The 72089-nt window shown below is 36.6% G+C and overlaps 4 protein-coding genes across 6 annotated transcripts; 3 read left to right on the top strand and 1 right to left on the bottom strand.

Annotated features, from left to right (window-relative positions):
- Positions 1 to 7110: 7110 nt before the first annotated feature.
- Positions 7111 to 21475, top strand: LOC123866053 (maltase 2-like). The gene is made up of 12 exons (XM_045907384.1): positions 7111 to 7209; positions 7876 to 8031; positions 8264 to 8443; positions 9215 to 9372; positions 10159 to 10284; positions 10695 to 10951; positions 12814 to 13012; positions 13343 to 13450; positions 14649 to 14799; positions 18550 to 18745; positions 20004 to 20141; positions 21294 to 21475. The coding sequence occupies exons 2-12, from the start codon at positions 7878 to 7880 to the stop codon at positions 21361 to 21363; spliced, it is 1737 nt and encodes a 578-aa protein (XP_045763340.1). The 5' UTR covers positions 7111 to 7209; positions 7876 to 7877; the 3' UTR covers positions 21364 to 21475.
- A 14854-nt stretch (positions 21476 to 36329) lies between these two features.
- LOC123866027 (maltase 2-like) lies at positions 36330 to 41757 on the top strand. The gene is made up of 10 exons (XM_045907336.1): positions 36330 to 36554; positions 37499 to 37678; positions 38072 to 38229; positions 38722 to 38847; positions 38921 to 39376; positions 39757 to 39864; positions 39944 to 40094; positions 40530 to 40725; positions 41206 to 41343; positions 41680 to 41757. The coding sequence occupies exons 1-10, from the start codon at positions 36380 to 36382 to the stop codon at positions 41747 to 41749; spliced, it is 1758 nt and encodes a 585-aa protein (XP_045763292.1). The 5' UTR covers positions 36330 to 36379; the 3' UTR covers positions 41750 to 41757.
- A 1978-nt stretch (positions 41758 to 43735) lies between these two features.
- Positions 43736 to 54930, top strand: LOC123866066 (maltase A1-like). Of its 2 annotated transcripts, none has more exons than XM_045907390.1 (10): positions 43736 to 43888; positions 44375 to 44517; positions 45128 to 45307; positions 45394 to 45551; positions 45639 to 46220; positions 46759 to 46866; positions 47081 to 47231; positions 47535 to 47730; positions 54511 to 54648; positions 54831 to 54930. In XM_045907390.1, exons 1-10 carry the CDS (start codon positions 43884 to 43886, stop codon positions 54898 to 54900), a joined length of 1731 nt encoding a protein of 576 aa, XP_045763346.1. In that variant the 5' UTR covers positions 43736 to 43883; the 3' UTR covers positions 54901 to 54930. The 2 variants fall into 2 exon arrangements, with proteins under 2 accessions (XP_045763346.1, XP_045763351.1); XM_045907395.1 differs by lacking the exon at positions 43736 to 43888 and adding an exon at positions 44155 to 44159.
- Positions 54931 to 55290: 360 nt separating this feature from the next.
- LOC123866081 lies at positions 55291 to 60859 on the bottom strand. 2 transcript variants are annotated; one of them, XM_045907424.1, is made up of 3 exons: positions 60687 to 60859; positions 57731 to 59307; positions 55291 to 55996 (listed from the first exon to the last, which is right to left on the bottom strand). In XM_045907424.1, the coding sequence occupies exons 2-3, from the start codon at positions 59294 to 59296 to the stop codon at positions 55913 to 55915; spliced, it is 1650 nt and encodes a 549-aa protein (XP_045763380.1). In that variant the 5' UTR covers positions 59297 to 59307; positions 60687 to 60859; the 3' UTR covers positions 55291 to 55912. The 2 variants fall into 2 exon arrangements, with proteins under 2 accessions (XP_045763380.1, XP_045763391.1); XM_045907435.1 differs by having other exon boundaries at positions 55293 to 56655.
- Between the last annotated feature and the right edge of the window lie 11230 nt (positions 60860 to 72089).

Here is a 72089-nt window from a genome sequence, read left to right as displayed (position 1 = left end):
GAGATTCGGAGCGATATCGCATATTTTCGGTATTTGGATTGTGAACTGAATAATTAGATGTTGTGATAGCAATCACGCTCTAATTAAATTATTTATTTTGGCATTAGTTTGTTTAGATTAAAACTCTCGGATAACCTCTACACATTGAACCTGATGTTTTTTGTGTTGGTTTGAGAGGACATTCCAATAATTCGATAAAAATATTTAAATAATACCTGCTTTTCTGAGTGACGCCAATAATTCAGAAGCGGGACTGTTAACAATTAAACTCTCAGATAGTTAAATTAAACCCGTATAATGCACAGTAAATCGGTCGGAACGCCAACCACTCCAAAAACTGCCCGTCAGATTCCCGTTTCACCCCGCTTCCCCTCCACGCGCCATCTTTTTCGTCTCTATGGAAGGGGTGCTTACGTCACGACCACAGCATAGTCACCATACACCGGACGTTAGCCCGTAGTGTTGTCAACACGGCCATGCTGCATGGTGCCCGCCCCGGGCACCCCACGAGTCGGGATGAAATCACTGCAAAACAAACAACCGTTAACACCTGAATCACATTACATCCTCGTAAGGACCCTAAGGAATATTGCCCATTCATTATCACTTATAACTTAACAATCATACGATAGCTTGCAACTTGAACAACAAGACAACTCCACCTAAAGGGACTTTGCCACACTTAGGAGACCAAGTTTGTCGCAGTTCTATACTAGTAAGGTTCCTAAGGAATATTGTACACTCGTTACCATTAAACACTTTACAATTATACTTCGCTTGCAACTTAAACAACTAGACAACTCCACCTAAAGGGACTTTGCCACACTTAGGAGACCAAGTTTGTCATAGTTGAAAACCACCTGCACTTAAAGAGCATTTCGCTCACTTCAGTGTACCAAGTTGGTGAAGACCACTTGCGCTCAAAGAGCATTTCGCTCACTTAAGACTATCAAGTTGCCTCCAAGTTCCAAGCATCGAAGAAGACCACTTGAAGACCACTTGCGCTTAAAGAGCATTTCGCTCACTTAAACGTACCAAGTTCGACTTCAAGTTCAAGCGTCTTATTTCTTAAATTAATTTCCAATTTATATTCACTGTACCATATTCCCAATTAACCCTCCAATATTTTATCATAGTTCAAGCTTCGTATCCCAATGTGATATCCATGGTGCAATATTCCCAATAATTAACCTTCTAAAATTTTATCACGGCTCGCTGTATCAATTATGTTGCTTACATACTTAATTTTTAATGGATTACTCAACATAATATACAAGGCAGCCTTGTCAACACGGCTTTTGATACTCCATGAACACTCTTTAAAGAATCATTGCATTGGCACTCACGATTAAAATCAGATCATACCTCTTTACTAAATCTCAAAATTCTATACTTAATTCTGAATACATATTGAATGCCAATGCATCGTGCATCTACACAGTGCCCCGACACTGTTCATCCACGTTAGGGATCACCGGTGTCTAGTTCACCAGAACACAAACTAATTAATCTCATAAGAATCTCATCATCCATTTTATTTTAACTATCAATGCTTTATTATTATAAACGGATTATTCGATTGTAAAGCGGGTGCTATCAAAGTTAACTTTAAATAATAATTATTATTATCATATTAAAACTATCATTTCAAACTAATCAATGTCTTAACTGCCATTATAATTTCACTACTTCACAGCATTATTAGTTGTGAGGGTTGGTCACCAAATATAATCTTATAACCCACAAACTATTTTAATTTATGAATTACTCTAGTATCAAACAATAATAATAATTGGTATTCCATATTCCATATACATAAATATTAATTACGCTATCTCAAATAATTATTAGGGTAATCGAAAATGATAAACTGTGAGTCATGGATTATTTATGAGCGACACCGACGCATGCCACTGCCACTTCCAAGACTTTCTTTTTACAACCGTCCCTTCGCGCAGGAAATTCATCTGCTGCCACTGTATGCAATTTAATATTTCTATTCACGCAATATACTACTACTACCTACCACTCTTTATTATTTTCGGCCTGTCCTGATTATAGCACAGAATTGCAGCTGAGAGTATAAAATGTTGCATTTGACTACTTTCCTTTTGTAATCTTTTAAATGAGAATTTCTCGAGTTAAAAATACCCACTAAGTTATCCGGATAAGAATGTTTCTTTGTTTAACGTAAATGTGACAGCTTTTACCCAAAAGAGTCCAAACAAGATAGCAGTTCAACACTATAATGTATGAAGTATGAACCTAATAATTTGTACTAATATTATTAACTACCAACATAAATCATAATTATTTTAAATATTATTCTGATTTGCATTATTAATGATGTACTATAACTTTACAAACTAAATGAAGCTTCATTATCATATTATACACACTATAAGCCATATATATATTTTTTTGAAGCAGGTACCTAACAAGTACCTACAGCGAATCTTTTGAAGTGAATAGACTACAGGCAACAGTTCAAACTCTGAAGAGAAATATTACTTTCATCGTTACTAGTCTGTCTGTGTCTATTTTATTAAAATACAATACCTATACAATCCTTTTACCTTCGTACTAGTTTAATCTACTCTACTTGTATCTGTGTACAAAACGGTTTTCTATCTGGATGGATAAAAAAAATAGCTAAAATGCTTTCAGAGATCAATGTGTCTACGAGTCTACTACGATTACAGTACTCTTCTCGGGGATAAACCAAATTGAATCACTCTGTTATATTTCGTCCAAGCAAGCTATTACACCCTATCTAATGACCTACCTTTAACGTGAAAATCAATTCACTTAACGCGGTTGAATCAAAAGGAATAGGTATTAAAACACAAATTTTCTTGGTTACCTTTTTGCAATTCTACTTAGTAACCCTTGTAATACTACAAATCAAATCTCAACAAAAAATTTGTCCTTTACCTTTAAATAGGAGCCTTACGTAGAATTCATCTTGCATACCAAAACAAATTGCGCCCTAATATTATAACGCTCTAGTCAACCCTCATAGTATGGTAAATTATTTTGATGATTCAAAAGCACTTGTAAAAGTTTACTTGAATAAAAATGTATTCTATCTATATTGAATATCATATCGAAATTTAGGGAATCACTGCGAAAACACATATATGCAAAAATTACAAATTCTTCAGAACAAATAATTTAAAGCACTATATAGACATGACTACCTACTAATAAACTAAAAAAAAAAAGAAAAGTTTAGAGGAGGCCTACCTCAATGGCCACGCAGAATATAAAAATAAAACTAAAACCTCATTATGTAAATAATATTTACGTAACATTAAGCGGTACAGTACCCACTTAAAACTGCAGTAAGGGCATTTTTTTTTTTTATTTTTTTTTTTTACTTAGGTATTTTAATAAATTGTATTAAGATTAAGATTCGAAATATAAGTCAGTTGTACGCACATCAAACTTGTATTCTTATCAGGAAAATAATAACAGGATATACACTCCCAATTACGCTTTAAAAGAAGGGCATTAACTTAAACATCTGTTCCCTAAAAACTAGTATTGTAAAGTATGAATGTTACTACCTAGGCTACCCACACAATTATTTAATGTAGATAATATAGAGTACTAAATTGTGATACTTGATATCATGTGCGTAAGTACCTACCGTAGTAAATGTAAATCGCTGTTATAATTTTCTCGATATATAAATGCATTGTTGTGTTCTTTATTGAGAAATAAATGTTTTTAAACTGAAATCCCTTTACTAAAGATTTTGACATACGCGGGCAAATTCTTCCGGTATCTATAACCCTCGTGACATGTATCGAAAATATACTCATTTTATGATTTACCCTATTTTTATTTATCATTGTATTAATAATATATTTTTTTTTTGTAAATTTGTTGTGGTGTATGTTGTGTTCACTTGTGAATAGCGACTACATTAATTAGTAAGTAAGTTTAAAACAAGTACTATTTTAAATGTATAATGTAAGTAGCTGTAAGTGAAGCTAATTAATAAAAATAAAATAAAATACCCTACCCCACATACCTACTATGTAACATTTAATTAACCTACGAGTTTGGGATTGGTTATATTATGATAAATATCTGAGCTCACATTTGAAAACTAGGTATGTTTTGGCACGTTTAAATTCACTTGTGAATTTTGACTAATCAATCAACGACATTCCATTACTTTTATCATTACCACCATAATATTTTAACTTGTTCATCCGTCAACTAAGTACTCTCACATGTTCAATATTTTCATTATAAAACTTCCATGTAAATAACTAGCTAAATCATCACACGTTTTTAAATTATTAGCTTCTAAGTACGTATAACTATTGATGCTACTATAATACTTGACCCACTAGGTATAATTTAAAAATATTTTGTTTGGAAAAAGTTGAAACAAGCGTGAATTTAACATTTTGATCCAAAATAAAATTCGAACAGACTAAAAAAATTAAACATTTTCGAACATATTCATTTGAAATTAAATGACAATTTTGTTTACCAATCACTCTATTTCTGCTAGGGCCACCATTAGCCTGTAACTAATAATAAATCGTACCAGACTTTTAGCTGATCCCTTCCACTTATTTAGAGTTTAGTAACGAATTATCCCATCTGACTATACTAAAGTTTGAGTTATATTACGCCATGTATTTAGTATGAAGTGTAATATACTTCAAAGTACTCACAGTTTCGGTATCTTTACGAGATACCTCATTTCGTTTCCTTCGTGGCCGACGGTGTCCTGACGCTTGAAGAACTCGAGGTGGAAAAGTAGGTTTGCGTTTCGACCGATTTCTGTTCAAAGCGTAAGTTACTACACACTTCTGATGTTAACAATTAAACTCTCAGATAGTTAAATTAAACCCGTATAATGCACAGTAAATCGGTCGGAACGCCAACCACTCCAAAAACTGCCCGTCAGATTCCCGTTTCACCCCGCTTCCCCTCCACGCGCCATCTTTTTCGTCTCTATGGAAGGGGTGCTTACGTCACGACCACAGCATAGTCACCATACACCGGACGTTAGCCCGTAGTGTTGTCAACAGGACGTGTCTCACGTTGTCTTAATTTCGCTTTGGTATCTTTTTGTAAAGAACCCACATTTGATTAAAATTTTTATTGAGTTTGATTTGGTGATTAAAATTTTTAGTTTTTTTTTAATAATTTAGTCTTTTGTGAATTGGAAAGTAATTTGCAATGAGTGGTTCAGATTTTGTATACATCGAATGAGAAGTTAGTCGTTTGGATTTATTGTTGACTTGATATTAAAACTGAGAGTTCGGCAGTTCAGGGGTAGGTTTTAATGATTTGACGGAGGGCAGGATAGCCCATGATTTGGATTTGACTTAGGGCAAGGAAGCCCACGACTGACATGACAAGATTGATTAGAAACACGAGGACGTGTTAAATTCAGGACGGCCGAACTGTAAGGTTATTTTTAAAAATTGATTTGAGTTGTCAAAAATAATATAAAATTATTAATTTACCTAATGCAGGTAGTTTGATAAAATCGATATTTGGCTCATTCGATGTCATACAATCTGTTGCTAGGAGGCCAACAAGATTGAACTTGCATAAATACGGGTGTTTTGAAGGTTTTAGTTCAGTCTCCTTCCGAGATTCGGAGCGATATCGCATATTTTCGGTATTTGGATTGTGAACTGAATAATTAGATGTTGTGATAGCAATCACGCTCTAATTAAATTATTTATTTTGGCATTAGTTTGTTTAGATTAAAACTCTCGGATAACCTCTACACATTGAACCTGATGTTTTTTGTGTTGGTTTGAGAGGACATTCCAATAATTCGATAAAAATATTTAAATAATACCTGCTTTTCTGAGTGACGCCAATAATATGAACCCTGAAAACGTTACATTTCTTTTTTTGGGCAATCGTGTAAAAATGTCGTCAAAGTTGCCATTATGAATAATGTTTTAATACACGTTCAAAACAAGGGCAATATCGTGGAACTTCCAAGTCCCGACGACAGTAAACATTTGAATGCAAATTGTATTTCTTAACCGCGGGGGATGTTACCATTTTCGTCCCCTGTGTTTTTATGAGGGTTGCATTGTCATAAGCGTTAAGATCTTGGACGACTCTGTCTGGATGCTTTTATATATAATATATTGGCTGCTGCTGAAATTCATACTGGGAATGCTCTTTGTGTAAAAATATTAGGTATAATATATTAGCTTACGTCCGCAACTTCGTCCATGTGGACTACACATATTTTATTGGAGTTAAAAGTGTGAAAAAGGTATAAATTTGTCTCGTTTTAACTGCGTCTCAAGTCTGAGCAAAAAGTCTAGGCAAGCGCGTTCCAACTTACCTAACCTCATCATTGCTTTCTTTAAGACAAGATTTTTACAAAGCGCAAGCCTGGCCTGTAAAAAAAAGACGCTCTTTAGATCTCATCCTAGAAGTAAATATTGTTCTTACTACAGCCCTAGGGCTCTAAAGTAGTATTATATATGTATGATCCTTAGGTATAACTAGCTATAGCACTCATGGCTCAGAGTACTTACGTATTCCCTTTGTTAAGATTATATTCACGGGATGGCTTCGGCTTACCTGCAAAAACAAAAAGTAAGATGTACCAACATAATATATATTTTATTTCTTACACAAATAAATATTTGGCTTCGTCATTAAGTACCTAATTCAAGATTTACATAGATAGATAGAAGTCTTTATTGCACACAAAAACACATGTAAAGGAACACAACACAAAAAAAGAAAACAAAAAAAACAGTTATGTGCAAAGGCGGCCTTATTGCTTAGAGCAATCCCTACCAGGCAACCTTATTAGTTAGTAGATACTAGGTATCTGTAGGTAATCTATACGTATAAAAAGACAAACTGCCTGACTGACATATTATTTGTAATTATATCTTTCCCACTAGTAATGTTATGACCTCATTATTACTAACTAGCTGCAGATAGAAGACATGAAGTTTAGTAAACTACTCCATTTACAATGTAAGTTTAAAAGCAGTTTATGATAAACAAAAAATGTTTAGAAACACAGACTTCGCTGGTGTTACATATAATATAAAGGAGCGTAACCATTCTTTCAGTTTGCTTAGTGGTGGGAAACAGATTTTACTTTTAGTTATGTGTTCGTAGATAAAAGGTACGTAGTTTCCTTGAAAGTGAATGTTAAAGAACGAAAGTTACTAATTTCATATCTAAGTAAGTACCTACCTATTTAATTAAGACAGTTATTATTGGCGGCTAGCAGAGCAGCGATGGCATTTTTTGTGATAGTCCAGCTGGATCTTATAGCAAGTTTAGAAACAATTTTAATTGAAAAATTCTATCAACAAGGTCCAAGTTTTTATAAAACGCAAACTTAATGAAAAATCCTATCACACTGATTACACTATATAATAGTTAATATAAACTTAAAGCGTAAGTTACATCACTTCATAAAAATTATAAATAGCTAATGGATCATTCAAATGATAAGGAAGCTTGAGAACGAGTTGCTTTAATAACTCTGGTAGTCGAATATTTCTTAGATGTGATACTATGAGATGGTGAAAGTAAAAAGAATTACCTACCCTGCTGAGTTTTGGAAGCTTTTTCAAACCAGAGTGCGCTCGGAAGTAACCACCATAGCGTGAAAATTATGACCCGTTGCTTTCAATCAAATAGTGTGAGTAGGTACAGTAAAGTATTAGGTAAAGTCAAAAGTTTTTTTAACCGACTTCCAAAAAAGGAGGAGGTTCTCAATTCATCGGAATCTTTTTTTTTTTTTTGAATAAAATAGTTTAACTTGGACCGACTCGGATACTTTGCTTGCGAGTTTACACAATAATTAGTTTTCGATAGTTCTACTTATAGTCTTTATTTCAGTCATGTGGCTAATTTTCCCCATTTTGTTAACGACGATCGAGGCCCGATATCAGAATGTGCACGTGAAGCAAGACTGGTGGGAAACGGCCGTGATCTATCAGATCTATACGAGGTCTTTTATGGATAGCGATGGGGATGGCGTTGGGGATCTTAATGGTAAATTATTACTGATAGTTCGTCATAAATACAAATTACTAGCTTATACCTTATAACTTCATCCACGTGGATACCCACCTTTATTTTACCCCCTTAGGGGTCGAATTTTCAATAGCAATCTGCATGCCAAAATTCTGAATTTCTGAAATCAAAAGAAGTTGTCAAAATCTCAATTAAGTATGTATTTATCAAAGCATTTTTTCTTAGATTATTAATAACACTTACAATTTAGGTATTACTTCAAGGCTAGAATATTTAAAAGACTTGGGAATAGACGCTGCGTGGCTTTCACCAATTTTCAAGTCACCCATGCACGATTTTGGCTATGACGTATCCGATTACTACTCCATCCACCCCGAATATGGCACAACGGAAGACTTTGAAAATCTTCTGAAAAAGGCTCATGAACTAAGTAAGTATGACCCTTTGTCAAAAGTTCTTTGAATAAACCTTCAGAGTCGCAATAATATCCTCTACCGTTCGCTTGTTGCTGCCATCGCGACTTGTATTGTTGACGACACGTCGAAATGACAACTTTCTAGTGAGACGACATCACATACTTTTGGTATGTGAAAGAATTTATACACCATTTTTAACCCCCGACCAAAAAGAGGGCTGTTATAAGTTTGACGTGTATATCTGTCTATCTGTCTGTGGCATTGTAGCTCCTAAACGAATGAACCGATTTTAATGTATTTTTTTTTTGTTTGAAAGGTGGCTTGATCGAGAGTGTTCTTAGCTATAATCCAAGAAAATCGGTTCAGCCGTTTGAAAGTTATCAGCTCTTTTCTAGTTACTGTAACCTTCACTTGTCGGGGGTGTTATTAATTTTTAATTTACACTTGTTTAAAGTAATATTTTATTCAGCACAATCAAAATCAAATGAACATACCTACTTAATTATACTAATATCGCTACAAACGCTTGAATTGTGAAAATGATTTGAATTGTTCATGTGGTCCTACTGATTTTGAATCGGATTTATTCTGGTCATGACTTCTTTTTGATATGTCAGTGTAAAATACAGCCCTATCCAGAGTAATTATTTTTCCGTTCAATGTCACAATATTCTAATACTTTTCAGGCTAGTTCACGTGTTTGAGAATGGATTATTAGTTATTCTATTTTAACACGTGACGAGATACCCTATCTGGAGATTTTAACATGATTTCTTCTCTAACAGATATAAAAGTCATATTAGACTTTGTACCAAATCATACAAGTAACGAGAGTGATTGGTTCATCAAGTCGTCACATCGAGACGAGTATTACAGCGACTGGTACATATGGGAAAATGGGCACCTTGACGCTACGGGGCTTAGACGACCACCAAATAATTGGGTAAGAGGGAAATAACATGATTCTATTGTACAAGTGTGGACAGGTGGACAGACGACGAGGAAAAGCAGGCAATTATTATTATAGCATGAATCGTTTGAAGTTAGAAACCCTCTTTAAATACAGGAAATGCTATGTCGGCAGATAACATAATGTGATGCAAACATAATAGCATGAGTCGTTTGTGACTTGGCTATCATAACATTGAATATAGCTGAGGGAACGGAAATTATGTCTGCTATGCGTTAACAAGAAAGCTGTTAATCTCCAGTGTGGCACAGAAAAACAGCTGCAAATAGACTATGTATTTAGGGATCTACCATTGGGATTATCATCATTATCAATCCACTGGTCCACTACTGAGTACGGGTCTCCTCTCAAAATGAGAAGGGTTTTGCCCCTGTCCACAACGCTGGCCCAAGTGCAGATTGGCAGACTTCACATACCTTTGAAAACATTCTGCAGAACTCTCAGGCATGCAGGTTTCCCTCACCGTTAAAACAATTAGTGATATACAATTGTTTTAAACCTCCGAAATTCAGAGGTGTGTGCCCGGGATCGAACCTCCGACCCCCCGAATAGAAAGAAAGAAAGAAAGAAAGAAAGAAAAAACGTTTATTTTTTTAAAGCTGGAGGCTGTCACGGCTATCATTAATTAAATAAGTACTAGTTACTACTTATACGTATAGTTATACTTACTTACTATAAGCACTTGTTAAAAATCTGCAATTTAACTGAGTCTGTAGAATCTTTAGTCTGCACTTGTTGATAATCCCATCTAAATTTCAGATCAGCGTCTTTAGAAAAAGTGCATGGCATTATGCTCCGAGCCGCGATCAATATTATTTGCACCAGTTCGGAAGTTCCCAGCCGGATTTAAACTTCAGAAACCCCGTTGTGATCGAAGAATTAAAGGTAAGAACTCTTTACTCTTGATACAATTTTTATCATTTTTTGAGTAAAGAATAATAACACAATTAATTATACTAATTATGAAATCCTTAAAATAGAACTGTATAAATGTAGATTTCTGTACATTAAATATTGAGGAAGCTTTCTTTTTGACTAGCGATCACCCACGGCTTCGCTCGGCGAAAACATAAATCCACTTTGTTTTCTATCCCGTGGGAATTTTGAAAAAGCCAGTCTTATTCCTTGGCCACGTTATAGATACAGGCAACGTTTGTGCAAAATTTCTGCTTTCTAGATCAAAGGGTTTGATTGAAAGAGATATTTGTCTCTGTCATTTGTATGGGATTGCATAACAGAGAGAGCGCTATGCTAACTCCTTTCCGTGGATAGAGTATAGAAAGTACACTTTTCAGAGTATAATAAAATATTGGCTTGAAAAAGGCGTAGCGGGTATGCGCATCAACGCAGCGAACCATCTGTTTGAAACTGACAAGGATGTGTTTGGTGGACGATACCCCGACGAACCAAAGACCGGTCGACCAGGCATCGGTCCTGATGACTATGAGTATCTGGACCATATTTATACTAAAGACCAAGAAGAAACATATGAGTTGATGTCACAGTTCCGAGATGTATTCGATGCTATCACACTTCGAGACAATCTTACTAGGTAAGACAAGTTTATGTACTTGATCATTGCCAATGGATAGACGTCCACTGCTGGACATTTGTAGGTAATAAATGGTTTGAATTTTTGTAGGTAATGAAGGATAATTTCATTAATTTGCTAAATACATCATATATGCTTAGTTTATACTAGCTGATGCCCGCGACTTCGTTCGCGTGGATGTAGTTTTTTAAAAATCCCGTGGGAACTCTTTGATTTTCCGGGATAAAAAGTAGCCTATGTGCTAATCCAGAGTATAATCTATCTCCATTCTTAATTTCAGCCCAATCCGTCCAGTAGTTTTTGCGTGAAGGAGTAACAAACATACACACACACACACACACACACACACACACACACACACACACACACACACACACACACACACATACACATACACATACAAACTTTCGCCTTTATAATATTAGTGTGATAGTGTGATACAATTTACATTTGATCGATGAACCTTTACTTGTGCTATAAGACCTACCTGCCAAATTTCATGATTCTAGGTCAACGGAAAATACCCTACCTATAGGTTTTCTTCAGACACGATAGGCAGACGGATAGACAGACAACAAAGTGATCCTATAAGGGTTCCATTTTTCCTGGGGGGTGCGTAGTTGAGGTACAGCAAGCCGGATCCTTTGGCGATAGCCTGCCGGGAAGCTGATGCTGAAGACCAAAATAGCGTTGTAGCAGCGTCATAATTGAAATCACTTCTCTATGGTTTGGTAACTTCAGTTAATTTATCAATGAAAGATACACATCTAACAGTAAATAAAGCCCCCAGCTGTTCAAAATAATTTTTTAACAACCTCGTTGTACTGATGGAAGCCATTACAAAATTAATGGCCTTAGATCTTAAAACAAAAGGTCGTAATGGACGTATTCCTGAACGTTGGATGGTAAAGGTCGAAACAAACAAAACGCGTGACAGAAGAAAAGTGTGACAGAAATGCGTCCAACCCGGCTCCTTGTAGTTGTAACTTGTAATACAAAGGACAAGCGTGATAAAAATAAAAATTACTTAATAAAGAAAAAACTTATGTATTTATAATTTGTGCCACACATTACTATTTACTATGTAGACTTAAAAGTAGGTTAAGCCGGCACCTTCACCATTTGAGCGCTTAAGCTAAAACATTCCAAGAGTTCCCAGCTCAGCATAATTCTAGGGCATGTAAAACACAAGATCATGTTTACCATAGAGCTGATTTTCAGCTGGGACGCTTATTTTCGAGGGGGAAAATAGCAGTTACACAACCACATAGAAGCAGGTATGTGGGTTTCACTGGCTTTGCCAGGATACCCACTAAAAAACTCAGGGGCACAATCTGCATCATGAATGAGACATCTAAGGGAATATCTGATGCAACTGAGACGTGCCGCCGTGCAACTGTTGTACCCAAGTTTAGCCGACGTCACGGAATTCAATTACATTTACATTATTTTGTAAACGGCGGCGCAGTGAAGCTGCAGAAAACCAGTCACGCACCGTTGGTATTATTTACTCCGAGATTTGACTTCATACAGTTGTATTAAAATTATAAACGCGTCCGCATGTGGTCAGTGTGCCATGCTGCCATGCAGTTGCCTTCGCATCGCCTTGTCGTCATGCGTTGTATGTGTTTCAGGCTTTAGCGATAATAATACATCCCTGCCAAGTGCCCACTCAATACTGTATCGTGATCGTTAACAGGACGATGCGACGCTAGAAATTCTTTTATCTTCAACTTTTAGGTACGAATTTATCTTAGCACAAAACTGGAGAAGTAAAATTTTCAAATATAAAATAAAAAACCCAACCAAACAGAGTAAGTGAATACCATATTTTCAAGTACTAAATGAGGTTCCTATTCCAGGATAATGATGACAGACGCTTCAACGGGGATCAAAAACGCAGTAAAATACTACGGAGAGGGTACTCACTCTGGGGCCCATATTCCGTTCAATTTTGCTCTTATAGAAGACTTGACGAAGGAGTCTGACGCCAGAGACATCAAATATGCGATCGATCGATGGTTGACCTACAAACCGTTACGGAAGCCGGCGAATTGGGTGGTAATGAACTTAGAACGTAACTATTACAATGTAAATAGATGGTAGAATTATGCAAACGGTTGGGTCGCGTCATCTTCGGATTTTCTCGATGTCCTCGGTTGATCTTCCCTCACGCTCCACCACTAGCCGTAGACGTCACAACCTGGCATTCGGCTTCAGATTGAAACCACTGGCTCCAATCTCCAGGGTTGACACCATCAATGACAATCCGCTACCAGGTCGATACCGACTAGGTTGTACAAACCACCAACCCTTAAATATGATAAACCTATCCTATGATATGATAAACCTAACCTTTGGACATAAAAATGGTGATGTTTTTTTTCCCAGACTGGCACCAACGACATAAGCAGGGTAGCTTCTCGATTCAGACTTGGATTAGTAGACGCATTTAATATGCTCGTCCTATTACTTCCTGGTATCGCTATCACTTATATGGTAAGAAGAACACCTTTTTTTTTAATCATAAAGTAATTGTTTTTTTTTTTTCAGTTAAAGGAGCTAAAACTTTGGACTAGCTGAGATGAAATTTTTGCAATTCAAAATTTTCATTTTATGACTATAGAATTATTATTTTTGCTCACAAATTACTTTATTACCTATTAGTATGGATATGTGTACTTACCCATATTATCTATTAATTATTTTGAATGAAAATTTAGTAGGTAGCTACATATAAGATAATAATATCTTGAAAAGTGAAGAGCCACTTCACTATAAGGAACTTACTACATAGAGATATGTAGAAAGTAGGTAGGTTCTTAATAGCTAGGCGTCTGGATAAAAATACTGAACAATTTATTATAGTACATAACTACTGAATAATATAAAACCTAATATGAGCTGTTAGAAAGTTTTATAAAAGTAAATCAAAATAAAATACTAAAGTTAACACATAACTTTGTAAAAAGTGAGTCTCATTTATTATTTGCTAAGGCAAAATGATGAGAATCACTAACTTTCTTTGGAAAAAAGTTTTATTGACAATTTATAAAGAAATATCATATTTCTTCTGAAAGTAACGTGTAAGCTAAAAATAAGTAAAATTGGATTATGCCTGTAATTTTTTCATCGTGTCTGTGAATAAACTCCATAAGTATGTACATACATGGATACAAATATTTCTCTGACTAGAGGCGCAGTTAATTAAATTTTTGAAACGCTTAAGTACGTAGGTATTTGCATGCGTTATCTAAACTGTAATAATTAGGTAAGTATATATCACACGTACAACAAACAAGTGCGGAAACCAGCCCCGAGATCTCCTCTCTGGGCTGGTTTGGCTGGGCTGGTAGAAAGAAGAATTACATAGAATAAAATAAAATTCTCCTTGTAGGTAGGTATACGGTCTGTTAATTCTTCAGAAATTCTCTATGTTCGCAAAGTCACGAACAATACTAAGCTTTCATGAGGACAAACTGACTGAAATAACCAACGTACGATGCGTACAGCTTAAAAGCTAGGTTTAGAAACTTCAAATTTTGTATTTAATAGGTACCCCAACTAAGAAAGAATTATTTCCAGCAATTCAACCCCAGCAAAGTCGCGGGTATAAACTAGTAAATAATAAGTGGATATAAAGTTATTCGATAATTGGCCGTATTTATTCCAAGTGCGTCTTATTTCCATTACAAAGGGCGAAGAAATTGGTATGGTAAATGGATTCGTGCCGTGGACCGAGACGAAGGACCCTCTGGCTTGCAACACGGACGACCCGGTCAACTTTATAGACGTATCCCGCGACCCCGTGCGGACCCCATTCCAGTGGAGCAATGGCAAAAATGCAGGTAATGAAACTTCAGCGTAATTATACTAGCGTAAACTATGAAAAAGACCAGCCAAGTGCGAGTCAGACTCGCGCACCGAGGATTCCGTACTCGGGTATTTTTTCCGACATTTTGCTCGATAAATCAAAAATACCTATTAAGTATGCATAAAAATAAATAAAAATCAGTTTTAGAATGAACTGGTATGTACTGGTACCCTTTCATATGCTACCCCACGTGGTACCCCACGTGGTGGTGGTTTGAAAATTGAAACACATTTCAATTTTTTTTAATTGATGTAACCACAAATTCACGGTTTTCGTGTTTATTCCTTTACTTGTGCTATATGTAAGGTTATTTTTAAAAAGTTGATTTGAGTTGTCAAAAATAATATAAAATTATTAATTTAGCTGATGAAGGTAGTTTGGTAAAATCGATATTTGGCTCATTCGATGTCATACAATCTGTTACTAGGAGGCCAACAAGATTGAACTTGCATAAATACGGGTGTTTTGAAGGTTTTAGTTCAGTCTCCTTCTGAGATTCGGAGCGATATCGCATATTTTCGGTATTTGGGTTGTGAACTGAATAATTAGATGTTGTGATAGCAATCACGCTCTAATTAAATTATTTATTTTGGCATTAGTTTGTTTAGATTAAAACTCTCGGATAACCTTACACATTAAACTTGTGTTTTTTTGTGTTGGTTTTGGAGAGGACATTCCAATTATTCGATAAAAATATTTAAATAATACCTGCTTTTCTGAGTGACGCCAGTATATAATAGCTACCTACCTGCCAAATTTTATAATTCTAGTTCAACGGGAAGTACCCTATAGGTTTTCTTGACAGACACGACAGACGGACAGACAGACAGACAATAAAGTGATTCTATGAGGGTTCAGTTTTTCCTTTTGAGGTACGGAACCCTAAAACATAGGGAAAATGATCGTCAATCAGGTGAATTATCAGAACACTATGAAAAAAAAACGCATGCGTAGATTTAGAATCGCAATTACGGCGTGATGTGATTAATGCTCGTCTTGTATTCATGGCGGTATGATATTTACGGACTTTGGCCGCCTTATATAGTGTTGCACGTATAGAGAAATTTTCGCGATTTTATTTCGCATGTTCATAATATGGCGGCTATACGGCACTATATTATGTGCCGGCTATATGTAAAAAAAAATACGTTTTAGTTCATAAGTCTGTACCAAACATTAAAAAGCAGTTTAGCGGTTGGGCCATGAAAACATAGCAGATAGACAGACAGATAGACAGATACAGCATTTATAATATTAGTATGAATTTTATTAATCCCGTTTTTTAATTTCGACTTGTTTTCTTAGTAGTAACATTATTAGATAAACATCATTTTTAGCAAGAAACAGTTAAAAATTATTTTGCTATAATCCGCCAACAGAGCAAAATAATTTTTAACTGTTTCTTGCTAAACATGAACTTCCGCAAAGTAACGCCTGATTCTATCCAATAAACATCATTTTGTTTTGCATTCCATTACCGTGACCACATACAAAGGGTAAAAGTCTAGAGTACTTCAAATGGATTGGAGGCCATGGACCGCGACGACGGACCCAGTGCCCTGAGTACGATTGACCCTGTCCTACCGAAGTGTTACGTTTACCAGCCCGCACCCTTTTCCGCGGAGATGAAACTCCAGTAACGAGATTTCAGCTGATTTTACAAGGGTTGCTATTCAATAAACTCTGTTTGTTTACAAGGGTCAAGTGCTGTACAATGCGTCCGAAACAAAGGGAAAAAGCTCTTAGTTGGACATTTTAATATTGTGACTCGACTTTTTTTTTTAAATTAAAATTCCATACTTAATATTATAAATGCGAAAGTGTGTCTGTCTGTCTGCTACCTTTTCACGGCCCAACAGTTTAACCGATTCTGACGAAATTTGGTAGAGGGTTAGCTTATATCGCGGGGACGGACATAGGCTACTTTTTATCCCGGAAAATCAAAGAGTTCCCACGAGATTCCCAAAAACCTATCCGTTTAACCGATTTGTATGTTTGGTACCGAGGTAGCTTGCGTCCCTGTAATTGACATAGGCAACTTTTTATCCCGGAAAATCAAATAGTTCCCACGGGATCTTTAAAAACCTAAATCCACGTGGACGAAGTCGCGGGCATCTTGTAGTATTACAATAAAACTTAAAGCTAGCCTAATTACTATTCAAATGATGCCCGCGTGGAATAGTGCCAAGAATACTGGCTGCATTTCCACGCTGGACAGCCAGGCTGATCCGTTGATTTTTAATATGATGAATCCGAATTATATTTTCAGTGGACGCCCCTACCTATATCCAGCTGTGGACATCAAATAAGTTACCTGCGAAAACGCATTTTGTTATATTTTTTTATGGCAGTGTACTACGGAATACTTTCTTTAATCTTGTATAGTGCAAGGAAACTAGCTTTGGTCTGTTTTATTTTAAAAAAAAATTAATGACTTTTTTACGCTGTAGTAAAGTAAAATAAAAAGTTAATAAATTGCACGCGTTTGAACGAGGGTTGTATAACTGCCAGGAACATACTCTGCGTATTAAAAGTTAAAACATACAGTACAAATTGTTGTTTCCCGCAGCCAGTTATTTTGACAAACACATTCTGTTATTTTTCAACTGAACTCATTTTTAAAGTTCCGTACCTCACAAGGGAAAAGGGACCTTTAGGGGGTCACTTCGTTGTCTGTCTGTATGTATGTCTGTCAGTCTCTGTCCATTCGTCTATCTGTCTGTCGTGTTTGTCAAGACCCGTCAAGGGAATCAAAACCTACAGGATACTTCCCGTTAACCTAGAAATTTCGAGACGAAAGTTGACCTAGAAAAGAAAAATTTCGAAAACCATGAATTTGAGTTACTACGTCAAAAAAAAATATGAAGTGTTATTTCTTATACTATGGTACGGCACCCTTCGTGTGCAAGACCGACTCGGACTTGATTGTTTTTTCGAAGTAATCTTATCAGCGTGCAGCGAACAATAAAGAGGAAGCTACAAAACGTAATAGATTTTTTATAGCGAAGAATTAATTGGAGCGCACCTAGATATTTTCACAACCGGATGTTTTGTTTTTCATGGAACATTGCAGTGGAAAATTCTATTACAAAAGAACAATGCAATAAAAGTGACCTTTTCCTTTTGAACGCTCTAAAAGAGGACCCTGGAGATTTGCTTTTACATATACTTTTCATTATTATCATCGTGATCAACCCATCGCCTGCTCACTACTGAGCAGGGGTCTCCTCGCAGAATGAGATGGTTGTGGCCATAGTCTACCCCACTGGCCAAGTGCGGGTCCGCAGACTTCACAGACCTTTGAGAACACTATGGAGAACTCACATGCAGGTTCCTCACGATATTTATAATAGTTTAAAATGCACATAGCTCCGAAAAGTTAGAGGTGTGTGCCCGGGATGGAACCCTCAACCTTTCAAATAGGAGACTGACGTCTTTACCACTAGGCAATTACGGTTATTCACGGCTATACACGGATATCATAAATTTTGACAGTAGGTTCCTTTTATGGCGTAGGCGCTCAAAAAGAAAGGATTTTTGAAAATACCAAATTTTTCCATGAAAATTGCTATTTGTTAAGTTGAAAATAAAGAAATACAACATGTATTTCTAGGAACTTCAGGATTTGTAGAAATTCCACGCCCTTGTCGATTTTATAAGTGCCACTTGAGCGGAGCCGTGGTAGGACAGCTTGATTTTAATAGCTTTTAATTTGCAATTACAGGTTTCTCAGAAGCGGAGAAAACATGGCTTCCCGTAGCGGATGGTTATGAGCATATAAACATGGCCAATCAGAGATCAGCCGTGCGTTCTCACTACCAAGTGTATCGCGCGCTGATTCATCTGCGGATGCGACCGGCGTTCAGACTTGGCCGGTACGAGTCTCTGGCGTTAAACAGCGACGTTTTTGCGTTCAAACGGTAGGTACATTTAACAATCCATACTAATCCATACTAATATTATAAATGCGAAAGTGTATCTAACTGTCTGTCTGTCTGTCTGTCCGTCTGTCTATCTGCTACCTTTTCACGGCCAACAGTTTAACCGATTTTGACGAAATTTGGTACAGAGTTAGCTTATATCCCGGGGATGGACATAGGCTACTTTTTATCCCGGAAAATCAAATAGTTCCCATGGGATCTTTAAAAACCGAAATCCACGCGGACGAAGTTACGGGCATCAGCTAGTATTTTATAAACCTAAAAATTACTATAAGACATATACCGTTACGAGCATAGATGCGACCGCCATACGGACTCAGATGCTTCGATTTAAAAAAAAACCCTACATCCACACAGATGAAGTTGTGGACATCATCTAGTTATTAAATAAAGGCCTAATCTAATAATAAATAAAGGTGAATTCTGACAATTCACCAGGCCGTGATACTCTGGAAACCAATTTCCATCACAATAGAATAAATTGGTAAAGCATTTAAGTCGAACATTTGTATAAACTCAAACATCTAACACTTGAAAGCATTAAAAGAGCTCGGCAAACAATGACTTGCAAGACCAAGAGCAAATTTTCAATATTCAAATTCAATTATTATTGTTGGGAACAATTTCTTTTCTATTCTATTTGTTTTTATTCTTTTCTATTTGCTTAATTGACGATTCTACTTTATTCTGTAGTTCGATTTAACTTTAGTTGAAACAAGAAATTGGTCCCTAATTTACCCTTTATTTAAGATCATGATAAATATGGCCTTATGCGGGTTATCCCTTCTAATTTGGAAAGGAGACCCGTGCTCAGTAATAGGTCAGCGATGGAGATCATGATGATGATGACATTAAAAAAAACTGGTCAAGTGCGAGTCCCACTCGCACACGAAGGATTCCGTACCATTGTACAGGAAAAACCCCTTTTTTTTGTGAAGAACCACACATTCACGGGTTCCGGATTTTTCCCTTTATTTGTGCTATAAGACATTGTTACCTAGCAAATTTCATGATTCTAGGTCAACGGGACTATCCTATAGGTTTCCCTTGAAGGGCCCGTGATAGTCAGACAAACAGACAACGAAGTGATCCTATAAGGGTTACTTTTTTCTCTAGAGATCAGAACCCTGAAAAGGTGGGAATAGCTACTAAAATAGAAGAGTATTCTGCCGCTTGTCCATTGATATCAATAAAATTTTAAAAGCTTTTAAATCTAATACTCATTCTGGTACTTCAGATGGTATAACGACGAAGCCTATGTGGTTATCATGAACGTCGGCATGACCTATCAAGTTGTCAATCTTACGGCCTTCGATCTAATATTTGGACAATTGGAGGTAGAAGCTAGCAGTCTACTTTCTTCGAGGACGTACAGGTATGTAAGAAGCAACATAAAAAGATTAATAGTAAATCGCCTACGAATTTAGCTTTTTCAGTACATTTTCCTGCGGGCTCAAGGGTCCTAATGCCAGGTCTTCAGGATGTTCAAGTTCACCGTTTCATCACCGGTCTAAGGACGTCCATTACTGAACATAGGCCTTTCCTAAAGAGCGTCACCATAGCTACTATGAGAACTGGATGTGGTGGCGCTTTACTCGTCCAACACTTCCCGCCAGCCTTTTTATATCATTGGTCCATCTTGCTGGAAGACACCCCACACAACGCCTACTTGTTCGCAGCCTCCGTTCTAGAAATTTCCAGCTCCACCGACCTTCGCTCCAACGGCTAGCATGACCTGCTCATTGGTCACTTCAACTTACTGATGGTTTCGGCTATGTCGGTGATCTTAGTTTTTAACCCCCGACCCAAAAAGAGGGGTGTTATAAGTTTGACGTGTGTATCTGTCTGTGGCATCGTAGCTCCTAAACTATTTTTTTGTTTGAAAGGTGGCTTGATCGAGAGTGTTCTTAGCTATAATCGAAGAAACTCAGTTCAGCCGTTTGAAAGTTATCAGCTCTTTTCTAGTTTTCTTAAAGAGGTTTTTGTGTCGCGGGTTTTTTAAATTTAAGTTATTATGTTCATTCAAGCAAATTCAACTGTGTAGATATAACGAAAGTTTGCTTGTCAACCGCAAACGGCTTAGGGTAACAGCAACATAAGAAGGCAGATAAAATATGCTTCATATTACTAATTCCCGTACCTCAAATGCTGTTTCTGTTTCGTGCTACATTTCCATAAATGCAATTTTTCTTTTGCGTTTGTTATCTGTATGTTGTTCGTGTTTATTGGCCTTTGTAATCTTTATTGTTTTGTTTTATTTATTGGGTTTTTCATAAATTAATATGTTTTTTGCGTGATAGATATAATATTATCACTACACTAGCACACACTAGCACTTCTCCTTTCAGCAAAGGTTGCCTGGTAGAGATTGCTCCGAGCAATAAGGCCGCCTTTGCACACTATTGTTTTTTCTGTTTTCTTCTTTCTGTGTTGTGATCCTTTACATGTGTTTTTGTGTGCAATAAAGTGTTCTATCTATCTATCTATCCATCTATCTATTATAAAACAATACTCATTTTATTTTCAGCGACATCGTTCATGCCAATTATTTGGATGTAGGTGTGGATGAAGCTCTAGTTTTGAGAATGCAAGTGTGACACTCCGAACATCTAATCGCTTGACTAAAGTAGGTTTTCGGATAAATTAATGTAACAATTTATTAATTATTTTTCTGATGTCTTCAATAAACCTTTCATAACTTTTATTTAAGTTGTTTGGGTTTTAATTAAAGTTTAGACCTTTCAGGTTACTTAGTTAACCCTAGTTAACTTAACTTAGTTGAAAGCAAATGTTTGCTGGTTCTAAAGAAAGTAAGTATATTGACGGGTTACTATTATACGTAAAATGAGTATTTCATTTCAAATTATTTTAATTTTATATTATATTTTGCATTTTTACTGTTTATATGGGTCCCTAACCTGCAATAAAATGATTTTGTTTTTTTTTTATTATAAATAAAAACTTATATACTTCCCATTTTTCAGACACAATTAAGTTAACACCTAGTGGTAAATGATTATGCAGTGTAAGATGGAAGCGGACTAACCTGGAAAGAGAATACCAGTTTTTATAAAACCCATAAGTATTCCTTTGGCTTCTACACGGCATCGTACCAGAACGCTAAATCACTTGGCGACACGGATTTATCGGTAGGGTGGTAACTAGCCACGGCCGAAGCCTCCCACCCGACCAGTCTAGAGGAAATTTAGGATTTTTTAAATTCCAAATTTTCCCTGCCGGGAATCGAACCCGGGACCGCTTACTAATAAGACCACAACGCTCACTACTGCGCCAGTGTGATCATCACCCTACTTCTTACGTGTGCCTATTGGATAAGATCTGAGTTAGCCCGTAGTACTTACTTGAGATAAATTTTGGAGAGGTTTGTTGCTTGTTGGTCATAAGATAAACGATAGAGGTCTTATCAGTTGCCAGTGAAGTATCTATATCTCATAAAATGTAGCTCATATGCGGTAATAATACTTTTAGGGCTTTTAATCTTGTTACGTAATTATATTGGCTTATTTTTTGGCCATGACTTTACTTTTACTGATTTTAAATCAAAGTTGACAAATTGTTACTAAGTATGAATCATAAAACTTCTTCTACTACGATTTACCGGTCAGTACACTTAAATCACATTATTTAGATCGAATACATAGAAATATATCCGGGTTAGCAACAAAATGGACTAAAAGCCAGCGGATCGTTCCTCCCTATGTTGGGGACAATACGCAGAGAAAAATTCATCTGTTATAAAATAATGAAGGCCTGGCACTCGTTGGCTCTTTCTCTAAAATAATGGTTTAACATGTAGTGTAGAAGAACATACTCTGATAGTTATTTATTTTTGGTGATTTATCATGTCCCGATGGGACTGAAAAATAATATGTTAACAACTACCTCAAGATGCTGCCTTATATCATGAGTCATAGACATCTAGACCTATATCAGATTAATTATTATTATTTATAAATAATTGGCGGGAATGGATTATAAATCACATTTAGTTATTAACTATTTAGATCAATATATATTGTGTCGTATTTTACATTTAGCTGATATAATTGTTACGTTAATTGTCTATTACATCACCATGGTTTTACCTCTGTGGTAATTTGTCAAATAGCTTTCCGAAAACTAGTACCTACCTACCTTAAAAATATATCTGTAAAACTGATATAAATAGCGAAGGTATCGAAGAAAGACGGGTATTGAGAAATAATAATTGTAAGAGAAAACTATTCTCAAAAATACAGTGAAGTGAAATTGGAAAGTGTCTATTATTCAAACCTATCCCCATACTTCTGCAACAGTCAGAAGTGGGATCACAAGAAGAGAAGAGAGCAGAACATTGAAGAACGTGAAAATAAATTTTTTTTTTCCTTCTCTTCTGAAGACACCACGCCTCTCTTAGAAAACAACATCATGGGCCTATATCGACGCAAACTCATCTTCAAGATGCGACCCGAGGACTGTCCTGTGTATTATAATATCAGAGGACTTGAAGTTGAAATACCTACGAGCAAAATTACGGTCTACCAATACCAGAAGCCCTACTTACTTTATTGAGAGTACCTACTTATCATCATCGAAAAATTGTAGAAGAATCTACTACTTCGGCGCAGGCTTCAAGATGAAGAAAAGGGGAATAAAACTTTACTACGTCTTCGCCACGCGGGTACAGAAGCGCAGCTGTAATCTACCGACGGGCTAGCCACCACTCGCCGCACCGTGCTAGCCGCCACTCGCCGCACCATGCCAGCCACCACTCGCCGCACCGTGCCAACCGCCACTCGCCGCGCCGTGCCAGCTGCCACTCGCCGCGCCGTGCCAGCTGCCACTCGTCGCATCGTGCCAGCCACCACTTGCCGCACCGTGCCAGCCGCCACTCGTCCTCCTGTGTCGCCGTAGCAACAAAGTCGAGCATACCCGCACCCGGTGAGTCGTTTTAGGTATATTCACTCTAACCGACAATTTTCTGAGCATATGCAAATGCCTCTCAAAATATTAACATTAGTGCAGATAGAATATTTGCTGGAACTGATATTGATACTGAACATTGATACTGGAAGTTAATTTTTCAAATGATTTGATAATACCATAAGTATCTAAAGTTTTCATCATAAAGGAGGTTTTGGGTGCGCATACATACAATCACTTAGCAGATTATGTAAAAAAATGTGCATGTGTGTATTTTTTTTTATAACAGAAAAAATAAGTATCTACTTAATTGTGATCTCTGCGATATAGGTCAATTCACTTAGCAACAGATCGTATGGCATTGAATGAGTGAAATATCGATTTTGTCAAACTACCTTCGTTAGATAAATTAATAATTTTAGGTATATCATCAAATCCTTTTTTTTTGTGAGATTATTATTTACAAATTAAATAACCTGTATACGCGTTTTAAGTAGGTACTCCAAACACCGCTAATCCTGTGGAATGAATTGAATCACAAAAATTCTGACAACCGCCTCTACCTACCTAACCATAACTAACCTAACCTAACCATAGCCGAGAACCCCTATTTATTTTTATTAGAATTTGTAGATCTCAATTAGTTGTACACACATTTTAAATTTCAAAATTTTCGGCCTAATAGTTTATTAGATATTAAATTTTTAAAAAATTCGGGGTTCTCACGACACTCCAAAAAAAAACGGTGCAATAACTCTGTAATACACCGGACCTACCGCGTGCATAGGCCTTAGATTGTGCAGTGGTAGTTAATTAGACTGTTAGTTAATTAGTATAGATTCTTGACAGTAGGAGGCCCCATACACCTCCAACTTTTTAACTTTTAAAACTTGTATATAGCAAAATACGTACTAACAGTGGACACTAAATTCTATTAATTTAAGTTATTTAACTGAGTAGACTGCACACTGCTAGTTAGTCAGTACTTTAAATAAGTTAGAAGTAGGTTTTAAATTTAGTTAGCTATAAGTATCTTAGGCTATCTTTTGACTGTTGGGCCTTTTACACCCAAAAATATCTCTGTCAAAACCAATTCCGACTACACAAATTTTTTCATTGTGTAAAGGACGATTCTTTTTGATGTACAAACCTTATGGAGGCTAGTTTGTGTTGACCATTAACAAGATTCATTGGACCAGATTGATTGTACACTGATAGTTAGTACTTTAAATAAGTTAGTAATAGGTTTTTGACAGCTGGAGGCTTTTTACACCTCTAACTTTTTCAAATCTGGTTTAATTTGTTAAAAGTAGCTTTAAGTTTTAAGTTTAATTTTAATTTTGACTACAGGCCCTATACACCACTTATTCATTGGAACCTTTATTAAGCTTATTGACTTAACTATTGTAAGCGACTATTAAATATTCAATTATCAAATTTATACATTTAAATACATTGACTGGGGTACCTTTACACTACCCCGTTGACGTTGTACTAGCGGATATTATATCAGTAGTAAAGATGTTAGGAATACGCACCCCGACCAAGAACGCGTCAATGGCAAAATCACCCGAGAGGAACCCGCCGAAGCCACTGGAGGAGGCTGGATCTTCTTCGCAATCCAGCATAAGGAAAAGCGTAGGCGAATGGGAAGCGAGACTGGAAGACAAACAAAAGTCCATCTCTTCGCTCAAGAAGACAGCTAATGAGCCGACACAGAAAGCCAGCCCACCCGCCCAAAAAAGGCCAATCGCCTTCAAAATTGACAACCCTCCGGGCCCCAAAAATATTGTACGGAACCCAAGAGTGGTCGAGGCTAGAACATGCCTCGTGAAAGTCAAGAACGCCATGGCTCTTTCCAAAAACATAAAGAAAGAAATAAAAGAAGAAGTTACAAACCAAGTGGACAGACTTTACCGTCTGGTCAAAGAGGCAGAGGCGGACCACGAAGCAACCCCACTCATTAGTGCGGCTAAGCCAATTATAGAGGCAAATGACCCAGTGACTCCTCCTTCATCGTTCTCCCGCTCTGAGCGGGAGAGGGAGGTGGGGAGAGTCATTGAGTCTGAAACTGCAGCTCTTAAGAAGGTATTGGAAGAGCATAGCAAGAAACTTGCCGAAAATACCGAAAAAATGGACAGGCTGAAAGAGGCACTGCGGACTAGCCAAGAAAATATGCCAAATATTTCATATGCTAGTGCAGTGGCAAGACAGCCTACAAAATCACCACCTAGGCAAACAGCCCTCCACTCTATAGCCGTAACTACAGAGGATGAAGGAATAACGGGTGAAAAAGTACTCGATAAAATAAGGGAAGCAGTTGACGCTAAAGAAGAATGGATCAGAGTTGATAGGGTGAGAAAGGCGAAAAATAGGAAGATCATAATGAGTTTTGAAAAGAAGGAAGACAGAGACAAGGTAAAGGAAAGACTGAGGGTGAAGGGAACCGATCTCACCGTCGAGGAGGTGAAAAATAGGGACCCGCTTCTGGTCCTCAAGGGAGTCCTAACCGTAAACACTGATGAGGACATAACAAAAGCCTTGAGGAACCAGAATAGGGAAATTTTTGGAAACCTCAACGACGGGGACGACCGGATCTCAGTCAAGTACAGAAAAAGAACCCGCAATCCGCACATGGCCGATGTGGTACTGAGCGCCTCGCCTGCCATCTGGAGGCAGATCACGGTAAAGGGCAATGTCCACATAGATCTCCAGAGGGTCAGAGCGGAGGACCAGTCTCCACTGATCCAGTGCTCGAGATGCCTGGGCTACGGCCACAGTAAGAAATTTTGTAAGGAAACTGAGGATGGGTGCAGCCACTGCGGAGGACCGCACCTTAAGACCAAGTGTGCGGAGTGGGCCGCGGCCACCCCGCCCTCGTGCAGGAACTGCTTGAGAGCGAAGCTCGATAATAGAGAGCACAACGCTTTCAGCAGCGACTGCCCGATTAGGCGGAGATGGGACGAACTGGCCCGCTCCACAGTGGCGTATTGCTAAGGTTGCGCATGTGGATACGGTGGCACTTCATCTCCTCCAGGCGAATCTCCAGAGAAAGAAATTGGCGTTCACAGAGCTGCTACTCGAGTCGGGGAAATGCGGGGCGCACATAGCGCTAGTACAGGAGCCATATGTTGGTAGAGAAGGCAGGGTCTCGGGTCGGAGCGGGATCAGGGTCTTCCAGAACGTTGACAACGGGGAGGGTACGGTAAAGGCTGCAGTAATTGTTTTTAATGCGGACCTCCACGTCATACAGTACCCAAAACTCACCACGAACAACATCGCGGTGGTGGGGATCCGAACCAGCGCCTGGGAGATAGCCCTGGTATCGCTCTACTTCGAGCCTGACCTAGAGATGGACCTCTACCTGGCGCACCTCCGCAAAATCCGGCTTGAGTTGGGAGCACAAAAATGGATAGTCGCGGGTGACTGCAATGCCAAAAACATTTGGTGGGGTAGTCCCGTGACGGATCGCCGGGGAGAAGAACTGCATGGGACTCTGGAGGACCTGGGTCTTGTTATCCTTAACAAAGGGGAAATTCCCACGTTTGACGTCGTAAGAGGTGAGCGAAGATACACCAGCTTCGTCGATATCACAACGGCGTCACCCGACCTCCTGGACCTGGTGGACGGCTGGCGCGTGCGCGAAGACTTAACTACCTCGGACCACAACGGCATATCGTTTAGGTTACACCTAAAACGCACAAGACACAACTATATCAAGCACACAACACGATCATATAACACACGGAAAGCCAATTGGACCCAGTTTCGTGAGAAACTGGGTCAAATTTTGCAATCCCAAAACATTACAGTCACAAACATCCAAGACACTATCACAGCTACACAATTAGATTACATCATACACAAACTTATACAGGCGTTAACTGAAGCGAGTGAGTGTGCAATTCCCAAAATTAGGAGGAAGGACACACTCACGTTGCCGTGGTGGTCTGAGGAGCTGTCGACGCTGAAGCGCGAGGTGGCCACCAGGAAGAGGAGGATCCGGTGTGCGGCACCGATTCGACGGTCGAAAGTGGTCGAAGAATACCTGGAGGCCAGGACAAAGTACGAGACCAAAGAAAAAGAGGCTCAAACTAGGTCCTGGAAGGAATTTTGCGGGAAACAGGACCGAGAGTCTCTCTGGGGGGGTATATATAGGGTGTTGGGCAGGACGGCCAAGCGGGAGGAAGATCCACCGCTGGTGGTAGAAAACACGGAAATTGATGCCAAGAGCTCCGCCCGACTTATGGCCGAGACCTTTTACCCCAAGGACTCCGAAGAGCAAGACTCCGAGGAGCACCGACGGGTGAGGGCCCTGGCGGAGCTCACGGATAGCGAGACTTCCTCGGACCAGGGGGACCCCCCTTTCACTCATTTAGAGTTAAAGCTGGCGAGTCGTTCTTTCGACCCGAAGAAAGCCCCTGGAGCGGACGGCTTCACCGCCGACATATGCCTGCATGCGATAAACCTCAACCCGGACCTCTTCTTGTGCCTTTTCAACCGGTGCCTGGCAATCCACCACTTTCCCGGGGCCTGGAAGGAGGCCACAGTAATCTTCCTTCGGAAGCCCGGAAAGGCCACCTACACGACCCCAAAATCGTATCGTCCTATAGGCCTCCTTCCGGTACTTGGAAAGGTCTTGGAAAAGATGCTTGTCACTAGACTACAATTTCATATAGCGCCTAGGCTTAGCACACGCCAATTTGGCTTTATGCCCCAACGGAGCACCGAAGACGCCCTCTACACCTTAGTGAAACATATCAGACATAAACTAGACAGCAAGAAGATTGTCGTTCTGATATCACTGGATATAGAGGGCGCATTTGATAACGCTTGGTGGCCCAAAATAAAGGTCAGGCTGGCGGAGGAAAAATGCCCCATAAACATCCGACGGCTTTTGAGCAGCTATCTAAATGACAGGAGCGTCAAAGTCAGGTACTGTGGGGAGGAGTACGCAATAGCTACCGAGAAGGGTTGCGTGCAGGGATCTATTGGCGGACCAATATTATGGAACTTACTTTTAGACCCACTGCTCCGGGACTTGGAAACTAGTGGCGCGTACGTGCAGGCATTCGCTGACGATGTGGTGTTGGTGTTCGAGGGCGACACGGCCCTCGAAATCGAACGGCAGGCCAACGCCGCCCTTGAACGTGTGAGAATGTGGGGAGCGGCAAATAAACTTCGATTTGCGCCTCATAAGACCAATGCAATGGTTATGACGCGCAAATTAAAGTACGACGACCCGCGTCTACGCATGGGCGGGGTCGACGTTGCCTTGTCGAACGAAATCAAACTGTTGGGTGTTGTCATTGACCGAAAACTCACATTCAACGCCCACGTCGCGAGTGTCTGCAAGCGCGCGGTAGCCTTCTACCATCAGTTGGCACGAGCAGCTAAGGTCAGCTGGGGTCTCCACCCCGAAGTAATCCGTACTATCTATGTAGCGGTGGTCGAACCTGTAGTTCTGTATGCCGCCAGCGTATGGGCGCCTGCTGTGGACAGGCTCGGAATCCGGAAGCAGCTGAACGTGGTCCAGCGAGGCTTCGCACAGAAGCTCTGTAGGGCATATCGCACTGTCTCCCTGAACGCGGCCCTGTTGCTCGCTGGGATACTCCCACTCGACCTTCGCGTCCGCGAAGCCGCGGCGCTATATGAGGCGAGGAAGGGGGTGCCCCAGCGAGAGATAGGGGATCGGGAGGTAGAGCGAATGTCCTCGGCCCTTCGGTCACCGCATCCCGCCAGTCATCTCGACCTCGAGTTCAAGTGCCTGATGGACCAGGAGCAACTTATGGCCAATAATGACAATGACTTCAATATCTATACGGACGGTAGCAAGATTGAGGGCAAGGTGGGGGCGGCGCTATCCATATGGAGTGACGCCGCCGAAACCAAAGCCCTCAAGCTTGCGTTACCGTCTTACTGCACGGTCTACCAGGCGGAGCTTCTGGCGATATGCCGGGCGGCACGGATGGCCGCAGCAAACTTGGCCGGATCTGTCGGAATTTACTCCGATTCATTGTCAGCATTGCAGACGCTGCAAAATCCAAAGGCTCTCCACCCCCTGGCGGTAGAAGCGCGAGGGTTCCTGCGAGACGCTTTGCTCCAGAACAAACGTATAAGCTTGTTCTGGATCAAAGCCCATGCAGGACTGGAGGGGAATGAGCGTGCCGACAATCTGGCCAAGGAGGCTGCTCTGAAGTCTAAACGCAAATTTGACTACGACAGCTGCCCCGTCTCATTCATCAAGCGAAGCATTCGTATGCGATCGCTTGATGAATGGAACGACCGGTACCGAGCCGGTGAAACGGCCGGCGTCACCAAAATATTTCTTCCTGATGCGGTGGCGGCCTACAGAGTTGTAAGTAAAATGGAGGTGGACGGACTCGTCACCCAGGTGTTGACGGGGCACGGCGGATTCTCCGAGTACTTGCATCGCTTCAAGTGCAAGGAGAGTCCGTCCTGCATCTGCGACCCCGGGGTGTCCGAGTCTGTTCCCCATCTCCTGTTTGACTGTCCAGTTCATGCGTATAAACGAATGAAGCTGGAACAAGAGATCGAAATTCAACTGTCGATAGGTAATATTGCGGATATCATACACGATAATAAAAAAAGGGATGTTTTCTTTAAATATTGTAAAGATATATGCACAGAAGTAAATAAGCGAAACAGTAACCTGATTGGGAACAGAGCGGACTAATGTAGACACAATGTTCCTTGTATATTATTGAATATAGTAACCAACATGTGTAAAAATTAGATCCGCTCTGTCCCCAATATCGTATTGTTAATTATTCATCATAAAATAGTATATATAAATAATAGTATATATAAATAGATGTAAATAGATATAAGAATGTAATTAGATTTGTGTAATAAAGAAATAAAATAAAAATAAAAGAAAAGAAAACACCCCCGAAAGTAGAAAGATGGATAGGAAGGGAACCCACCCATCGAGTGAAAGAAGATGCATGAAAGAAAGATCTAGTATGAAGAATGAAAGTACGAGCAGAATGTTAGCGAGAACTGGAATGAAAGAGTAGCCAAAAACAGAAAAGCAGTCACAGTCTCTGATAACGTCAGAGGTCAATGTATTTAAAAAAAAAAAAAAAAAAAAAAAAAAAAAAAAAAAAAAAAAAAAAAAAAAAAACCTAACCATAGCTCAGTGTGCTGATTAATAAAGTAGTTATATACAAATACAAAATACAAAAATATTTATTTCGTTAAAATAATTTTACAGAGAACACATAGAAATTAGGACCATCACAGTAAGTGCCTAGATTTGCTACTAGTACTTGTGGCAGACGGCCCCGCTCTTCCATAACATCTTTTACAATTGAAATAAATGAGTAGTTCCTAATAGTAAGTAACATTCTAACTTGTGACAAAATAATTTAAGCTATTTCATTTCTGGAGGTCTTAACCGCATTGAAATAAGTAGGTATACAACTTATGAACATAGGTGATGTAGCAGACTCTATACTAGTCCAAAAAATTAAAGGCTCATGTCTAAATGGAATTACTCTGAATTGTTAGGATAAACCGCAACTAGCGATGGCTATCAGTTCATCATGGTACTTAAAAATGTGAGGATAATATGTTAATAATTTAATCCTTAGCTAACTTTAGTGACTGTGTGACCTATTCATGCTAACGGGTGAATGACTCGCCAAATATCTATATAAATAAGTCTGTGTGAATTATGCAAATTAAAGACTGTATGACAAACCCAATGAAAGTAAGAAAAACAGCAATACTTCCAGCCAAATAATCTTAATATACATAAATAAATTTATAAAATTAATTATAATAGAGATTACTAGATGATACCTAACCAGAAAGACCAGAAAATAGAGCCAGATTAACCTATATCGGAAACTTAATTTTTGATAGTGCCAGTATGTACTGAACTTTTTTTTAGATAAATGTATACTTACCTACTATTTTCATAGTTAAAAACAAATCATTTATACAATTGGGAACACTTTGATCGTCAATTGAATTTATAAGATAATGATGTAATGGTGACAATTAATTGCTTAAATTCAAAACTAAGCGAGGATTCCAAACGCGCCTAGGCTAGGTCTGAGTAGAGCCTACAACAAACTGAGCTACCTACTAGTTTTATTTTATTTGTTTTTGACAAATCATATGTAATAAAAATGGGTACTTATACAAAAGAGACTATTGTACCAAACTACGTTAACTACTGGCTAGTATAGTACATAGAATTCAATAATAGGATTATGTAAAGGTCAAAAGTTTATAAGTAACAGTATGATAGGTTTATTTTATTTTATTTTACAAATTATAGGAAGACAATTCGTTCGATTGCTGAAAGACTGTATCAATCATTATTACAATCTCAATTGCTGTTCTTTTCTGAACAATGCATTGACATAGCCGGGAATGAGTGAGCGTCGACCAATTAGAGGTGATTGCAATTGTGACATTATGGCCTTAATTTGCCGTAAACGAGCTAGGACGTCGTAACGTCCAAGCATAAAATTTAACTTATTGATTTATTTAATAAGAAACAATTAAAATATACATATTCTACATTTATTAAATACTTACGCGCTATAACATACACTGATATGAATATCAATGATAAGTGTACACAACGTTTGCCATTTATTGTGCCAAGTAAACTTAATATTATGGTGGGTAGTTAGCAAGAAGAACGATAAAACTAAATAAATACGAGTATTAATTATTATTTCACAATTACATATTAAAATTAACAAATACAAAATTACTAAACTGACGACAATTAATGCAATTGATGAAAGTCTGATGCAGAAAATTAAGCTGGCAGCGCTTACTTTAAGATTCTTTATGAGATTTCTTTGTCTTTATCTTTATATGCAGAAACATTTTTTAAGTGCTATTAATAGACTAAATAAAATACATAATACTATAAATACACAGATTATAGAATATATAACCTAGATAATATCGTATATCGATAACCTACTAAAAACAACGGTTATTAATTTTGAATCGAAAGAAAATCTTATGATATTACTAAAGCAGTAAATGCTGATTAACATCAAGATAATGTCTGAATGTCTTCGCTAAAGATATTTCTGAGTATCTTCACTTAAAGAAATAAGTGACTTCCCTATCTGAATCTCTGAGTGACTTCCCTAACGGAACGTCTGTGTGACTTCCGTAACGAAACATCTGAGTGACTTCCCTATCTGAATGTCTGAGTGACTTCCCTAACGGAACGTCTGTGTGACTTCCGTAACGGAACATCTGAGTGACTTCCCTATCTGAATGTCTGAGTGACTTCCCTAACGGAACGTCTGTGTGACTTCCGTAACGAAACATCTGAGTGACTTCCCTATCTGAATGTCTGAGTGACTTCCCTAACGGAACGTCTGTGTGACTTCCGTAACGGAACATCTGAGTGACTTCCCTATCTGAATGTCTGAGTGACTTCCCTAACGGAACGTCTGTGTGACTTCCGTAACGAAACATCTGAGTGACTTCCCTATCTGAATGTCTGAGTGACTTCCCTAACGGAACGTCTGTGTGACTTCCGTAACGAAACATCTGAGTGACTTTCCTATCTGGATGTCTGAATGACTTCCCTAATGAAACGTCTGCGTGATTTCCGTAACGAAACATCTGAGTGACTTCCCTATCTGAATGTCTGAATGACTTCCCTAATGAAAAAGTCTGAGTGACTTCCGTAACGAAATCCTCTTCCTCTTAAAAAAAATATGTCAACATCGAGAGTGAAGATTGATAAAATACAACAATAGATAATGTAGTAAAAGAGGCTAGTAGACTCAAGAGTCAAGACTACTTTGCTTTATTTTCACTACCGTTGATAAGCATTACAGTAAATAACTTCCTCTTCTTGTTAGCCCTTATTTATCCATTGTTAGACATAAGTAGGTCTCCTCACGTACACGCCATTCTTCTGAAGGCTGGGTGAGCTTCCTTCAAGTTTTCCCCGCAAGCTTGGTGATGTCGTTGGACCAACAGTATGGTTGTCTTGAGTAAATATATATATGTAAATAAATACATATATAGTATGTTTCAAAAATACAAAAGTCATGAATAAAATAAAATATTTTTTTAAACTTATGTCTAAAGCTCTATATGCCCTAATTAATTACTAATTAACTTTTGACATGGATGGCCCATTAATGGAGTAATAGTGTTTTATAAAATAAGAAATTCCTTTTGTTTGCATTGTATCTAATATAATAAACTGAGACATGATAATATTTGCCAACTATCTCCAACCTCAGTATAAATTCTCAAATAGTGCGGATAAGTGCTAAAAGACATTCTTTCATTTTCGAAATTGCTCTCCTAAATGCCTTGTTTTGTATCAACCCTGTTTCTGTTTCTTGTGGAAATAAGATTTGTTCCCTTGTACTTATGCTTTATTTTGTTCCTTATTCCTCATAGAAATTCACCTTCTGAGTAAAAAAAAATGCATTTTAAGTACAATGTCTGTACCTACTTTGTGGCATACCCCTAGAATATGTCTGTGAGATCTTCCTATGAATAGTCCGTATGAAATCACAAAGAAGACTGCATGACCTATGCAACGAATCTGAATGAGCTACTTATTCGACGCACTCTGTCACCTACGCAAATAATCTGGGATACCTGCACAAATGGTCTATAAGACCTACATAATGAGCCTGTGTGACCCAAGCAACGAGTCTGTGTGACCTGTGGAACGAGTCTGAGTGATCTACGCCACGAGTCTATTTACTTATCTAGTCTATTTACTACTTATATATACCTATTAAAATATCTGTGTGACCTTTCAATGATAAAAATTTATGCTGCATGATTTATTCAAAATGGGAAAAATATAGGTATATGTGCTACGTATGTACAACATAATTTGAAAGTACCAAAAATAAACTCTGCTAAAACAAAACCCTCTGCCGACCTGTTAATATCTAGGTATAATTATAAAAATATCAAGTAATTGAAAATTACATATATACATTAGAGAAAAATGAGTATGAAATTCAATAAACGTTTAGTACGGATTAAAAGAAAAAAGGCTAGAAATGAAATTTCGTATAAATATGGACACTGTTTTGCTTTCCAGGGTTATAGGTGTCATCCCCGTGGCAAATTCATCTTTATAATAGAAAACGCTAAAGCATCGAAAGTCAGTTACTTACCTAGTTACTAACATGATAATAGTATTATGTTAGCGACCTCGAAAGATACCACCGAAACCTGCAAGATGTTACAATTTGATACCTAACTTTTCCCGTGCACCACAATAAGCAACTAATAAGTGCTGAGCCAATCATAATTCTAAACCAATTTTAACTTCTTAATAAAATTGTCTCATGAGTCATGACGTCAGCTGTATAGAACTTATCTTGATAGTCATTTAAGTACCTACAATTTTGGATAGTAGGAAGCTACAACGAAATCTGTTACTTATATTTTGTCAATGTTAATCACATACCCACTGGTAATCAAAAGTTATTTTTATTTAATACCTAAATCTTATAGCAAATCATTAAAAAAAAGAAGAAAATCAATAACAATTTTAATATGAAGTAGGTAATAACTAAAATGAATCTATTGAATATTATATCATATGTACATATTTCTAATTTAAATTATGAATGTCTACTTGATCATGGTTGACTAAGTGAGACACTATTATTATTTAGCCATTTAATGTTGATCACTTGGTGGCGAAACAGATTGACCAAGCGTTTTTTAGGTAACCTCTTAAGTGCATATTACTGTTCGGTGTTTTTCTTTTGCCAGGTGGCCAATGATGCGAAAGCCGGGATGTAATCTGCGGGCCGTGGGGCACGGCCTTTCCAGGATGGCCGAGTGTTAACAACTACCTCAAGATGCTGCCTTATATCATGAGTCATAGACATCTAGACCTATATCAGATTAATTATTATTATTTATAAATAATTGGCGGGAATGGATTATAAATCACATTTAGTTATTAACTATTTAGATCAATATATATTGTGTCGTATTTTACATTTAGCTGATATAATTGTTACGTTAATTGTCTATTACATCACCATGGTTTTACCTCTGTGGTAATTTGTCAAATAGCTTTCCGAAAACTAGTACCTACCTACCTTAAAAATATATCTGTAAAACTGATATAAATAGCGAAGGTATCGAAGAAAGACGGGTATTGAGAAATAATAATTGTAAGAGAAAACTATTCTCAAAAATACAGTGAAGTGAAATTGGAAAGTGTCTATTATTCAAACCTATCCCCATACTTCTGCAACAAATAATTAGTAGGTATTTCCCGTTTCCACAACATAGTATACTTACGTACTTCGTTTTGCCATAAGCAACACTTCCTGAAGTCTTCACCTGAGTGGCCTGCTAGGATTTTGAAGTGAGCTCAGCTGGCCGGAATTAATCCGGGCGGGGAGCCGCACCACGGAAAAATTCAGAAAGAAAAAGAAGAAGTATACCCAGCATATGTTCCACATCGACCAAGTCGCAGGAATTTCCTAGTGGATCTTTGCTCCTGGATATAAAATATTGTAACATTTCTGATAATAGTTTTGAGATTATTATGATCGAAAACATCTCTGATAAAGATACTTCACATTTCCAAATCAGTGGCATATAAATCTGCCGGTATTTAGTTTTTCTAAACACTCTTTACTAGCCAAAGGACTCAATGTGCTTGGTTCTGGCACAATGAAGCGATTATTAATATTGCCGATATTATCAATTTTCATTTTAATATGTGAGGGTAGTGTAATAAAACAAGAAAATGAGAGGGATTTAGAGTGGTGGGAAACAACTATTGTGTACCAAATATACCCACGTTCTTTTGTTGATAGTGATGGTGATGGAATTGGTGATATTAAAGGTAGGTTTCATTGTTATTTTATTTAAAAAAATTGGTTGTCTGTAAAGTCGGTTTACTGACGATAGTTGAACGTGACAACAAAGGCCGATTGTGCTACTTTGTCGCTCGTTCCGCGCTCTCGCTTGCACTTCAAGCCTTACATGGAACGACTCATGCGGCGTTACCTCAGAGCGAGGTAACGCCGCATGAGTCATGTTTTTTCGTGCGTGCAGCCGGCTCTATCGAATTATAAGACGTTATCACGTCAAAAACTTACGACAAAAAAAGCGAAGCATACCCAGAATCCCATAAATAGTTAAAAATTGGTTGCAACTTCAGTAGGTATTCGATTATCTCGCTGTTGATATTTTGGGTTTGAATAGTCAACAAGACAAACTTACTAAGGATTTACTTACTAAGGCCTACTTGGAAATTGGTCTAACAGGCGATCAAAGTTACGGCCATAGACCTATATTACTCGCACAGCAATTCACGACAGTTAGGGCACTTCTAACAAAACTTCGAGGGCTCGACGTCACTGGGAACCGTCAAATGTTACCTACATTTGACGCTAGGTAAGCTTGAAACAACTAGATTTTTTTGATTTCACAGCACCCATAGCCTAATATTTGGCAGATCGTTGATTTAGAATTAAACCTAGAGATCCCTCACTTTAGTTCACTCTGGTTACGGTACCATTATACTTTGATGATCAATAAAATCAAAATGGGTTGCACTTTGGATCAATTTTTCACCTTTGTTTGACTATAATAATCATGGAGGATGAATACGGACTCATGTAATCCACTTTGCTTTCTATTGGTAGTTAAAATTTAATGATAACCGTGCCGTAACTTTAACAGCATGTCTGGAACAGTGGGTGTAAGGGAAAAGTCTTTTTGGTGTGCAAAAAGATTTTGTAGTACTAATTACCTATTTTTTTATATTTTATTAAATACTCTCAGGTATAACCTCAAAATTGGAGTATATAAAAGAACTTGGTGTTGGTGCTATATGGCTCTCCCCAATTTTCCAATCTCCAATGTATGATTTTGGATACGATATTGCCGATTTTTATGCCATTCATGATGAATATGGAACCATGGAGGATTTCGATGAGTTACTAGATACGGCTAACGAATTAGGTAAGTATATTATTCAAAAAAAATGTTAATTACTTTACTTTTTCCGGAGGTTTTCGGCTATATTTTTTTCCTACAGCATGTCAAATATCTGATCATGGTGTTAATTAATTAAACTATTTAAGGTTCACTATTGATTTGTGGTCAAAATTCTGTATGTTCTTCATACCTAATAATTATAACGGCTACCCCATACGTTTAAATCCATCCGTAATATATTTTTTTTTTATTTGCACCAAAATTTTATGTAGTAGAAATTGTTACGAAAAACACGAACGAAACGTAAAACGTAAAAGTACTTCAGTATGAAAAAATATAATGCAGGTATTATTCTTTTTTACCCTATTCTGATTGTTTATATAATAAAATGCTCAAAGGACAATACCTTTATTACAGACATCAAAGTCGTATTAGATCTTGTCCCGAATCATACTTCAAATGAAAGTGTATGGTTTCAAGAAGCCCTTAATGGGAATGAGAAATATTATAATTACTTTGTATGGGAAGACGGAGTGGTTGATGACAATGGGAACTTACAGCCTCCAAATAACTGGGTTAGTAAATCAAGGCGTAATGTGCATATATAGATTTTATTTTGATGATAAGTAATGCTTGACTGCTATGAAATAATATAATATCAGAGTAGACTAGCTGACGCCCGCGACTTCGTCCGCGTGGATTTAGGTTTTTCGAAATCCCGTGGGAACTCTTTGGTTTTCCGGGATAAGAAGTAGCCTATGTGCTAATCCAGGATATTATCTACCTCCATTCCGAATTTCAGCCAAATCCGTCCAGTGGTTTTTGCGTGAAGGAGTAACAAACACACACACGCACACACACACACACACACACACACACACACACACACACACATACAAACTTTCACCTTTATAATATTAGTGTGAAGTGTGATTAACTAACGATGTGCTTATTATATCAAGATAATATTATGTTCTCAAAAATTGTCAATACAAATACACCGTTCAATCGTCGTATGATATAAGAAGTAGAAAATTATAATCAGCAAATTTTTTTCCATATTACAGTTGAATCATTTTAGAGGTAGCGCTTGGGAATACCGAGAAGAGGTTGGGCAATTTTATTTGCATCAGTTCGTTGTTGGTCAGCCGGATTTAAATTATCGTAACCCTGATGTTGTCAATGAAATGAAAGTAAGTCCAAATGCTCAAAAAATACATTTAAAGAAGAATAAAATAATTAAAACTCATGATTTTTAACTTGTAGGATATTATACGTTTCTGGTTAGAAAAAGGTGTGGCTGGATTTAGAGTTGACGCAGTAAACTGTCTATTTGAAGTGGATAAGGAACTTTTTGGTGGAAAATATCCAGATGAACCATTCTCAGGTAGAACTGATGTTGATCCAGAATCTCACGACTACTTGGATCACATTTATACAAAAGACCAAAACGAAACTTATTACATGGTGTATGAATTCAGAGAAGTGTTCGATGAGATTTCTGAAAAAGATGGAATGCCTAGAGTTATGATGGCTGAAGTTTATGCTCCTATTCACGATGTTATAAGGTATTTTGGTGAAGGAGATAGACTAGGATCCCAAATGCCTTTCAATTTTGATTTGATCACCGATGTTGATGGCTCTTCTAGTGCTGCTGATATAAAAAGAGCTGTAGACAAATTTTTAACTTATAAACCGCTTGATAAGGTTGCCAATTGGGTGGTAAGCATCAGAAATTATTTAAATATTACTTGTATTAGCATTTAAATATTTCATGGCTTAGCCTTTAACTTCCTTAGGATTTTGTATTAAAACAAGGATTCCTTATAGTTCGTGTTTATAAGTCACAACCATGTTAAAAATAAACTAATATAGCTCGGAAGCATGAAAAATAAATAAATAGGGTATCTGCGGAACATGATAAACGAAAGACGAAAACATTTTTGGTTTATCCCGTCGATTAATACCTCATTGTATAGGTACATTTTTAAATATTTAAGTGTTGTAGACAGCTTTTTACAAAAAAGTTGAAAAGTATACGTTTTTAAGTGGCAAACGTGTTTTAATAAGCAATTTATCAGTTCACTTCTAATATTTTTAAGGTTGGGAACCATGACCAAAGTAGAATGGCGACACGATATGGAACTTCATTAGTAGACGGTATTAATATGATAGTACTTTTACTTCCTGGAATTGGTGTAACTTATATGGTGAGATAATTGATTTGCAATTGAATGACATGATAACATTCCAATATAATACTAAATGTTCGTAAATGAATTTAATTAGGGTGAAGAAATTGGCATGGTTGATGGATATGTGAGTTGGGAAGACACTGTAGATCCAGCGGGTTGTAACACCAATGATCCTATCAATTATGTCCTCAAATCAAGAGATCCAGAACGCACTCCATTCCAATGGAATGCAGATAAAAATGCAGGTAAGGAACTCTACATTATTGTTGGTAAAATTAATTATTTTGATTGTTTACAAAGAACAATATTAGATAATTTTTAAAAATTGATTGAAATGATATAAGATCATTAGTTAATTTATTGAAGGTAGTTTAATAAAATCGATATTTAACTCTTTAATGTCATGCGATCTTTTGCAAGAAGGCTATCTTGATAGAATTTGTATAGCAATCACATTCTAATTGAAAAAAATTACTTTGCCATTGGTTTTTTTTTGGACTGAATCTCTTGATAACCTCTATGCATTGTAACCTGTGTGCCTCGCGTATGTTTAGGAGGATATTATAATTAATTATTGAAATTATTTCAATAATCAGCATTTGCTTTTTCTGAGTGATGCCTTACGATAAACTTAAATGGAAAAAGAAACGAATGTTCTAAAAAAAAAATTTTTTTTACAGGATTTTCCACTGCTGACAAGACCTGGTTACCAGTAGCTGAAGGATATGAGACTTTAAATGTAGAAGTTCAGATAAATGCTGAAAGATCTCATCTGAAAGTTTATCAGGCCATTGCGGATCTTCGTCAGGAGGCTACTTTCATATATGGTCGATATGACTCTTTGGCTCTCAATAAAGATGTTTTTGCTTTTATGAGGTAAGAGAATTTTTCATTTTAATCTTGCTAGTTGTGCATAATTTTGTAATATACAAGATAATGACTATTACACTAAAAGGATTACTTTATTTACTGAGAAAAACAGGGATCTCAAAATAATTGTTGGTAATCTCCGTTTGTCGTTTATAATAATTTTTTGTGAGTTTTGTACGCTCATATCTCAAGAATCATTTTTTTATTTAGACAAAATAAATATTTTTATGCGGCATACACCCTTTCCAAATTATTCATAATGAACTGGACAGGCGATTTGAACACTATGCTTCCGCTATATAAATCTAAGCGTAGGCTTTAATTGTACGTATATTGTGGCTGTGTAAATGTTCCCATACATGGATTAATTTTATAATATTTTATAGATGCTCTTGGTAGTTAAATTACTTATATGTTACTTGTTTATGGAAAACTTGAGTTTACCACAGTAACTCTTACTAACATAACTGTTTGTTATATTTACAGATGGTACAAAGATGAGAGGTATTTAGTGGTGGTTAACATGCGTGATACGGAATATGTGGTGGATTTGACGTATTTCGAGAATGTAGACGGTGACGCCAGCGTGGTCGTTAGGAGCGTCCAGTCTCCTAGGGATGAAGGGTAAATAACAATAAATATGAATGTGTTAATAAGGAAATTTTGACACACAATGCATATTATTATAATATTATACACTATCCTGCGACTTCGTTCCCTTGTCGTCTATCAATCCACATTGGGCCAGTGTGGCAAACTATGACCTAAATCTTCCTCATTCTGAGAAGAGACCCGTGTTCAGTAGTAGGCCGGTGATGAGTTGATCATAATAATGATTATCTCATGAAACAGGTTATAGATACCTAAACACTCAATAGTCTTATCGATCTTAACAAATTCAAGACGAATGGTTAACATCTAGTTAAAGATATACAATTCAAAATATTCTTTTATTTACAGGGAAATTGTTGACGTTTCTGCATTGCCACTAGCTGGACATGAAAGCATCGTACTTAGACTCTTATTGTAATAACTAGCCCATGTATGAAATAAATTATACAGTTAAAGTTGTTCTTTTATTTATTTAACTAAGCAAAAAGTATATCCACTACCTACATACTTATTAAGTATTAAATCGTCCACTGCCTGAACGATTGTTGAAAAAACAAACAATCGAATGAATCGAACAATTGAACAATCGATTGAGAATTTATTCATATTCACAAAAAATCGAAAAAAAAACTACGGTCGATTTGGGTCGATTCATTCGATTGTTAGGTATATCTAAAATAGAGTAATTTCTGCGGAAAAATATTTTTATGTTAAAATATTTGTCGTTTATTATGTGACGTCATTGATATCCTTCCATATAGATAACGTGACGTTAATAAATTTAATTGTTATGTTAAAAAATTCGAAAAATCCAAATATTTTGAAATTGTTTTCTTTAATAATGAATTCTAGCACCTAAAAACTATAAACTATCAGTATACAAAATATCACATCATTTTATAACTACAGTCGTAGACCCTATAATTTTAGACTGAAATATGTTTGCCCCAAATATTTATTCAAGTAACAAAATCTAGACTCCAAAATTACATTTTGAAATATGGCGGTGACAGAAATATTTGATTTATGAAGACTCAGACTCAAAATTCGTTTATTCAGCCCCAAGAGCATCGAACTTTCTAAGAAACCTAAGTAAACACAATATTCTACCACGAGTGAAATAATATAGCGCCAAGAAACATGACATAGTCAAAATTTATTGCTTGGCAGTCTTGATTCTCTGACGGCCTCCCTAGCGCTGTGGTCTTATTAGTGAGAGGTCTCGGGTTCGATTACCGGCATAATTTAATTCCAAATGGTCTGGTCTGGTGGGAGGCTTCGGCCTTGACTAGTTACCATCCTACCGGTGCCGGTGGGTAGGGTGGCGATTTAGAGTTCTGGTACGACACCGTGTAGAAACCAAAGGCGTATGGGTTTAATGAAAACTGCCATACTCCTTACAGGTTGGCCCGCTTCCATCTTAGACTGCATCATCACTTACCGCCAGGTAAGATTGTAGCCAAGGGCTGACCTGTATCTGAATGAAAAAAATTGTTATGTTAGTTGCATAACAGGTGGTCTTTGAACATCAATAATGGTATTTCAGGGAACTTTGAGCAAAAATTTTACCTTTAAAATCTTGGGAGGTATCTATATAAATATTGACTTGTACAACCTACTTCGCTTTTCATTGGTGGTCAAAGCTTAGGTTAACTTTCTTTTAACCAAAGGTTGGCGATTAAAAAATTGTACAGTAACATTCTGAAAATGTTACGGATTTCGGCATCTTGACTTGCGACTTAGCTCACTGAACTGGCCATAGTCCATACATATTGACATACACTGTAAAATATTATGACCATGCACTGTAAGATTTTATGTTATACAATTATGTTTTAAATGATAAATGGTTTTTACTTATTACCATTATTCATTATTTATTACTCTATTTATATCTTTGGTTTTAAATGTGGTGCAGAAATATAAACCATCAATAGGTACAATAACTTAAGGGGTCCCTCGAATCGACGACGCTTGGATTAAAATATTATTACTACTTAACATATTTTTACTTTTTAGAGGGGTTTGCAACGGGATTTTTTTTAATTTTAATTAGTCCATTCAGGAATAAAGTTTGATTTAGTTTAGATCTATGTTCATTCTCTTGACTACAGCCGTTAGATGATTCTCAAAAGTTTACTAATGACTGTAAATATGGATGCTACCCGGCCGTATACGTGTGATAGAGACAAGTTTATGAGTTATTTAAATAACAAAGAATCAATGAAAATAGAAAAGAGTAGCGGTGATATCCCACCACCTTGATGCACGCCAGCAGTAATGAGTTTATGAGAAATGTTAGTTTTTATTTTAAATTAATTACGGAACCCAAAAAGAGCAAAGCCCGACTCGCACTTGACTTGTTTTTTGAAATATTATCACTACATAATATATTATAATATGACCACATGTAAAGATATGATTGCTCTAAACAGTGTTGTTACTAACTCCTTTTTATCTCACAAGAGCTCTGGTTTTATCTAGATCATTAGATATTATTTTTTTATAAATAAGCTGGCAAAGGATTGATACACTTGATTTCGTTCGACATAATGAGGTAAGGAACAATTATTGCATTTTAACAAAATGTTTTATTTATTTTAACTTTTATAAATACTTATTAATTAAAATTGTAGTAACAACAAATTTTTTAATTTGCTTTCTTCACGCCACTGTAAATTATAATTGGGGTCTGCATTACCAATATTATCACTCGGTACGCGATAGCGCGATCCTGTATTGAGTGTAGTGGTATTCACAATATCGCAATGTACCTGTGAAATACTGTGATACGGTATTAGCAGTGCAACTGCAGTGGTATCGATGAGGTTTTAAATTTAGTTTGTATTTCATTTCATTTATTCATTTAATAATAAGCATTTTTATTTAATTTTTTTAGTTCATTTATTTTTAATTTAGATGTAAGTTTATTTCAATGAATAATTTTATTATTTTAGTTTAGTTTCTATCTGTTAACAAATATTTTTGAACTAGAAAAATGTACTTGTATAAAATTAATTGAAAATTTATTTACTCGTTATAGACTGAATCCAATATTACTACTCCCCGCAATATTCCTTCTCGTCCAGACGAAGGATTTGCAATGGTGGGAGACTACCATATTTTATCAAATCTATCCTAGATCATTTCTAGATAGCGATGGCGATGGAATTGGTGACTTAAAAGGTAAATATGTTAGAACAAAATAATGATGATAAAGATCAACTTTAAGTAAGACTAACTAAATTTCAATCTAAATCTTTTGATTAAATTCACTTTTCAGCAAGAGGATAATGTGCTTGCTAAAAAATGACAGAGTTTAACAGGCCAGTAGTTTTATTCCTTCAAGGATTTTGCTTTATTGACTTGACGAGTTCCAAATTTCTTTCTTTAGGGGTCTCCTCTGTAGAGGAAACCTGCATGGATTTTTTTTAAGTTTCTAGATCCGGTGGTTTGTGCTACATTAATATGTTAGTCAGTCAGTTTAACCTTTTGTCAGTATAGATGGCGTCATACGAAAATAGGTTGTACGTTTTAATGACTGATAAGTAATAAATCCTATTAACTTCACAGAGTATTTAAATCGGATTAATTCCATCTTTTACATTGAAAATGAGTTTATTTAAATAAAGAGCTACTTACTGATATAATTAACATAATATAAAAGAACAAACATAAGTACAGATGTTTTTATTTTGCGTCACCAATTTTATCAAAAAAAGCTGCTTACTTTTTTTTTCTAAATAAAAGAAATAAAAAGGAATCGGCATTATTTAATTTTAGGAATATTTTACAGGAATTACTTCAAAGCTCGAATATTTGAAAGACCTCGGAGTGGGTGCGACATGGCTCTCCCCAATGTTTCAATCTCCAATGTACGATTTTGGTTACGACATAGCTGATTTTTATGCTGTTCATGATGAATACGGGACTATGCAAGATTTCGAAGATCTTATTGCAAAAGCTAAAGAACTCGGTATAGTTAATTTTTTTAACCACACAGAAAGTGAATGACCAAATGTAACATTTTTAACCAACAGATCTTTGGACCATCTCTTTCAGATATAAAAATAGTTCTAGATTTTGTACCTAATCATGGGAGTAATGAAAGTGTTTGGTTTGAAGAGGCACTTAGAGGTCATGAAAAGTATCACGACTACTTTGTGTGGGAAGATGGAACGGTGGACGAAAATGGTGTAATGCACCCACCAAACAATTGGGTACGTAAATTTATAGTAATCTGTACGTTCGCAGTGTAACTTTCAATTGAAAACATATTAATATGGTATTTTAATTAACGTTTACAGAACAGCGTATTTCGTAAAAGTGCTTGGGAATATAAAGAAGAGGTTGGGAAGTACTACCTGCATCAGTTTGTTATTGGTCAACCTGATTTCAATTACCGAAATCCAGCTGTTGTTGAGGAAATGAAAAATGTTTTACGATACTGGCTTGATAAAGGCGTTGCCGGTTTTAGGATTGATGCTATTTCTCACTTATTTGAAGTAGACAAAGAACTTTTTGGTGGGAAGCTCCCAGATGAGCCTTTAAGCGGCAATAGCATTGATGACCCACTCAGCCACGATTATTTAGACCATATTTACACTATAAATCAAGACGAAACCTATGATATGGTTTATCAGTGGAGAGAACTGTTTGATGAGTATGAACAAATAGACGGTTTGCAAAGAGTGGTAATGACCGAAGCATACACATCTCCTCAACTTACAGTGAAATATTTTGGTGATGGGCAACGTGAAGGTGCACAGATGCCTTTCAATTTCGTACTCATTTCTGATGTTAATAAGGACTCTACTGCTGCTGATATGAAATATGCTCTGGATAAGTTCCTCACATACAAACCGATCGACAAGTTAGCTAACTGGGTGGTAAGTTTGAAATCTAATTCAAATTACAATAACTGTCCAATACCGCTCAAACCGCTAGGTTAGGACCTTAAAATTTTGCATGCAGGTTCTCTTTAAAACGTAGACTCTAACCAAAAAACGATTTTAAGTGAGTCCAGTGAGAACTTAAAAAATCTAAGTCACGCGGATGAAGCCACAGAAATAAGCTAGCTTAAAACATTATTTTTAATTCCAAACATCTGTTCGATGCTAACTAAGAAATGTTACTTCAAGAGGAAAAAAGGAACCCTTATAGGATCACTTTGTTGTCTGTCTGTCTCTCTATCTTGTCTGTCAAACAAGCTATAGGGTATTTTCTGTTGGCCTAGAATTGTGAAATTTGGCAGGAAGGTAGGTTTTATAGCACAAGTAAAGTGAAAAATCTGAAAACCGTGAATTTGTGTGTATATCGTATAAAAAATTAAAAATTGTTATTTTTGTACGATGGTACGGAACCTTTCGTGTGCGAGTCCAACTCGCACTTGTCCATTTTGCTGTGAAAATATGCATTTTATTCCAGGCTGGCAATCATGACAATAATAGAGTGGCTTCAAGGTTCAGTCCCAAGTTGGTTGATGGAATCAACATGGTCGTGACACTGCTTCCAGGAATTGCAGTTACTTACATGGTTTGTATAGTTTGAATTTGGACATGATAATAAGCCTTAAAAATTCGCACTTTATGTAATTGTTTTCTGAGAATACTTACACTTGAAAACTCATTCCTAAGTTTATAAATGAAACGTTTTTGTTTTATCTAAGTGTACCATTTTTAATTCATTTTGTTTCGCTAGGCTATATATAAAAATTTATAGATGATTATTATTATTCGTTTAAAATCAGGGTGAGGAATTTGGAATGCAAGATGGTTTTATCAGTTGGGAAGAAACAGTGGACCCGAGTGCCTGCAACACGGACGATCCAATCAATTACGTTAAAGTTTCACGTGACCCGGAAAGGACGCCTTTTCAATGGAACTCCGGGAAGAATGCCGGTTAGTTGGATAGTTACAAAAAGTTTGAATTAAAGTTTTATCTCATCAGCGAGCGTCTCAAACGGTAGATGTTCACAACTTTACATAAGTAAGTTTCTAGCATAGTCTCTTCTGTTTAGGGTTTGGTGCCGTTTGTGTCACATACAGTAACATACACTCACACTCACACACACACACTCAGACACACACACATACACACACACACACACACACACAATTGCAAGTATCGCAAGCTACGCAGCAACTGCACGTTTCGTTTAAAAACAAGTCACAGCGATTAAGCTAATGATTTTTTTACTTCAGGATTTTCAACGGCTGACAAAACTTGGTTGCCAGTAGCTGACGGCTATGAAACGTTGAATGTGGAGGTCCAACAATCAATTGAGAGGTCTCACTTGAATGTTTACAAGAAGTTAGCGAAGTTGAGAACGGATCCCGTGTTCAGACATGGTCGATATGAATCTGTCGCGCTTAACTCTGATGTGTTTGCTTTTAGAAGGTATGAGATTTTTCTTTACTTTCTTTTTACAAGTTAGAATTTTTCGATTCTTAAACAAGTTAGTCTTTGACTGCACTCTCATCTGGTGGTGAGTGATGTTGCAGTCTAAGATAGTAGCGGGTTAACCTGGAAGGGGTGTGGCAGTTTTTATTAAACCCATACCCCTTTGGTTTCTACACAGGATCGTACAGGAACGCTAAAACGGCTTTCCTGGCAATAATCTCAAAGTGCGAAATATAATAATTTATACAGAATTTTATCACAGATTGTTAAAAATTAAACTCTCAGATAGTAAAATCAACCCGTATAATGCAATGTAAATCGGTCGGAGCGCAAACAGCAACTGAAGCTTGTCGTTCCACGCCACGTCCTCGCCCTAGCGCCATCTTTTTCGTCTCGATGGAGGGGGCTCTGACGTCACGACCACAGCATAACTACCAACACCAAGCAACACCGAACGTGAGAACGCGGTGTTGCCAACACGGCCATGCTGCATGGTGCCCGCCCCGGGCACCCCACGAGTCGGGATAAAATTACTGCAAAATAAACAACCGTTAACACCTGATTCACATTACCTACTTGTAAGGATCCTTCCTAACTTCCTAAGGAATATTGCCCATTCATTGTCACTTATCACTTCACAATCATACGACAGCTTGCAACTTAACAAGACACCTCCACTATGTACTCGTAAGATCCAGGAATATTGTCCATTCGTTATCACTCATCACATCAACAGCTTTCAATTTAAAGAACAAAACAACCGCATCTAAAGGGACTTTGCCACACTTAGGGGACCAGATTTGTCGTAGTTGAAAACCAACTGCACTTAAAGAGCGTTTCGCTCACTTAAATGCAGCAAGTTGGTCAAGACCACTTGCACTTAAAGAACATTTCGCTCACTTAAGCATACCAAGTTGGTGAAGACCACTTGAAGATCACTTGCACTTAAAGAACATTTCGCTCACTTAAGTGTACCAAGTTCACCTTCAAGTTCCAAGCATCATAGAAGACCACTTGAAGACCACTTGCACTTAAAGAGCATTTCGCTCACTTAAGCGTACCAAGTTCGCCATCAAGTTCTAAGCATTATAGAAGACCACTTGAAGACTACTTGCACTTAAAGAGCATTTCACTCACTTAAGCGTACCAAGTTCGCCATCAAGGTCAAGCATCGTAGAAGATCACTTGAAGACCACTTGCACTTAAAGAGCATTTCACTTACTTAAGCGTACCAAGTTCGCCTTCAAGTTTAAGCATCGTATTCCAATGTGATATTTTATATTCATGGTACAATATTCCCAATTATCTTTCGAATATTTTATCAAAGTTCAAGCTTCGTATCCCAGTGTGATATCTTATATCCATGGTGCAATATTCCAACTAATTAATCTTCCAAAATTTTATCACGGCTCGCTGTATCAATTATGTTGCTATACATACTTAATTTTAAATAGATTACTCAACATAATACACAAGGTAGCCTTGCCAACACGGTTTTTAATACTCCATGAATATTCTTTAAAGAAGCAATGCATTAGCACTCACGATTAAAATCAGATCATACCTCTTTACTAAATCTCAAAATCCTTTACTAAATTCTGAACACATACTCAATGCCATAGCATCGTGCACCCACACAGTGCTCCGACACTATTCATCCACGTATGCAATCACCACATTATCTTTATCTACCGCGCATCCACGCAAGGGATCACCGGTGCCTAGTTCACCATAATACAAGGTATTTGATCTCATAAGAATCATATTTGATCTCATCCATTTTATTTTAACTATCAATGCTTTATTATTATAAACGGATCATTTGATTGTAAAGCTGGTGCTATCAAAGTTAACTTTAAATAATTATTATCATACTAAAACTATCACTTTTTAAACTAATCAATATCTTAACTGCAGTTATATTAATGATTTCACTAGTTCACTGCATTATTAATTACGAGGGTTGGTCACCAAATATAATCTTATAACCCACAAACTATTTTAATTCATGAATTACTCTAGTATCAAACAATAATAATAATTGGTATTTCATATTCCATATATGCAAATATTAATTACGCTATCTCAAATAATTATTAGGCTAATTAAAAATGATAAACAGAGAGTCATGGATTATGAGCGACACCGATGCATGCCACTGCCAGAACCAAGACTTTCTTTTTAACTCATTCATCTGTCCATTCACGCAGGGAATTCATCTACTGCCACTGTATGCTATCTAATATTTCTATTCGCACAATATACTCTTACTGTCACTCTTCATTATTTTCGGCCTGTCCTGATTATAGCACAGAATTGCAGCTGAGAGCATAAAAATGTTGCATTTGTCTACCCTCTTATTGTAATCTTTTAAATGAGAATTTCTCAAGTTAATAATACCCACTTAGCTATCCGGACAAGAATATTTCTTTGTTCAACGCAAATGTGAAGCTTTTACCCACATTTGTAATATTAGGTATTAACTACCAACATAAATCATAGTTATTTTTTTTTTAATATTATTCTAATTTGCATTATTAATGATATACTATGACTTTACAAACTAAATAAAGCTTCATTATCATATTATACACACCACAATCCGTAATTATTATTTGTTTTTGAAGCAGGTACCCAACAAATGCAACAAAACTTTTGAATTGAACAGACTACAGGCAATAGTTCTAACTCTGAAGAGAAATATTACTTTCATCGTTACTAGTCTGTCTGTGTCTATTTTATTAAAATATAATGTACAATCCTTTTACCTTCGTTCTAGTTCAATCTAATCGACTTGTACATGTATACAAAACGGTTCTCTGTTTGGATGAACAAAAAAATAGCTAAAATGCTTTCAGAGGTCAATGTGTATACGAGTCTACTATTACATTATTACATTACTTTTCTCGGGGATAAACCAAATCGGATCACTCTGTTACATTCCGTCCAAGCAAGTTATTACTCCCTAGTACCCAATAGGTACATACCTATAACCTAAAAATAAATTCGCTTAACGCAATTGAATCAAAAGGAATGTTAACACATTTTTTTTTTAATTACCTTTTTGTAATTTTGCTAAAAACCCTTGTATCAACAAAAAAATTCAGCTTTATCTTTAAATAGAAACCTTACGTAAAATTATTCATCTTGTATGCCAAAAGTACGCCCTAATATTATAACGATCTAGTCAAACATCATATTGTAATGCATGGTAAATTATTTTGACGATTCAAAAGCATTTTTAAAAGTTTACTTGAATTATTATATCATATTCTATTCTAGTCTAGTCTATTCTATTCTATTGTATATTGAATAGTATATCGAAAAGGGGATGCCTATGTCGATGAGCACGCAGAATATAAAAAAAATAAAACTAAAACTTCATATGTAAATAATCTTTACTGTAATAATTTAAAGTTATTATCTATCTAATTAATTATTTACTTAGGTAGCACTAAGGTAAACCTGTACAGTACTTATTTAAAACTGCAAAAAAGCCTCTTTTTTAAATATTTACTGATTTAAATAACCTGTATAGCAATAATAATAGATGAAACAAAAGAAACAATATTTAAACAAAACTAAAAAAAATGGCTAATCCAAAAATGTTACTACAGTGTGCATGAACTATTGAATGAATATACCTCAATAATATGATAATACGATATAAGAAGATTGTGATAACTTTGTTAACCACTTTTTATTTGTAAGTACTTTTTTTTTTTAAAGTCTGATTAGTTATAATAGGACATAATTTGAAAACTCCCATAATCTTTATTTATATGTGACCTTTTTATTTTATTTTTATTTAATGACCATATAATTAATTCATAATAATTTGCTATTCATATTTCATATTTCATAAGAATTGTAATTTTACCTTTGATTATTTACATATGTTTTACTTTGCAACGCCCCAACGGGGCTTCATGTTGTAATATTATGATATTTTTTTTATTTATTTATGATGTAAGACATGAATGCAAATAAAGAAAGAATAAAGAATTACCTCTATAAAGATACGAAAATTCTAAATATAAGTCACTCGTACGCGCTTCAAACTTGTATTCCTATCAGGAAAATAATAACAGGATATATACACTCCCAATTATGCTTTGAAAGAAGAACAATTACGAAAACTTCCCTAAAAACTAGTATTATAAACGTATGGATGTTATTACTTACCCACACAATTATTCAATGTAGATAATATGAAGTACTAAAATGGATACTTGATATCATGTGCGTAAGTACCTACCATTGTAAATGTAAATAGCTGTAATTCCTGATATCTAAAAGACTGTTATGCTCTTTATTGATAAATAAATGTTTTTAAACTGAAATCCCTTTACCAACGATTTTGATATGCGCGGACAACTACTTCCAGTATCTATAAACGCCTCGTGACATGTATCAAAAATATACACTTTTTAACCCCATATATTATGTAACATTTACTTACAATTAATATAATAACTTATTATTATACTATTAATATTGACATTTAATTAAGAGACATGTTACCATAGAAATTAATTCACTTTTTGGTCTCATCAGGATTATTTGTACGGATTATTCCTGATGAGTATTAAATATTTGCATGCTTATGAAGTAGAACATGAAGGTCGCTACTTAGTTATAATTTTGAACTCAACAACTGATATTCAGCAAATAAATAAATTTCATTTCATTTCAGTATACGAGTTCGGGATTGGTTATCATGATTTATATCTCTGAGCTAACATTTCACTTGTGAAGTTTGACTAACCTAAGACATTCTTCGATTACTTTTACCACTACCACTATAACATTTTAACTTGTTCGTCTACCCACATGTTTAATATTTTTATTATAAAAACTTCTATGTAAATAACTAGCTCAATCGTCACACGTTTTTAAATTATTATCTTCTAAGGACGTATATTACTGATGCTACTATAATAATTGACCCACTATAATTTAAATAATATTTTGTTCGAAAAAAAAGTTGGGACAAACGTGAATTTAACATTTAGTTCCAAAATAAAATTCGAACAAACTAAAAATTTACCATTTTAAAAACATATTCCTTTGAATTTGGAACTAAAAGACAATTTCGTTTACCGATCACTATTCCCACGAGGGCCACTTATAGACTGTACGCAATATTAAATCGTGCCAGACTTTTAGCTGATACCTTCAACTTAGTTTAGTAACGAATTATCTCACCTGACTATACAAAAGTTTGAGAATACGATTTAGAAATTTAAACCATATTCACTTAATCTTTAATAATTATTCAAAGTACTCACAGTTTCGGTATCTTTACGAGATACCTTATTACGTTTCCATCGCGGCCGACGGTGTCCTGGCACTTGAAGACCTCTAGGTGGAAAAGTACTTTTGCGTTTCGACCGATTTTTCCTCAAAGCGTAAGTTACTACACACTTCTGATGTTAAAAATTAAACTCTCAGATAGTAAAATCAACCCGTATAATGCAATGTAAATCGGTCGGAGCGCAAACAGCAACTGAAGCTTGTCGTTCCACGCCACGTCCTCGCCCTAGCGCCATCTTTTTCGTCTCGATGGAGGGGGCTCTGACGTCACGACCACAGCATAACTACCAACACCAAGCAACACCGAACGTGAGAACGCGGTGTTGCCAACAAGATACTCATTAATTCTTATAAGCACTTTCAGTAAAAGGGAGCAGGTCAGTGAGTATTTCAATGTGCACACTATAAACAGATAGTAATTGTTTAGTCTTTATCTTTATCACTGATACTACTTCGTTAGTATCACTTGTAGGTAAACGGGCACTTTAGTATGAAACCATACCCGCGATACCGGACACAAGCGAAATTAACAGTATGTATTCAAATAGGGCTCTGATTTACACTGACATAGGTCTCGATGTTGTAGGTCATGGGAATCACGAACAAATCGAAATAATTTGTGTACAATGAAAGCAAAATTATAGATTTATATTCTTTTCAATACTTAATAACTGTTCTCCCCCATCGATTTTGAGTCAAACATTTAAATATATAATGAGAGACTAATATTATCCTCAATTTGAAACTATTTTGGTTCATGTCAGCCACTTATGGGAAATCGGGTCAATTATGCCCAATTATCTTTGTTTCAATGTTTATTTTATTTTTAACCCCCGACCCAAAAAGAGGGGTGTTATAAGTTTGACGTGTGTATCTGTGTATCTCTGTATCTGTGTATCTATGTATCTGTGTATCTATGTATCCGTCTGTGGCATCGTAGCTCCTAAACTAATGAACCGATTTTAATTTAGTTTTTTTGTTTGAAAGGCGGTTTGATCGAGAGTGTTCTTAGTTATAATCCAAGAAAATCGGTTCAGCCGTTTGAAAGTTATCAGCTCTTTTCTAGTTACTGTAACCTTCACTTGTCGGGGGGTAATTTACACTTGTTGCTTGTAACTTTATCAGGCATTGTTATGAAATAAACAGTATCGATATATATGCTACTTATCACCATTCAATTTTCTATACTCTTCAAATTATTTTGAACGTCTTATCGAAGTTTATTCGAAGAATCTATAGGTATTATTTTTATTATCATATCATGTGACTATGTATAATCCGATTGTCAGCATCTTGAGAAGACTTATCGAAGATTATGTATCCGGTTGTTAAGAGAGCGGCCACATCTGCGACTTTGACCGCTGCTGCAACAATCTTTCCCATCTTTTTGTGTAATTTTGTAGACAATTTAATATCAAAATGGCTTTACAAGGTATCACAGATTTTTATTTTACATTTCAGATGGCATGAAGGTGAAATTTACATCATCGTTATTAATCTGAGAGAACAATCATACACTGTGGATCTAACTTACTTTGAAAACGTGACAGGGCATTTGGAAATCGTAATCAATAGTGTTGAATCGCCAAAGCAAGCCGGGTAAGTGGAATATTCACGATGACAGTGTAATTTACCTATAACCAACGACGTAGGGAAGAAAGTCATATCACTAGAAGATTGAGGATGACAGAAGAGAGTGGAAGATGACATGTTGTGCCGACCCCACGTAGCATGGGCTAAGATCAGGAAGAAGATTTACTTTGTCTGTTTATTTGTTTCAGGGACTTGGTAGAGGCATTGAATTTGCAGATCACGGGTGGAGAATCTTTGGTTTTGAAAGTAGTTCAGTAAAACAAATTCAATTTAATGTTTTAAATAAACGATTCACAATTTCTTTATACAATTTGTATTGAATGCCTATTTTCTATCCCCCCCTTAAATAATGACTGTAAGTATATTCTCAGTCATGTACTGTGAGTTTAAAAGCTTCATATTTGTCTAAGCTCTCATATTTTCGACATATTATTATTATTAAGTTGGTTTATATTTCAGAACTTTTGAATTTATTACAGTAGCTTTACATATATTATCATAGGGTGCTGAGTTTATCAGCCTCATGATGAGACCAAAGTTTGGTGGGAACGCCGCCGAAGGGAGTTAGATCTTCAATTTGTCGAATTGCTTTAATTAGTGTAGTGTTGTGATTACACTAATAAAACACTCTCTGGACACACAAAGGGATGTAAAGCACACGTAACGCTAGAACACGCACACTCTCTGTCATGGCCGACAATGACTCCCCAGCGCCCCCGGAGACTGCAACGCCCTCCCGCGCCAGCGCATACACTACATCCCTTCTTTATTTTTATTATATGAAATAATTTGAAATTACAGTAGGTTACAGTAGGCAAAATTAGACAAAACAATTATGGTTTTAAATTTAACAAAACAATTTTGGTTTTACTTCCTTTTAACAACATTCAATACAATTCCCAATTAACAATTTAACACAATTTACTTTTGTACAAAATCCAATCACACCTAATCAACCTAATCATAGTTAACTAACTGCTACTCTGGTTCACAACCGTCCATGAATCATTTAATTTCTTTAAATGGACTATATTTCGCCGATATTCTTTTCCGGTTTCATCATTCCTAATATTAACATCACCACCACTCACATCCGTAACTGTATGCGTAGTGGGATTGAAATTGGAGGTTAACTTATTATCTTTGATCAAATTTTTCACTAATACTTTTTCTCCTATTTCTAAGTTGCTATCTGTCGCTTTCCTTTTGAGATCTGCATACTCTTTCCCTTTTTCCTTCTTTTGCAGGTCCCTATCTCTTACCTCTTCATCTATTGCCTTATACTCCATATCTGGTGCTGCTGGGATCTTGTCTCTAAACTGTCTTTTATAAAATAACTCCGAGGGAGATTTGCCTGTAACAGAGTGAGGCGTACTGTTATACATCATTAAATAACTGAAAATGTCCTCTTTCCAATCCTTGTTTTCAGCTTGGCAAATTTTTAGACGTTTTAAAACGTCTCGATTTTGCCTCTCGACTTCCCCGTTCATTTGAGGCCAATACGGAACTGTATTATATAGGATGATTCCACATTCCTTACAATATTTCCGGAAAACCTCGCCAGTCATCTGAGTTCCATTATCACACGTCAAGGTTGCTGGATAACCTAATCTGGAGAATATTTCTTTTAACACCTTTATCGTATCAAGAGAAGTAATACTGCGCATTACTTTGATTTCTTTATATCTACTATAGTAATCAACAAGTATCAACAGGTAATCGTGACTAGGAAGCGGCCCCAAGAAGTCCATCGCTATGTCAACCCAAGGTTCAGCGGGAAGTGCTCGTCTCTTCATTGGATGTGGCGGAGTAGGATTTGATACAAGCGTACATCCTCGGCAAGCTTTTACTAATCGTTCAGCATCTTTGTCAATCCTAGGCCACCACACCTTTGTTCTGAGGCGAGCTTTCATTGCTACTATGCCTGGATGGCCTTCATGAGCTGCTTCCAGTACTCGTTGCCGCAGAAGATGAGGTATAACTATCCTAGTTCCCCGAAGAAGGATATCTCCACTGGACGGTAGATGACTTTGTACCTGTAAGCCTGTAACCGAAGTACCCACCGTTCTATTCTTGCGCATGGTTTAGAAGTTCGTCCAAAAATGGTTTCCAATGGTTTGTGATCGCTTATTAGTTCAAAGTCTTTGCCAAACAGGTATATCTTAAAGTGTTCTACTGCCCAAACGAGCGCCAAGGCTTCTTTTTCTGTTTGACAATATCTCTTTTCACAGTCAGTGAGAGCCTTGTGACCAAAAGCGATCACACGGGGACCATCTTTACCAATCTGAACCAACACTGCACCTAACCCTACAGGAGAGGCATCAGCGATAACCTGGGTTTTATCAGAAGGACTATAGTAGCCTAAAGTTTCAATATTGGATATGCTTTTCTTTAAAGCTTCAAATGCCTCATCCTGCTTAGGTGTCCAGAATTTCTGAACATTTGCTGACTTTCCAATGCCTAACCGTAACAGTTCGCGCAAAGGTTCAGTAAGGGTAGCTAAGTTGGGAATCCATTTACTTACAAAATTAACCAAGCCCAAAAAACTTTGAATTTCTTCAATAGTATTTGGTATTCTACTAGTTTTAATTGCTGTCAAATATTTTTCAAGTGGCCTAATTCCACTAGCTGAAAGTTCATGACCGAGAAATTCAATTGTTTGAGTTTTATAAATGCATTTGTTTTCATTTAGCAGAACGTTGTTTTCTTTCAAAACTTGTAACACCTTACTTAACCTTGCGTCATGTTCTTTTTCTGTGGCACCGTGTACAATTATGTCGTCTATAAAATTGAATGTCCCTTCACAGCCTAACAACATCTTTTCTAAAATTTTTTGGAACATCTCTGGCGCACAAGAAATTCCGAACATTAGTCTCTTATATCTATATAGTCCTTTGCTAGTACTAAATGTAGTAATGTACCTACAATCTTCATGAATTTCGAGTTGATGAAAGGCATTTTTTATGTCAAGTTTAGAAAAGTATTTCGCTTGACGAAAGTTAGGTAGCAATTCCTTCATTGTTGGAAGGGGGTGATTTTCTCTTATAATTGCTTCGTTAGCTCTTCTCATATCTAAGCAAATACGTACCTCTTCTTGTCCTTCTTTAAGAACGGGAACCATGGGTGATACCCACGGTGAGGGTTCATTTACTTCCTCAATGATATCCGCATCTTTAAGTTCCTTTAATTTTTTGGTAACCTTTTCTTCTAAAGGAATGGGGACTCTTCGATATGGCTGGATAACTGGTTTAACTGTTTGGTCTATTGGGATTTGGACCGTTACTCCTTTGAACTTTGGAAACACTTTATCTGATGGTTTCTCATTACTTATTGAGTTAATTTGAAGCCCAATTTTTAGCACGCCTAACTGAATTGCTGTCTCCTTGCCTAATAAATCACGTGTGCCGTTTCTGATAACATAGATGGTACCTTTTATACACTTATTAGCAATGACTGAAATGTTCGCGTCAAAGGAGCCCATTATATCCAAAGGTTCTTTACTGCCGTAAGAAACAAGTGTCTTATTAGGTTTGCGTATTTGATTAGAAATTTTCACTCTATTGTCTTTTAGAAGCTGCCATGTTTTATCAGTAATTACGTTGCATTTACTTCCCGAATCGATCAAAATGTCAATGGTAACTCCCCCAATACTGCACTTTATAGTTTCGTCATCATCCAGGTGGAAAATATAATCTATTCGGGACTCTTCTGTCTTTTCCTTTCGTACTTCACCGGTCTCATCCTTTTTATCTCCGTTTTCACCCAGATTGAAAATGTAGTCAATTTCAGATCTAAAGGCACCTTTTTTTGTTTCTATTTTTGGTTTTTTATTTACGGTTTCCGTCCTGTTGCCCGAAAACTGTCTTTTCTGTCGAGTTCTACAATTTTCCCGGAAATGACCAATGAAGCCACACTTCAAACATCGTTTGTCTTTTGCTGGGCATTTTATGTCTTCGGATGAGTGGGAGGGGCTTCCACATCTACTACATTTAGTGTTCGAGAATTGTCTTGGGAACGGTTTGTTATATTTTTTCTTGTTATCGATTTTATTTATTTCTGCTTTGTTGAAATTGTTCGTATCATTTGTCTTTACCATTTTAAATTTATCCAATTGTCTGGCTACAACTTCTAATGCATTTGCTTTACTGATGATTTCGTCTAGAGTAATTGTATCTCCACCTTCTAAAATTTTTTTCCTCAATTCGACTTGTCTGCACTTTTCAGTGATTTGGTCAATAATATGCTGCTCTTTGTCATGGAATTGACATTTTTCGGCTTGAGTTCTTAACCTTAATAAAAATCGTTCGAATTGTTCTTCTTCTTCCTGTTTCATGAGTCTAAAGAGATACCTTTCGTAAATCCGACTTTGTTTTGGAGCAAAGTGACTGTCCAATTTCTTTAGAGCTACTTCATAAACATCGACACCTTCTTCTTCAACGTGAGCGCCGGGTATGTTATAATAAACTTCCTGTAGTGCTATACCCCCCACATGGAGTAGAGTAGCCCGTTTTTTTACAGGAGTCTCGATGTTGGCAGCCAGTAAGTAAATTTCGAATGCTCTTTTCCATTTTTCCCAGCGAGTGCCGATAGATGTTGGATCGCCTTCGCAATCAAAATGTTGCAAGTTAGGAAGTGTAGATGATGCATGAGTCATTTTGGGGCAGCCTGCAACAAAATGTTGACTCTTATTTTTGCGTGGCTCTTTTTTTTTAGTATTACACTGCGTAGCCCTCTCATACAGTTGGACCTAATTATATACACATATTTTTAATATGTTACTTAAGGCGTATACGAGTACCTTAAAATATGTCCATAATTTAATCTGCGTGGCCCTTAGATTTAGTCTGCGTGGCCTTTAATTTAATCTGCGTGGCCCTTTGATATAATCTGCGTGGCCCTTTGATTTAATCTGCGTGGCCCTTTGAGTTAATCTGCGTGGCCCTTTGATATAATCTGCGTGGCCCTTTGAGTTAATCTGCGTGGCCCTTTGATTTAATCTGCGTGGCCCTTTGATTTATTTTTCGTGACCCTTTGATTAATTTTGCGTGGCCCTTTGATTTATTTTGCGTGGCCCTTTGATTTAATTTGCGTGACTCTATTCATTGCGTGGCCTTAAAGTGAACCTTTCTTATTACTGGATCATCTCCATATAAATTGTGCAAGTAAACAATAGGATAAGTGCATAACTTAAATGTTGTGATGTAATTGTTGTTACTAATACAATGAAATAATCAAAGTTACCATAAACTTTATACACATGTTTCCTGCCTCGTGCAATCTAATTGAATTATTATTCAAACTATCATATTTTAAGTTATTACTTATAACCAAATTTAATAATAAAATAATAATCAATATTACATTGTGTAATGTATGTGCATAAAATATGTTTCTCATTAAGTCAAATCTATGATCATAAATCATACATTATATCAATTGAACTGATCAAAGGTAGGTATCGTTAGGTTGTATACGTGCACAATATATATTTTTGTAGATATCCATATAATCCAAGGGTCTGGAAAGCAGGTTTTATTTGAAACCTTCATAACTCCCGTATTTATAACAATTTACTTTTGTTGGCCACCTAGCAACAGATCGTACGACATCGAATGAGTCAATTATTATTTTGTTAAACCACCTTCATTAGATAATATTTTTTTTTTTTTAATAACCTTACACAACAACCTTTGCATAATAATTGTATGGCCTTATTCCCTTCTATTTGATATAATGCAAGGCCCTTAACAATGAAGGATAGCGGCATAAATACGAGTATAAATTTGTTTGCCAGTAGGTACCTTTGTTTACGTATTTACTTGGTTCCTAAGTGATTCTGATTTATGCATATAACATTACAGTGTTCATTAAACTAATTTTTTTTTTTTTATCCTATTAGGTACCTATACCTAATACCAACAATTTATAATAGGTTATTCGGACCGAAGCTAACACGTAAACAATTGATAGGCAACAAATAGGTAACCATTACTGTTCCTTCCTTCATTTATCCTTTTTTTTTTATTAGAGTTACATGTACTTACTTTTATCCTCGTCGCCACTTGTAGTGTTGTGATTACACTAATAAAACACTCTCTGGACACACAAAGGGATGTAAAGCACACGTAACGCTAGAACACGCACACTCTCTGTCATGGCCGACAATGACTCCCCAGCGCCCCCGGAGACTGCAACGCCCTCCCGCGCCAGCGCATACACTACAATTAGTACACAGATAGTTAGTACACGAATCGAGTGGAATGGAATGGTAATATAGGATGTGTGGTCTAGTTGTGATGACGCGTATCAATTGATTGCGATTGTTAAACAACTTTGACCCAAGTCGGTAACTGGATGGATGACCGATTTTAGAAGCATAAAATAGACTTTTTCAATTCCTCCGTGCCTCAGAAAGAACGATAAGCCTTCCGGTCTCAGCTATCATCGCTAACATCTGATAAGAACTCAAAAAATCTTAAATACTAGTAGTCAAAAATCTCTAAGTTGAGTTATATCTGGGAACTCCTATCTTTATGAGATTAATGGAAGGGGCCACGAGTCACAACCCTCAACAATAAGAATATAAGACGCAGAAAGAGATAGAGTGAATATAGGCCTCTTGCTTGTTTTGTTCCCGCGGCTATGAAACCACCCAGGTCGACATTTAAATATTCGTAGAAATTAACTCGCTGTATCTGTATTTCTCTCTGCACTGGCCTTGGTCACAATGCCCACCGGCAGAGTGAAGTGGAGCTAAGACGCAGCGTCTTTCTAACTAAAACTCAAAATTAACTTTATTTACTTTGACATAAAAGCAGCAACCTAAGTGCCCGCCTAAGCACGGCTTTGTTTCAGTATTCTAATTTCCACCATATGTCACAGTCCATAAAGGCTAAAACTGAGTTAAACCTATAAAAAGACAGCTCGATTTCACTCCGCCTGTGTGCGTCGAACATTTAGTGGTATTTAATCTAGTGACTCAAGATCTTTTTTAATCATACTCACAAAAAGAGCTTACTTTATAAAATTTAAATTTTGAGAGTTGTTATCAAAAAGATTTGGCTCAACTCTTCTCCATCTGTTTGCGTAGGCACTCACGGTGTTATTCAATCCGGTGCGTCAACATCTATTTAACCATACTCACAAAACAGAGCTTACCTTGATGAATTATGCACAAGCGACATTCAAAGGATCAAATTTGAATTTGCTGAAGGAGGGCCTCCTTAGCAATTCATATCCCAGCCTGACATATTTTATTTAATACATCTGTATTAATGAGGAGCTGGAACCGGAGTAATTACGCTTCTGATCAAAATACTTTTTTTTAACCCCCGACCCAAAAAGAGGGGAGTTATAAGTTTGACGTGTGTATCTGTGTATCTGTGTGTCTGTGTATCTGTGTATCTGTGTATCTGTGTATCTGTGTATCTGTGTATCTGTCTGTGGCATCGTAGCGCCTAAACGAATGAACCGATTTTGATTTACTTTTTTTTGTTTGAAAGGTGGCTTGATCGAGAGTGTTCTTAGCTATAATCCAAAAAAATTGGTTCAGCCGTTTAAGAGTTATCAGCTCTTTTCTAGTTTTCTTGTAGAAAAGAAGGTTAGATAACCGTTAGGTTCATAATATTATTTGACAAATGTCAAGCTGTCTAGATGGACGTTGCCTAGATACATAAATATTTATTTGAAAATGATGTTTTGGAAAACTCAAATACTTTGTCGGGGGTGTTATAAATTTTTAATTTACACTTGTTATTCCGTACGTTTTTGACGCAACTGTATACATACGGATGCTGAACTTATTTCCAAGCCAATTTATAGCATATAACTGTGCTAAAAATTATAATTGAGTCCAAAGTTCGTGATTTTGATCGCTGAATACCAAGCTAAACTTATTTCTACTGTAACTTTGTACGAAGACAAACGGCGATTTCCATATGATTTACAGATTCTAACGGTCGCCGTCGAGTGAGTCGCCCGCGCCGGGCGACTAGTGCCCTTATTAATTACTGCTGCATTATTACACTAGTACGGTAATATTTAAAATGGCCTAACAGGCGTTCTGATACTTCGCAAAACTTCGATTCTTCCAAATCAAATAATGTGCCAGTAAAAATGTTTTTATTGAAAATTCTTCCGATAAAAGGCGTTACATTAAATTGAATTCCAGCTAAAATTGTCTGCCTCCGCCACTCGCATGATACATAATATAATATGTATACTTACCTACATATAGAATGGAATGTTACTGGCAAAGTTTGCAAGTTGTGCAAAGATAATAAGTACCCGGGCAGAGTTATCTTAATATCATTATTAGCTGAGTCTGACTGGGCACTAAACTATGGAAATGGTTTTTTGATAAAAATAATGATACGGCTAAGTTAGATAAAGGTTTCTTTTGTCAGTAGTAAGTAAGTAGGTTACTCTAATCAGTAATTCAAGTAGTTGTTCAAATTCGATTCCACCCGGGCATCGTCTACTTTGCCCACACTGTGAATTTCAGCCGTAACATATAGAAATAGTTTATTTAATAGCTGATTTTAGACTTATTTCATAGTTTAACGACAGTATTGCATATTGTAAGTAAAATTACTGCGATAATCAATTTGAAAAAATTCACCAATATTTCGACTTTGTAGCATGGATTGTGGTCACAGCGAAACCAACGGATTTCCGTTATCGTTTCATTATACATACCTACGCGCCCGTTGTTTTTAGATGACTGCCCAAAAAAATGGAATGCGTTTTCAGTTTTGATGTTTATGGGAGATTCTTTATTCCACCATAACTTCTAAATGTCTCAACAGATTTGGATGTTCGGGGTATTATTAGAACAGTATGAAACTAATGCCGTACAGAATTAAATTTATCCTGGAAATTGTCAGAAAATCAAAAAATTTACTGACTTTGTGGCGCAGCATTTTTTTACGGCACTGCGCGCTTTCTTATTATTTTTCATGGATCTATCGATGGTAAAAATGTCGTACAAAAATATATGACCAAAATGTACTCACTCTACCTGCACTTTTGAATTCTCACCAGCACTCTGTTGGACAGCTTACAAGTGACGGCATAGTGCTGAATCTTGTTATTTTATGCTCTTATATCGTCCTGTATACGTCACCTGGTGGTTCATATGACCCATCCATTTTTGAACATGGGCCTGTAGTCTAGAATACTTACACCATCCCGACTGAACTGGCATAATTTTTTTGAAAAAAAAAAGCTAATATGGTGGCATTTTCAAACGTGTTTTTTTCAGTTATTTTTTATATATATTTTCATTTTTAAACTCATGACAGACAAGAGATAGCAGTGCAAATGGTGCAAACCATAAAACACATTCTTACTCCACCAGCGGACGTTCGCTGTAGGGGGTGTTCTGGTGGCCGTAGCAGACCCACCTAATGGGGTACCTACTACGTGCCCCCAAACACCGTTAGAGGCATGCCGGAACCACAGCACGCCAAATCAACACAAATAAATACTTCGCATCAATATTATAGTAGGGATTATGAGGTTGATAATATAATAAAATATTATATTTAATACATCGATTCAAACAAAGCTTTGATTAGTATGCTCGTATTGAAAGGAGAATAAAATTAACATAATAATAAACACTGTTCATGTATGACAAGCTCATTTGCAAAACATTATATTAATTTAAATTGTATGAATATTTTAGAATAAGTTTATTGTTTTATGGAAATAGGTACTAGCACTACTCACTGATGCTAGCTGATGCCCGCGATTTCCACCGCGTGAATTTATTAGGGTTCCGTACCTCAAAAGGAAAAACGGAACCCTTATAGAAACACTTTGTTGTCTGTCTGTTTGTCAAGAAACCTATAGGGTACTTGCCGTTGACCTAGAATCATGAAATTTGGTAGGTAGGTAGGTCTTATAGCACAAAGTACAGGAATCAATCTGAAAACCGCGAATTAGTGGTTACATCATTAAAAAAAAAATGTGTTTCAATTTTCAAAATAAGATAACTATACCAAGTGGTGTATCATATGAAAGAGCTTTACCTGTATACCCTAAAACAGATTTTTATTTATTTTTATGCATAATAGTTTTTTGATTTATCGTGCAAAATGTTGGAAAAAATACCCGAGTACGGAACCCAGCGCGCGAGTCTGACTCGCACTTAGCCGGTTTCTTATTAGGATACGCTTGCGATTGACGACAATCAATGAAGTGGTCTAAGTTGGAGCGCGCTTACTTAAAAGGCACTCTTACCTTGAAAGTAATTAAGTTATACGTGGCAGAAAACACGGAGGCTCGAGGGCGTTCCAAACCTTAGCGGTTCGTATCAGATCGTATATCTGTATTTACCATATTTCGCGGTTGGGCCGTGAAAAGCTAACAGACATATAGTCATACAGACAGACTTTCGCATTCATAATATAAGTATAGATTTAGATGTTTTAAGTTCTAATCTCATTTTATTTTGACCATTAGATTAGAGGCACTATTTTGACTGATGTATTTTGGTTTGCTCCTTCAGTAATACGACATCTCTCTGTTTACAAAGCCACGCAAAGCTGCGCGAATTATTCAATTCGTACGTATTAATTAGAGTGGAGACTGTGTTAGTACCTAATTTAAATAATTAACCGGCGAGTCTGGTGATTTCTGGAATTCCCTTTGACATTCGAATACGAGACCGAGCGAGTGTATTTAGCAAAGTTTGATTGAAAGGACTCGCACGACGCAATGTAAATAAGCTACCAGATTCCCAAAAAAAGGATTGGGTTTCTTCTCCAAACCAAGCCCCCTTCTTCTTCGTCGTTACACTCTTGGTAGAGTGGTCGTAGTCATCACGAAATTAAGTCTTTGAAGGCAGATAATAATATTATGCTACTCAGTATAGCATTTGCTCTGGGACTTCGTCTGTGTTGGTGTTAGCTGGCGGGCGTGTTCTGCCTTTTTGGAGTGTTTATTTTTTTGTTAAAACTGACTGGAAAGCGCTCTAAGGGGGTGCCGGGCGTATGTCGGCGAGCGCCGGCACAGACGGGGTCCACACTTATATAGTTTAACTAACTTGTTACAAATAACTACAAACTTGACATTGGCTAATCTTTGTAAAGCCAGACGAGAGAGAAAAAAAAAGCATTTGCTCTACTGACTACTGAGTAACTTCTCTCTGCTTGCTGATAATCTAGTATACTGGTATAGTAGGTTACCGCAAATAGCAGACTAAATTTCGTTGGTCCATCGCATATGTCCGTTGTAATTAAATAAATAAATACGTGACCTTCCTCTCCCTCTATCACTATCATACCAGGAGATGACGTGTCCGAAGAAATTTAATATAGGACCCTGCCTGTACTAACGCCAAAATACACTGTAACCAGACCCCTGATGATGCAAAAACAAGGGGACTGTGTCTTTGAAGTTATCCTATTGTTTGTGGCTTTGTAATTTTCAAACAGATGACTCGATCTCAATGTATTTATTTGACAGCTGGTTAACGGTTTGGTTTTAGATCTGTAGGTATGTTTTGTTGCAATTCGATAATGGAGCCAGACCTTTCTCAGAACAATTATTAATACTAAGTAAATCCAACCCATTGTATTTGAGGTCAATTTAATCGTATCAAATTCGCTATATGTCAGAAATATAATTATTTGAACGACCACCTAAACCTATGTTATTAAAATAATATTTCAATAAATACTTTAGATCTGCGCCTGAGTAGGAACAATGTCTGTGATCTGTTGATAGACCTCCACTTTTTTACAACACAACACAAGTTAGGTAGCAAAGAGAATTTTATTGAAAAATATGACAGAATAGGCAGATGCAAAATTCTCCTGCAGGTGTACACCCCACGCGGCTAACCCTGAAGTCGCGGCGGCGCCTTTGACAATTTGCAGCACGTGCTAAGCGGCACGACACACAGGCGACCGTATCTAAGCAAACAGACTTTAATACATTGATATTATAAACGTGTCATGGAGTGTGGAAATCCTTACAAGAGACGTCTTAGATACGTTCAGCAGTGGACATATTATATTATTTTAGACGGCAAGTCAACGGTTATACCTACGTGCATTTTCTACTCGCAATTGAATTATAGATCTACAAATGGGAGATAAGGTCTGCATAAAAATGCAAGTAATGTTCATCTACATGCAAATTTCTATGACGGCGTCTCATTTCTTGAGCGATGTGAATGCAAGGACCAACGAACTTATACGGAGTAGATTGGAGTCAAATCTTTTTGATAACTCAAACACAGCTTTACGTACCTTGAAATACGGTTATAATTGCTATGCTAAAATAATATTATAACACTGGGTGCGCCTGGGCTATGCGCCGCCGCCGCCGTCATATCGAAGTAGGTACCTGCCTACCTATAAATATAACATTAGTTTGAGTTATTATCAAGAAATAAGCCGTTTCGTTCCACTCTAGTCTGGTGGTGTGCGTTGTGCCTAATGCGTTTGGGAATCTCAATAGATTTTTTTAATCGTAAAATGACGATGAGTCTAAAATGCCGGTTTCAACAAAGTTAATTATGCGTTGAATTTAAAAACACCTCTTTTGTAATCGTTTGATAAAGCCTAATCAATTTATTTCAAATGAGAATCAAAAGCAGCCAATCAATCCACTTCGCTTAATGATCATACAAACAGCAGTATTAGATAGGAGTTGGTGGAAATTTTGGTAGGTAGGTATATAAGAGTATTTTATTATTAACTTATCAATGAGATTGATAGATAATGTTGAGCTTTGAAGATTGTGAATTAAGTAAGCAAGGTGGTTGAGCACTGATTTTTCGAAAAAAAAAATTTGGAAGTTTAAATTGTCTTGCTCATGCCTGGTATGTAGCTTTTATACAAGTTTGAATAGATTTTCTTATATAACATAAATTCAACCATCAGTAGACACCCAACAAAAGCAAGCTTCTTCGGTGAAAATTATTTTACCGGTCCGATTTATTTAATTCAGTGAGTTAACAGGGCTCTTTCCGTCACTCGTTTCCACTCGTTTCATACAATCGTAGTTCCAATTTCATTTGAATATTAAGCAACCAAAGTCCATGAAATTTTGCAGACATATTCTAGAAACTAATATCTGTGTCTGTGGTGTTTTAGATTTTTCTAAAAATATGTAGTTTTAAAATTACAGGGGCTCCAAGATTTGTATGAAAATTTTAAGACCGCGTAACTTTGAAACCGAATATTTTAACAGAAATCTGGAAAACCACAGACATAGATATTAGTTTCTAGAATATGTCTGCAAAATTTCATGGACTTAGGTTGCTTAATATTCAAATGAAATTGGAACTACGATTGTATGAAACGAGTGGAAACGAGTGACGGAGAGAGCCCTCTTAAGTTTTTTCTCATGAAATTCCCCGGTGTCAAAGCCCAAACGAAAATACGTCGCATCAAAGATCATTAATTGCCAAACGTCAAATCCTTGAAATTATATAATACTTTTAACAGGGCTCTCTCCGTCACTCGTTTCCACTCGTTTCATACAATCGTAGTTCCAATTTCATTTGAATATTAACCAACCAAAGTCCATGAAATTTTGCAGACATATTCTAGAAACTAATATCTATTCCGGGATAAAATATAGCCTATACGAATTCGGAAGAATCCCTCTAAGTAATGGTAAAAGAAATTTTGAAATCGGTCCAGTAGTTTTTGAGCCTATTCAATACAAACATATACAAAAATACAAAAATACAAAGGTTTCCTCTTTATAATATTAGTATAGATGATGATCATCACAGCTTAATCATTAATATCAACTTCTGGGACGCGAGCAAATGATAAATTTTTTTCTGCCATCAACTCCATAACTATGTGACAACTTGTTTTAATTGCTCGTCGTGCTATAAATTAATCCGTCACCGAGCCGCCTGCACGCTATGTCGACACATGCCGTCGAATTCTTTGCGCTCCTATGAATTATCACTGTGCTCACATTTTATTAGAGTTCCGCAGTACTTAAAGGACAACTCAATCTCCCATAGTTAGATAGATAGAAAACTTTATTGCACACAAAACATGAAATAATCAAGACAAAACAAAGAAAATAAAACCTAAAAACAATTGTATGCAAAGGCGGCCTTATTGCTCAGAGCAATCTCCACCAGGCAACCTTTGGTGTAAGGGAGAAACTAGATTGTCAACTAACAAGATATAAAAAAAATCACGTCTATCAAATGCCATTTCAAAGTTTTCAATTAAATACGAAAGTGTTCTCTCTGTCTGTCCTTTTTGCGTCTCAATCGATGCTTCAACCGATTTTGACGAAAGGTAAGGTTTTCAAATCCGATAACTTAAAGCTAATAATAACTATCCCAGAAATCAAAGAGCTGATTTTTTAAAACGTAAACCCACGCGAAAGAAATCGCACGCATCAGCTAGTAATTTTTAATCTACAAAACAAGTATATTTTTAGTATAATATGGTATGTATGTGGTTCTATAATATAAACAGTTTTGAAGAATGAGTGTAAAAACAGTATAACTCCTAGCACATATCCGAATATGGATCAAAAATACGCTTCGGTTTCGGTTTCGGTCAGTTTCGGTTCACGGTTTCGTCCACATTGAGAGAAAGGTTTTATGAAGTTTTCAATGGAACTAAAAATAATAACACGTGATATGGTGAGGTACCTTGTATCTAAGGTAAAAATTTCTAGACTGTGCTTACAGTTTTACCGTGACTATATTTTTATTTAATACCTACGGAATCCTTCAAACAATGGAGTGACTCTAACATAAATATTTTTGCTTTTTTCTTGATGAAAATTAATGATGCCGTCAAGTTTACTTCTACGATACATTGTTAGTGTTCTAGTTTAGTTTTTGTATCTCTACACCTTAGCTATAGGTATTGGATTTAATATTAGACCTAAAAATGCCTAAAAAAGTATTCTATTCACTAAAAATAAGCTGCATCATTGCTACTAAGCGAAAACATTATACTTTAGTTCAGTATAGAATTAAGTCATTAATATTAATGAAGAAGAAATCGTGACCTATAATTTAATGCCTGTAGAGCACTTTTTGATACTAATGGAGGTGAAGCTATTGCTTACGAAGGTCTGGCCCTTACAAACTCTCTCTCTCTAGTATAAAAGTAGAAGTATGACAACTATTCTTTTGAATTAAGTATTTTTGACTGATATATTTTTGCTTAGAGCCTCCAAATAGACTCTACTAATACTTATTTACTAACCCCCGACCCAAAAAGAGGGGCGTTATAAGTTTGACGTGTGTATCTGTCTGTGGCATCCTAGCTCCTAAACGAATGGGACCGATTTTAATTTAGTTTTTTTTTGTTTCAAATCAAAGGTTGCTTGATCGAGAGTGTTCTTAGCTATAATCGAAGAAAATCGGTTCAGCCATTTTAAAGTTATCAGCTCTTTTCTAGTTTTCTTATAGAGGTTTTTGTGTCGCGGGTTTTTTAAATTTCGAGATATTGACTGAATACATTTTTGCTTAGAGCCTCCAATTAGACCCTACTAATACTTATTTATTAATCCGCTGTTAGCACAAACTGGTAGCCAATCAATACTATTTCTGGATACGTTTATTTACGTTCGCTCGGACCGCCACTAAGACTGTTTGTTATTACGTAACACACTCATTAAATACGACTGTTCTCTGTAACTACACACTCTATGTATAAAACCTTACAAATAGAGGAGAAAATTGGAAGTCATTAGTTCTCAGCAAGAAAACACGAATAGGTATTGATGAACGTTTCCAAATAATTATGATAACGCCTATCGATTAACGATTAATTAATGATAGTCGCTCCGACGGAATATTTATGCAGGTGAAAATTAAAATATAGACGGTGTCTTTTTAACTGGGCTCTCTCCATCACTCGCTTCATACAATCGTAGTTCCAATTTCATTTGAATATTAAGCAACCAAAGTCCATGAAATTTTGCAGACATATTCTAGAAACTAATATCTGTGTCTGTGGTGTTTTAGATTTTTCGAAAATATGTAGTTTTAAAATTACAGGGGCTCAAAGATTTGTATGTAATTTTTTAAGACCGCGTAACTTTGAAACCGAATATTTTAGCAGAAATCTGGAAAACCACAGACATAGCTATATACATATTAGTTTCTAGAAAATGTCTGCAAAATTTCATGGACTTTGGTTGCTTAATATTCAAATGAATTGGAACTACGTTTGTATGAAGCGAGTGACGGAGAGACCCCTCTTAAGCATGATTTAAAGAAACCTATGGTATAAGGCAAGGTAAGGTCTCGGATACATAAGTTATCACTGGCAAGTGGCAACACGCACTGTTGGAAAACTTGTCTGTAAGTATTGAAGAATTTTAGACGAGAAGATATTTCGGAACTTCCCGAACACTGCGAGGCTGAGTTGGATTTGACTGTTAACCTCTTTCACGAAATTGGACCTTAATATTTGGAAATTACTTAATTTGAGCTCATTTTTAGCAGCAAACGGTTGCTCCAGAATTTAGATATTCATTGCACCAATCACTCATTAATCTTTAGGACTAGCTTAAACGAACTGCGCCCCACAAAATTGCGAAACATGCGTCGAAAGCACGCATTAATAGTTATATATACTGACTCAAACCTTTGACTAAATGACCTGAGGTTATAATCAAAATAACCTCAAAATGTACTTTTGTAAAGACCAAAATAGTACGCAGTATTTTAGACGTGCAATTTTCAAGACAATTACTTAGGACTGAGTTCATCAATCAATATGGAGACGTTGGGGAATTAGAAAAAGGCATGTTGGCGTCATAGGCGATATGCGAAGCGATAGATGTAATATGCTGATATGAATCTATGGGTTAGCATGAAAGTTGTAATAATCCAGTTGCAAATATTGAAATTCTTGCGATTGCCTGAATTTATGGTATTCTTCACAGAACAGTGCGTTTTAACTAATAGTAAGACAGAGAGATGAGCTAATGAAAGAGTGATTGCACTGTAAGTATGCAGTTCTATCAAACTTTGGTGCTGTAGATCGAGGAAGCTGTGTCGTCGAGAGGATCTCGTTTATTCAAGAATTCAGGATGAGGTTAGGACCTAAACATACCTGACCGTTAGGTACTGTTCTTGATTACCTACCTTGGTACCTTACCGATCATGAGAAAGAGATCAGCCGGCGTATTCATCAACCTCGGCTGCGCAGTGTTCCAAAAGCTTCGAGATGACTTCTCATCTAAAAATTTCCAGGGCCCAAAATCCACAGTCTCCGAACAGAGCGTGTTGCGAGTGCAAGTGATGACATATCAAGTATCTACGTATCCGATACAATTTATTGTGGGCTCTAATTTTATATACTTGCGTGATATAATCTAGTTCAGTAATTCAGAAGTTGTAAGGCTATGACAGACGGACGGACGGACGGACGGATAAGTGCAATTTCACTCAAGTAGAGAGACCTCGCGTCGCTCGGTCAATTAAGTTT

Source organism: Maniola jurtina, chromosome 1, assembly GCF_905333055.1.
Source record: "Maniola jurtina chromosome 1, ilManJurt1.1, whole genome shotgun sequence".
In the NCBI taxonomy this organism is placed as follows: domain Eukaryota; kingdom Metazoa; phylum Arthropoda; class Insecta; order Lepidoptera; family Nymphalidae; genus Maniola; species Maniola jurtina.
This window is presented reverse-complemented; position numbering and strand designations above follow the sequence as displayed.

What these genes read in the sequence shown, in the direction of transcription:
- LOC123866066 (XM_045907390.1), top strand. An exon ending in TGCAAAAGCTAAAGAACTCG is followed by an intron (nt 45,308 to 45,393) that starts GTATAGTTAATT and finishes CATCTCTTTCAG; the next exon opens with ATATAAAAATAGTTCTAGAT. An exon ending in ACAAGTTAGCTAACTGGGTG is followed by an intron (nt 46,221 to 46,758) that starts GTAAGTTTGAAA and finishes ATTTTATTCCAG; the next exon opens with GCTGGCAATCATGACAATAA.
- LOC123866027 (XM_045907336.1), top strand. Translation starts at nt 36,380, where the DNA reads ATGAAGCGATTATTAATATTGCCGATATTATCAATTTTCATTTTAATA. An exon ending in TGGAATTGGTGATATTAAAG is followed by an intron (nt 36,555 to 37,498) that starts GTAGGTTTCATT and finishes AAATACTCTCAG; the next exon opens with GTATAACCTCAAAATTGGAG. An exon ending in TACAGCCTCCAAATAACTGG is followed by an intron (nt 38,230 to 38,721) that starts GTTAGTAAATCA and finishes TCCATATTACAG; the next exon opens with TTGAATCATTTTAGAGGTAG.
- LOC123866081 (XM_045907424.1), bottom strand. Translation starts at nt 59,296, where the DNA reads ATGACTCATGCATCATCTACACTTCCTAACTTGCAACATTTTGATTGC. An exon ending in TTAAAGAAGGACAAGAAGAG is followed by an intron (nt 55,997 to 57,730) that starts GTACGTATTTGC and finishes ACTCTGTTACAG; the next exon opens with GCAAATCTCCCTCGGAGTTA.
- LOC123866053 (XM_045907384.1), top strand. Translation starts at nt 7,878, where the DNA reads ATGTGGCTAATTTTCCCCATTTTGTTAACGACGATCGAGGCCCGATAT. An exon ending in GGAAGCCGGCGAATTGGGTG is followed by an intron (nt 13,013 to 13,342) that starts GTAATGAACTTA and finishes TTTTTTTCCCAG; the next exon opens with ACTGGCACCAACGACATAAG. An exon ending in GACGTTTTTGCGTTCAAACG is followed by an intron (nt 18,746 to 20,003) that starts GTAGGTACATTT and finishes CTGGTACTTCAG; the next exon opens with ATGGTATAACGACGAAGCCT.